General features: G+C 51.6%; 3 protein-coding genes and 1 pseudogene across 3 annotated transcripts; all 4 read left to right on the forward strand.

The window, feature by feature from the left end:
* The first annotated feature begins 20244 nt into the window (after positions 1-20244).
* Positions 20245-21210, forward strand: LOC147412968 (olfactory receptor 14A16-like). The gene has a single exon (XM_086480836.1). It carries the CDS (start codon positions 20245-20247, stop codon positions 21208-21210), a length of 966 nt encoding a protein of 321 aa, XP_086336962.1.
* A 3322-nt stretch (positions 21211-24532) lies between these two features.
* On the forward strand, positions 24533-25552 carry LOC147412969 (olfactory receptor 6E1-like). Its single transcript, XM_086480837.1, has one exon. It carries the CDS (start codon positions 24533-24535, stop codon positions 25550-25552), a length of 1020 nt encoding a protein of 339 aa, XP_086336963.1.
* A 3328-nt stretch (positions 25553-28880) lies between these two features.
* LOC147412970 (olfactory receptor 10AG1-like) lies at positions 28881-31015 on the forward strand (annotated as a pseudogene).
* Positions 31016-64739: 33724 nt separating this feature from the next.
* Positions 64740-65705, forward strand: LOC147412971 (olfactory receptor 14C36-like). The gene has a single exon (XM_086480838.1). The coding sequence runs from the start codon at positions 64740-64742 to the stop codon at positions 65703-65705; it is 966 nt and encodes a 321-aa protein (XP_086336964.1).
* The last annotated feature ends 4748 nt before the right edge of the window (positions 65706-70453 follow it).

Consider the following 70453-nt stretch of genomic DNA (forward strand, 5'->3'; position numbering starts at 1 on the left):
ACTTGGCAGAAGAGACTGAACCCCATCTCACTTGAACCTCCTCTCAGGTAGTTGTAGAGCGGGATAAGGTCTCCCCTCAGCTTCTTTTTCTCCAGGCTAAACAACGCCACTTCCCTCAGCTGCTCCTCACAGGACTTGTGCTCTAGACTCTTCACCAGCTTCGTTGCCCTTCTTTGGACACGCTCGAGCACCTCAGTGTCTTGCAGTGAGGAGCCCAAAACTGCACACAGTATTCAAGATGCAGCCTCAATGGTGCCGAGTAGAGGGGCACGATCACTCCCCTACTCCGGCTGGCTACACCATTTCTGATACCAATCAGGATGCTGTTGGCCTTCTTGGGCACCTGGGCACACTGCTGGCCCACATTCAGCCGACTGTGAACAAACATCTTTCAGGTCATTTTCCCCAGGCAGCTTTCCAGCCACTCATCCCCAAGCCTGTAGCGCTGCACGAGGCTCTTGTGACCCAAGTGCAGGACTTGGGCACTTGGCCTTGTTGAACCTCATACAATTGGCCTCACCCCATCAATCCAGCCTGTCCAGATCCCTCTGCAGAGCCTTCCTACCCTCCAGCAGATCAACTTGATGTCCTCTGCAAATTTACTGAAGGAACATTTGATCCCCTCCTCCAGATCATCGATAAAGATGCTAAACAAGACTGGTCCCAATACTGAGCCCTGGGGAACACCGCTTGTGACTGGCCGCAAACTGGATTGAACTCCATTCACCGTCACTCTTGAGGTTGGGCCAGCCAGCCAGTTGGCTCCACAGTAAAGAATATCGTCGTCCAAGCCATGAGCAGCCAGTTTCTCCAGGAGGCTGTTCTGGGAAAATGTTTGTGGCTGTTGCCACTGCTGTAACATTTGGCACAGCAGAAGCATTTGCCTCCACCACCATCTCTGCAGGGAGGTGTCACACACTTCTAGATTAAAAGGGTAGGTGGTTCTTTTTGGAGGATACTAGAATAACAAAATAGAGGAATTTGAGTTGGGGAGAAGATGTGGTCAGGGATGTTTGGGGACACCTGTGAAGCAGCCCAACACCTCATATGAATTACTCCTGCGGTCAGGGAGAACCTGAGAGCTTTCCTGAATCTGAAAACATAAAGGGGAAGGAAGGACAGCCTCATTCAGGCTGGAAGGGACCTCAGCAGGTGTCTTGACCTACCTCCTGCCCAAAGCAGGGCCCGCCCAGATCGGTCAGGGCTTTATCTAAGCAAGTCTTGCTCCCTTTCTGGCACAGATCTGGTGCAGACTCCCTGGGAAACTGCTTCCAGCCCTTGACTGTCCTCGTGGTGGAAGTTTCTCCCTGTGTCTAGTCTGACCCTTTGTGGTTTCTGCCCACTGCCTCTTGTCCTTGTGCCTTGGATCACAGCCATGAGCCCCAATCAGCCACACCGCTGCGTGTCCACCCGAGATCTTCCTTTCTCAAGGCTGAACAACCCAAGCTCTCAGGCTCTTCTCACAGCACTTGTGCTCCAGCCATGACCGCCTCAGTGGCCCTCCACTGAACTTCCTCCAGTTTACCAATCTCTCTCTGTCATTGTCGGGAGTAACGAAGTAGAGAAGGAATCTGGATGGGGTTTCAAAAGTGCTGATCAAAGGGAGATAATCCCTTCCACTGGCTGTGCTCCTGCTCACAGCCCAGGATGCAGTTGGCCACCTTTGCTGATGGCTCATGTTTTGCCTGTTGAAACCCAAGGACCACCAGAGCCTTCCACAGAGCCGCTGCCCACGCAGGCAGTCCCTGGCCTCTGTCATTGCAGGGCCTTAGTCCACTTCAAGGATAGGTCTTTAGCTTCTGTTCCTACTGGCCCATCCTGCTGGCCTGTCTAAGGAAACTTTGGGATTGCAGCCCCAACTTCAGTGTAGTGTCTGTGTTCGTCGATGTTCTATCACCCACAAATGTTATAAAAAGGCACTCTCTCTTCTCCCCTGGGTCATTATAACATGTTAAACAAGGCAGGTTATTGTACAGACACCTGCAGGTCCCTACTAGCTAGATGCCTCCAGGTAGAGTACTACGCACGGCCCATGTCTCTCCGAGCCCAAAAGTCCAGTTGGTTTTTTACCCACCTACTTATCCACCCACGCAGACTATAATATCCCAATTTAGACACAAGATGGGGATGATGCTGAACGCTTTCCTGACTTCCAGGTAAAAGATACCACGCTCTCCCTCTACCCAGCAATCCTGTCCTTCCATTATGGAAAGCAAAGAGGATGGCCAGGTGCAATCTTCCCTGGGTACATCCAGGCACCTGCTCTTTCAGATACCCAGGAATAGGATCTGAGTGGACATGCCCTGGGGCGCAGCCTTTAGTTCCCCCTGCTCCTCCTGTGGGAATCTTTGAAAGGTGCCTGCAGCTTTTGGGTGCTGCCAGTCATCAGAGAATCCCTCCCATCTCCATGACCTTTCAAAGACAACAGAGAGTGACCTCACTGTGACATTGGTTTGCCCTCTCAGCTCCCTTGGCTGTTGTCCGTCCTGTCCCATAGCCTGCTAAGGATTGTGTTTGCTCAAGGACCCCTGACTTGATCCCCACCCAGTCCTGGCTGTTCTCCTCCAGAGTCCTGCCTCATGTCAGAGGCCAGGCAGAGGTTGCTGGGGAAGACTGAGGCAAAGAGGACATGGAGCATCTCAGATCTGTCTTCACTTGCTCTTAGTAAATTCAGCAGTGCCCACACAGTAACTTTGGTTCTCGTTTAAATGTTCCTGAAGTAGCAAACACTCACTGTGGTGCCCCTGATTTGCCTTTCAAGTTCATATTGAATTGATATCTGGACTATTGCTGAGCTTGGAGGATGCTGTCCTTGAGGACCAGCTGGCTGCCACCGTGTCACAGCTCTGTCTCCCACAGGAACGGCTCCAGTTCATCCTGCCTGTGGCCCTGGCTGAGACAGTGCTGCACATTTAGGCTGAAGCACCCCCGCTGTGGAAGCAGGCAAGTTTTGACTTGCCGTAAGGAATCCTCGGACTGAGTGTTCAAGACCCTGTGTGTGCTGTTGATGGGAGAAGAAGAGGTGCTGTCAAGGCCAATTCTTTTTCTGATAGCTGAAATGACACAGCTGGCAGTCAGTCTCTGTGCCCAGCTGAGGGAGGGAACCTCAGTGCTGACTTCAGCCTGTTTGAGAGCAGGTTCCCCTGGAGCCCCAGGGACAGCTGGAGGGAGCCCAGAGGGGGCAGAGAAAGGGCTGCCTTGGGCTGCTCCCCTGCTGCTGAGCTGGGCTGGGCTCCTGGGATGGAGGGAGCTGCTGGCAAGCGGGCAGCGCTGCAGAGAGACAGCTCTTCCCAGGAGCAGCTCCTCTGCGAAGCGCAGCAGGGCTGAGGGCACTGCCTGCAGGCAGGGAGGGAGAGCTGAGTGTTCACTGGGGGAGGCATCCTCACAGCCCTGGACACAGTAAGTTTCTGTCTGTAGGACAACGTCGCAGCTGCTGTTCCTGGAGAGATCTAAAGCTGGCACCTTCGATGGTTGGTGCAGAGAAGGACGTGCTCCAGAACAGGGCTTGCCTGCTGCACCTTCAGAGGGACAGGGCATGATGACTTCTTTCTCCTGGGGATGTCTGCAGGATGTGAATCCGTGTGTGCAGGCAGGGGTGCCCAGGGCAGAGCAGGGTCCCTGCACCCCAGGGGCTGTGTGCCGGGTCAGGGACTCTGCTGCCTGCCAGGGTCAGCACTCAGCCTGCCCTGGGACGTTCCCATAGTGCTGCGGGGAGATGCTGTGGGTAGTAGGAGTGACCACCAACAAGGTAGGGTCCTTCCGCTGTAGAGAAGGGCGGCTCACAAATTCCAAGAAACAAAGTCCTTCTGCCCATGGCAGGGCTGTTCTTCTGGTACTTGTGACGAGCTGGTGGCCTTCAGTTTGCTACCTCAGGCATGGTAAATCAGTATACAATGGGAGCGACATACAGCTACCTTAAGAAAGGTACTTGTCAAGGTTTGAGGCTGGGCCGGCCACTAACGAATGACAGACGCTCTCTACTAACCCCTCTCCCCTCCCAAAAGTGAAAAGGAGAGAGAACAAGAGAGAGTGACTTTATGGCTTGGAAAAGAAAACTAAAACAGCTTTAATTAAATAATAACAATAAAAGAAAATATATTAATAAGAATAAGGAAATAACTAAATATATACAATATGTACAAAACCAATGCCAAATCCAACTCCCCCCACCCTGATGACGATACGTCACCACCACACTGCGGGGCTGGCACTGGGGCAGTCCCAGGCTGGACTGGGCAGCAGACAGGGACAGGATGCAGGAGCTGGACTCAGGCCCTGGATTCAGGGATCAGGGATCGACGACAGAAGAACAGACGGAGTCCTCCTCAGACATTGGCCATCGAAGAAGAGAGATTGACTCTCGTGATCTCTCAGCTTTATACTGAATATGATGTATACGGGGTGGGACACTTTGTTGGTCAGGTTTGGGTCACCTGTCCGGTTTGCTCCTCCCCGCAGGTGTGAACTTTTACGTGCTTGTGACCCTTTTCACACCCGACACCCCAACACGCAGTACAAGATCTAGCAGTGACCTTGGTCGCTACAAGAACAAGTATAAGCAAGGGCCTCTCTGCATCCCATTCCTTGGTACTGACTCCCCTCAGCCTTATCACTGCTGGGAGTAGTCACTGTCTGGAAAAACATGCTCCTGTTTCAGAAAATGCCGTTAGTTAGAGGAGACTTAACTGAAAACTTAAAGCACTAAAACAAAATTAGTTCTGGTTTAGCCCAAACCAGGACATAAATAAAACTTCATACTGTAAAGACTTGTTAGTATAAGAGTTAGGGATGGTGATTTTGTCAACCTAGGACTGGCGGATGCCTGTGGGCAGGTGCATTCCTCAGTGAGCCGTTTTGATGCTCAAGGATCACCTCTTCATGACCAAGAATGGTCCAACCCAACATATAGGAATTCCCACCAAGGTGGAAAGAGGCAGCAATGGATGAGAAAGGAGCTCTCAAACTAAAATCAGGCGTGAGAATTAAGCACAGAGAAGGTGGAAGCTAGCTGCCTTCCAGCCTCAGTGGTTCTGTGATTCTGTTCTGGAAAGACCAGTTCCTGGACGGATCCATGCTCTCTCTTTGTCTATCTGAGTCTCTATCTTAAAGTAACACAGCCCAGCATGCCTACAGCCCACGCTCGTTTCTTCTTTCTCCAACTGTGTACTGTTTAGCTTGGCCTAGAGACCTGCCGAGGTCCCTTCCAGGATGAATGAATGACCCACCACGTGTGTTCCCTTGACGACAATAGAGACAGCTCTCAGGTGCCCCATGACCACAGAAGAAAGCAAACATAACTTTGGTGCACTCAGCTGTGGCTTTTGTGTCCCCCTGTGGTGGGCTGACCCTGGCCAAAATGCCAGGTGCCCACCAAGGCCACTCTATCACTCCCCTCCTTAACTGGATAGGGGAGAGAAAAAAAAATAACAACAGGCTTGTGGGGTTGAGATAAGGACAGGGAGATCATTCAACACTTACCATCACGGGCAAAAGAGACTCGACTGAAGGGAAATGTAATTTATTACCAATTAACTCAGAGAGGAGTAATGAGAAATAAAACCAAATCTTAAAACACCTTCCCCCCACCTGCGGGACCTGCGTGAGGACACTGACACGATCAATGTGATCTAACAAGTGAACCTTTATTTCCGTGTTTCCAGTGCAATTTATAACCCTCCACCACACCCAATAAATACTGATTGGCTTCATCGCAAATAACGGCCCACAGTCCAACCCGACTGGCCACATTGCGAGTCATGTTCAAGTCACGTTCACAGATGTTCACACCCATCTTCTTCAGGAATTAAAACTGCGTCATTAATGGCGGCTGTCTCTTCTCCTGCCCCTGTAAGATGTTCATGCCCCCTGCACCGCAAGTTGTTTATGCTTTCAGCAGTTCCGGTACGTCCCAGCTCAGATTCTCTGGAAAGGCTGGATTGTTCACATGTCCCTTATTTCATAAATGTCCTCCTGTAATAAGTAACATATTGTGCTTTGTTCATTAAACCTGTATGGGAAGGTATGGATGGAAGATTTATGTGCCCGCAAGGCTTGATAGCCCAACCGAAGGACATTCTTGCATAAGTCAACAGGACCCGTAGCTGAGGGGGTTGAGTAGTCACATTCTTGCATAAGTCCACCCACAGGGCAACGAGGAAGACCTTCAGCCGTCATCCTTAGGATCACCAGGAGGCAGAGAAAGACCCCCCAGCAACAGAAGGAACATGCGCAGGGTATCGACCTGATTGCGACATCACGAATGCAGGAAATGAGACTGTATATAATGTGCTTACACGAGGCGGGAAGTTGCAAGCCGTTGGCGGAGCGCAGGCTCCCCGGCCGCCCAGCGCTGCCTTTGCTCTTGTTCGCTTGCTAATATAATAAAATTCGCATTGGATTTTGACACTTTAAATTGTCCGTGTCTCTACCTATCACACTCCCACACACACCAATCTTTGTCATTAAGAAAAAGACTGGGAAATGACACTTGTTACATGACCTGAGGCAGATCAACGCTGTGATAGAAAGTATGGGAGCCTTACAACCCGGAGTTCCCTCTCCCACAGTATTTCCATCAAATTGGCCTATAATAGTAATGGATCCATTTGTTTCTTTACAATTCCCCTCGCAAAGCAGGACTGTTTTCGCTTTGCTTTCTCCGTTCCATCTATTAACAATAGTGCACCCATGCAACGCTATCACTGGGCTGTCTTGCCTCAGGGAATGAAGAATAGCCCTACTATCTGTCAAATGTATGTTGCAAGGGCACTCTCTGGGGTTCGTGAACAGCCCCCGCAGATACTGGTGTATCATTATATGGACGATATCTTGATTGCAGGGGCTGAGTTGACAATTCTGAAGGACGTTGAAGGCCCTACAGTTTGATGGACTCCAGGTAGCACCTGAAAAAGTACAAGAGGAACCCCCTTGGCACTACCTGGGGTGGAAAATAATGGAACGAACTGTAGAACCCCAGAGGGTGGCCTTGAAATGGGAAATCACAACGCTAAATGATCTGCCAAAAATCTTAGGTGCTGTCAATTGGGTTAATCATTACTGGGAATCAATAATGATACTTTACAGCCTTTGTTCATGTTGTTGAAGGGTGACCCTGCCTTGGATTCGCGACGTAGTCTAACACTGGAAGCGCAACAAGCTCTAGCCCTTGTTGAACTTGCAATTCAGTCAAGGCAAGCGGGACGACTAAGGGAGGGTCGTGGCCTCCAACTTTTTATTATAAATACATTGTCACAACCCTTGGCATTATTAGGACAATGGGTGGAGACTGAAGCAGACCCCCTCATCCTCATAGAGAAGATCTTCCTGCTACATCAGCCAACAAAGACCATTATAACCAGGACAGAGATGTTTGCAATGTTAATTTGTAAAGGGCAGACACGGGCAGTACAATTACAAGGACAATAAGTATTAATTCTCTATGTACCATTTACAAAAGACTATCTGGAATGGAGAATGGCAAATAGTCTACCACTTCAAACTGCGCTGCTGAATTTTACTGGAAATATCAGTATTCATTTACCATCACACAAATTATTCGTGTCTTTTAAAGACATGCACATCATACCCGACCTGGATGCAGCCCAGTTCCCGTACCTGGGCGCACAGTATTTACCGATGGCTCAGGAAAATGAGGACGAGCAGTGATAGTTTGGAAAGAAGGATTAAAATGGGAGAGGGAGATTCGTACAGTCTCAGGAATGCCCCAAATTGACCACTTGACTTGACCTGGAGCTATAGCAGAAGGGAATTGGGAAGCAGACAGATTGACTGCCCTGGCCTGGGCGGCACCTACACCACAAATCTTAAAACAAGCCCAATTATCACATGCATTTTTCTACCAATCTGCTCAAGCTCTTCAAAAACTATTTTGTTTTTCCTGCAATGATGCTCGTGCAATTGTGCGTATGTGTCCTGATTGTCAACAATTTGCGGCCGCAGGCCCAACTGGAGTTAACCCTCGAGGTCTCCAAGCGCTTAAATTATGGCAATCAGATGTGACACGTCTCAGAATTGGGAAGACAGAAGTGGGTACGTGTTTCAGTTGATACGTATTCAGGGGCGATATGGGCAACAGCTGAATCCAGGGAAAAAAGCAAGGGACGTTATTAGACACGGGACTGCTGCCTTTGCAGTATGAGGAATACCAGCAACTATAAAGACAGATAATGGCCCCAGATATAACAGCAAAAAGACACAAATGTTTTTACAAATGTGGGGTGTAAAACACGTCATGGGCATTCCACACTCTCCACAAGGACAAGCAATCGTTGAACGCACTCACCAAATTGTAAAAAACATGCTGCAAAAACCAAAAGGGGGAATGCAGGGGGAAAGCCCGCAGATAAGCTTATGGAAAATGGTCTATGTCTTGAATTGTGTAGACCTTAGAACCGACATAGGGGACCAACAACCACCTCTAATTAAACCCTTTTTAGGCCTAGGTTCCGGAATGTCAGATACACTAAACCCAAACGTGAAGGTCTGGGTGCGTTTGCTACAGACAGGGAAATGGGAAGGACCATACATGTTAATAACGTGGGGTAGAGGGTATGCTTGTGTTTCCTCAGATCAAGGACCAGAGTGGATTCCAGTGCAGTGTGTAAGGCTGTGGCTTGAAAAAACAAAATATGGGGATGGCGATCTACCTAATCACGCTGCTGGGAGTGGAAGTGTTGATCACATCAATACAGACTATGGGAAATACGATGAAGACGCTGACACCGACGCTGACACCCCAGAACAGCAGTAACATACGGGTATCTTTGGCTCATGCCTTGAACCAGACAGCCTTCTACGTCTTGATGGCACAACCAGAACAGCCTTTTCACACGTGCCTTGTTGGACTACACATAGATAATGTAGAAGTAATTGGGAAAGAAGTGACTGGATTACGAGGGTTGATAGGTGTGCATTGTAATGCAGCTAGCATCCTCATGGCTCCTTTAGCTACCTTATTAAACAATCAGGGCCTGAGGGAATGGTTGGAGATCTTAATCAAGGTTGGGTTATCGATTTTATGTATAATCATGTGTATAATTTTAATATTACCATGCTTCTTATCTTGCATGTAAGGAATGATCCTCTGAACGTCAGTAAGTGTCTATACGGTGGAAAAACAAAAAGGGGGAATTGAGGAGGAACAAGGAGAGAAGGGATGGAAAGAGTTAACAGGATTCAGGCAGCTCCTGCCCTGAGCCTTGAACAAGAGTAAAGGAAGAGAACAGGGAAGTAAACAGGTGCAGACCCTTAGACTTGAGAACAACACAAGCCTTCAGGACAGCAGCCAATGGTGCTAGTGGTAGTGGCGCGTGGACAATGCCCGTACACCAGTCACAGCTTACTTAGTGGTGGTTGTACTAGTAGAGAAAAGGATATATTGATGCTGTAGCAAACAATAAAGGTCTTCAGTTTCTCCCCAATAGGAGTCTGTGCCCTAAATCCGCCCCAGCTCAATGCTGTTTCCTGTCGGGGGCACTCGCCAGCCCAGCCAGCCCAGCCCTTCCCTGAATCTTGACTCCTTTCTGCCGTCTCCCCAGTCGAGCCCAGCAAAGCAGCCCTGCTAGGACTGGTGTCACAGAAGGAAACGGAGGCCACAGAGAACCTTCATCCAGCCGGCATGCTGAGGAGATCCCCACCCTGGGGAACTTGCAGCCTCACATCCCAAACTTGCTCCCCACAACAGCAGGAGACAACTGGCCCGGGGGATCCTCAGGGAGGTCCTTTTGCCCCAGGGAAAGGGCAGCCTGACCCGAGCTGACACCCACACCAAAGGGTTTCTCTTTCCATGTCCCCCCTGCACACACACACATTGCCCTGCTCTTCTCCCGGGACATCCAATCTCCCCACAGAGACTTTTCCCTACAGAGCTCATCTCTGCTGACCTGGACGGCCATTCCTGAACCCCCTCCCCAGGCTCCCCACAGACCCTGAACTGGTGGTGCTTCTCTGCAGAGCAAGTGGGCTGTGGTGGCCATGGCCACGCTGGTGAGGCTGAGAGGCAGACCCAGCTCAGGGTGGCTACTGCCCCCTCCACCTTTGCACACAGATGCTGTCCATGCAGCTCCAGAAAAGAACTTGGAGAAAGGAACTCAGACAAACAAGTCGGTGCAGGGTCCTTTATTTGGTTTAAACACGCAGACAGCACAGCTCCTTATTTACACAAAGTCTCTGAGGCACACAAGGCAGGCAGAGACTGACATAGAAATAGGATGAAGAATGGCAACATTTTTGAGGACAGAATACTCCCCGAGCAAGCTAAACCCCAAAGAAACCAAATCAAACAACCCACCAAAGAGAGGCTGGGCCTGTAATGAGTTCCATTACTAGTGATACGCAGGGGAAGATGAGCAGTTCATTGCTGCTTCTGCAAAGCAACCGGTCATCAGTTTCCTCAGGGCGTCCTTGAGCTCCTGGTTCCTCATGCTGTAGATGAGGGGGTTCACTGCTGGAGGAACCACCGAGTACAGAACTGCCAGCAGAAGGTTCAGGGATGGAGAGGAGATGGAGGGAGTCTTCAGGTAGGAAAAGATACCAGTGCTGACAAACAAGGAGACCACGGCCAGGTGAGGGAGACAGGTGGAAAAGGCTTTGTGGCGTCCCTGCTCCGAGGGGATCCTCAGCACGGCCCTGAAGATCTGCACGTAGGACACCACAATGAACACAAAACACCCAAAGCCTAAACAGACACTGACCACAAGTAGCCCAGCCTCCCTGAGGTAGGTGTCTGAGCAGGAGAGCTTGAGGATCTGGGGGATTTCACAGAAGAACTGGTCCACAGCATTGCCCTGGCAGAGGGGCAGTGAAAATGTATTGGCCGTGTGCAGCACAGCATAGGGAAAAGCAGTGTCCCAGGCAGCTGCTGCCATGTGGACACAAGCTCTGCTGCCCAGGAGGGTCCCGTAGTGCAGGGGTTTGCAGATGGCCACGTAGCGGTCGTAGGCCATGACGGTGAGAAGACAAAACTCTGCTGTGATCAAGAAGACAAAGAGAAAAACATGGGCAACACATCCCGAATAAGAGATGGCCCTGGTGTTCCAGAGGGCATTGGCCATGGCTTTGGGGAGAGTGGTGGAAAGGGAGCCCAGGTCAAGCAGTGAGAGGTTGAGGAGGAAGAAGTACATGGGGGTGTGGAGGCAGTGGTCACAGGCTACAGTGGTGATGATGAGTCCGTTGGCCAGGAGGGCAGCCAGGTAGATGCCCAGGAAGAGCCAGAAGTGTAAGAGCTGCAGCTCCCGCCTCTCTGCAAATGCCAGGAGGAGGAACTCTGCGATGAAGCTGCCATTGGACATTATTTCGCTGCAGGAATAGGGGATAGTTGAAAGAGGAGAAGATATTGACAGTTTTTTTCTGAGCCTGTTTTATGCCATTTCTCAGAGAAAACACACAAAATGACTTCTTTTTTCAGAGGAACTTCGGTCAGTTCCTTTTTGTAGGTGCAGGATTGACGAGCAGGGGCTCTGCCCATGGGCTCCAGAGAAGTCAGACCTGTGCTATTGCAGTGGTGTCAAACAGCCCGTGCATTTGGTAGGTGTTCCTGGCAGTGGGTGCTTCACTTGAGTAAGAGGTATTTCCCTCAGTGACCGTGTGACATTTGTCCCTATTTATTCCAATGTGATGGAGTCAGCACCCAGACCTGCTGTGTCTGAGAGGGAAGAGCCCAGGGAGGGACCCAGCCCTTCCAACTCTGCTGTAATGAACAGCAAAGTCTGAGTCGGAGTCACTCACGGCCAACACAGAACCTTTCTGACCCCCATTTTCCATCTCTTGGCTTTCTCCAGACATGATAACAACAGCGTGCCTGTGGGGGAGAATGGGGCTGTCACTGAGTTCCCACCCTCCCCTGCTGAATTGCCCTGAGCACAGGGGAAGTACACTTCAAGCTCTTCACCTCAAGGAGGTTCTCATGTGCCTGAAAGGCAGTGCCCAGCACCTCCTGTAGGGAGGATCAACTTGTTTCCAAGTCCCACACACTGCATTGCCCACAGCCCCCCAGGATCAGTGACTCAAATGCATCTGAGATGCCTAACACTCCCCCCACAACCCAGACCTTCCAAAAGCAAGAAAAGGAGCAGCAGGAATTGGAGAAAAAAATGCAGAGCAATACCCTGATCCTTCTGCAAATGGGAAACAGGAGAGGAAGACAGCTGGCACTCGGGAAAGCCTTCTCCTTACACAGCACACACAGCACCTCCATGTTGGTGGCATCCCAGGCCGGTTGCTCTCAGTCCCTTTTCTCTGCACAAGGAAGAGGTTTATATGTCAGAAGAGATCAATCTTTGCTGGGGATCTGTCCTTCCACTCACAGCTTCTCCCCACAGCTCCATGAGGAGCTCCCAGGGGCAGGATGAGTACTGATGTAGGCTGGTGACAGAGTCCATGACCAAGGTCACAGACCCCCATGGTGAAGACACCCTGCTTGGAAGGACAGCTCTGGGCTCCCCCGGGTGCACACCCACCTTCACACCCCACAGCCATCCCCACCAGAAGGCAGCCGTCATGCCCTGTCCCTCTCACACTGCAGCAGGGAAGCCCTGCTCTGCAGCCCGGCTTCCTCTTCTCCATCACAGACAGATCCCAGAGGTTGCACACATTCAGGAGATCCTGCAAGGAACCACCGACACATCACCCTGCACCCAGAGACTTACTGTGTCAGAGGCTGGGAAGAGTTCTCCTCCAGTGAGCTCTCAGCCATCCTCCCCCTCTCCCCTGCCTTCAACCTCTCTCTGCCCCGCTCCTTTCTCCTTGGTGCCCACAGGCAGCCCCCTCAGCCCTGCTGCGCTTTGCAGAGCAGCTGCTGCTGGGCAGAGCTGTCTCCCTGCAGCTCTGCCTGCTTGCTAGGAGCTCTCTCTGTCCCAGGAGCACAGCCGAGCTCAGCAGCAGAGCAACAGCCCAACAACTTTTTAATGATCTCTCTGGTGGTTTTGGTGCCACGTCCGTGAAACCCAGGCACTGAGGGGAAGTTCAGGAAACCTCTTGAGGAGTCAAAGTCAGATGCAAACTCCAAAGTTTCTTGGAGCACTCATGGGTTCCACTGAGGGACGTTACTGACAAAGCCTCTCTGGGGGCTGGTTGAAGGAGAAACCTGGATTCAGTGATGACAGGTAGGCAAAGGCAAGGTGAAGGGGCCTCTGATGCTGAGTAAACCTTGGAGTGCTTTGTCCAGCTAAAAGACCAAGCCCTGACTCGCCAGCCCCTGCAAGGCAGACCCTGTCCCTCAGCCATTCCTCAGGGTTCTTCCTGGGGCAGGGTGATGTGGGGTTGTGCAGTGCCAAGGGCAGGGCCAAGGTCCTCTGCTTCTGAGTTTGTCCTGGGTGGGCTGAGGAGGCACTGAGGTGCTTGTGCTGTAAGGTGAAGGGGTCTTCTAGTAGGCCTTGGGGGTTGAGAGAACAGCCCTTGCCAAGGGGAGAAAGACCTCGGCTCTCTTGGGGGCTTTTCGTCTTGCCAGAGTCCTTGAGTGTCTCCACCACAGGATGTCCTACAGTGTCCCACACCTGCGCTTGCCATTGCACCGTGCAGATCAGACTGTCCCCAGGAGAGGCTTGAGCAACGCCTGAGGGACATGTTCTCCCTTCCAGGAGTCTGGAGGTCAGGACCTGTAGCCTTCGTGGAACACCTCCAGGTTTCTCAGCATCAGAGTGACCTTGCCCTTGCCTTTGCCTGCTTGGGACGAAGGGAGATCCTGGCAAGAGGGCAGTGCTGCCGAGAGCTCTGGAGTGTCCTTCTCCTCCCACAATCACAGAACCAAGGAGGCTGGAAGGCAGCCAGCTGCCACCTTTTCTGGGCTTCCCCTTCAAGCTTGGTTTTAGCCAGCAGCTCCTTTCTCAGCCATGCCAGCCTCCTGCTACTTTTGTGTGACTTTCAGCATGTCAAGTTGGACCATTCTGGATTGTGAAGAGGAGATCCTTGAGCATCAAACAGCTCTCTGCTCCCGTCTTCTCTGCCAGGCTGTATCCCATGGGATTCTTCCAAGGAGGTCCCTCAGCAATCCAAAGTCTGTTTTCTCTTTGCCTTCTTCCCTTTCCTTAGGATCCTCAACTCTACCTTCTCACTCTGGATTCTTCCATTCCTCACCAGTTCTTCCTTGTTTGTAAATATTGTGGTTAACCCCAGCAAAAAATTAGGCACCACCCTGCAGCTTGCTCACTACCCTCCCCCAACATTAGTGGACAATGGAAGCGGAAAGGAAAAGTAAAAGCAAGGAAGCTTCGGGGATAAGATGGTCATTTTCGGTCCTTGGCCTGGTTATGTCCCCTCCAAACCTCTTGTACCCGCAGCCCCCCAGTCTATTCACTGGTGGGGCACACTCAGAAACAGAGCAGGCCTTGAAGCTGTGCAAACACTCTTCAGCAACAGCTAGAACATTAGTGTGTTCTCTGCATTGTTTTAGTCACAAATCTTGAGCACAGCACCATGGGAACTTCCATGAAGAAAAGTAAGTCAAGCTCAGGAAGACCCAGTCCAATCACCACCCATTTATTCCATCCTATTTCTGTCATCCTCAGGTCCCAGACTGTCCAAAACCACCTCTATTAACACCACACCTTCCCACCACGTGGCTGACAGACAGCTATCATTGCCTTATCTATAGGTAACCCCCTCACATGTCCATAAAATTGTCCATAAATTTTGAACTGTGTTCATGTATTCCATGACTCTGGTTCCATTTGGTATGGCGGTTACTCAGCACAAAGGAGGTGTGTTGTGTGCAGTTACTGGTCATGAAACCAGCACAGGCTGGGCCATTGCTGCACATTGCCAGCTTTTTGCAAGGTCCATTTAGGTGATAACTGCTGCGGTACTTCCTAAAATATACAACTCAAATCGTGAGTTATTATCCAACCAAGGTTAAATCTACTGCAGGTACATATCAGATTCCATCATCATCCAACCAGTGCACCCGTGTCCTTGAGCAAAAGCAATCCCACAATCAGGTTGGCCTTTTCCTGAGGGAGGAGCAACCCGTGCCATCTTTCCAAGCCTGCTCCCTACTTGCACTATGGGGTCTTTGTCTTCGGTTTTTGTCTGGGCAGGGCCAGGTTGATCAGTCAATCCTCTGATATTAACTACGCAGGTGGCTTCTGCCCAGTCTGCATCCCATCCCTTGTGTTTCCCAGCCCCCTTTGCTCTCACTCTTGTCCTTAACAGTCCCTTCTCTCCGTCAATCATTCCGGAGGCTGGTGTGTGACAGGGGACGTGGCACACCCAATCATTGCCACATTCCCTGGCCCAGGGGCTACTGAGGGTGTTTCAGAAAGGAATCCTGCTGTCTGCCTGAGGTCTTTCTGGGGTGCCACAGCACTTGCTGTTCAAGGCCCAGGATGGTGTTTTGGGGGGTGGGTCACGATGGGCAAGGGGCATGTTGTCAACCCTCTGGTTGTCACTTCTAGCACAGTAAGCACACGGTGCTTGCCTTGGAAGGTTCATGGCAGTGTGATATAATCCATCTGTGAGGCCTCTCTCATGGGGCACGTGGCTGGCTCATAGTTAACTTGCCTTCCACCACAGCTCACAGGTCCTTCTCCGCAGAGCTGCTCTCCAGCAGGTAGACCCTCAGGCTGTACTGGTGCATAAGCTTATTCCTCCTCAGGTGAAAGACCTTACACTTGCCCTTAGTGAACCTCAGGTTCCTCCCCACCCAGCTCTCCAGCCTGTCCAGGTCTCGCTGAATGGCAGCACAGCCTTCTGGCGTGTCAGCCACTACTCCCAGTTTAGTATCGACAGCAAGTTTTAGTTGTATGTTTTAGCAAGTACTGCAGCAGGTATCACCTAAATGAGCTTTGCAAAAATCTGGACAAGTGCAACAATCATAGAATCATGGAACTGTGTTTTTTGAACACCTCCGGGGATGGTGACACCACCACTTCCCTGGGCAGCCTGTTCCAGTGCTTCACCACTCTTTCAGTAAAGAAATGCTACATCATGTCCATCCTAAACTTCCCCTGGTGCAACTTGAGGCCATTTCCTCTTGTCCTGTCACTTCTTTCTAGGGAAAAGAGACTGACCCCCACTTCACTACAACCTTCTCTCAGTTTTAGAGAGCGATGAGGTCTCCCCTCAGCCTCCTCCAGACTAAAAAATCCCAGTTCCCTCAGCCGCTCCTTGCAAGACCTGTTCTCCAGACCCTTGACCACCTTCGTTGCCCTTCTCTGAACACGCTCCAGCACCTCAGTGTCTTTCTTGCAGTGAGGAGCCCAAAACTGCACACAGGATTCGAGGTGTGGCCTCACCAGTGCTGAGTACAGGGGTACGATCACCTCCCTGCTCCTGCTGGCCACACCATTGCTGATACAGACCAGGATGCTGTTGGCCTTCTCGGCCACATGGGCACACTGCAGGCTCATGTTCACCAGCTGTTGACCAGCACCCCCAGGGCCTTTTCTGTCAGGCAGCTTTCCAGCTGCTCATCCCCAAGCCTGTAGCGCTGTGTGGGGTTGTTGTGACCCAGGTGCAGGACTCGGGCTGTTGGACTGGTTGAACCTCATACAATTGGCCTCAACCCATTAATCCAGTCTGTCCAGGTCCCTCTGCAGACAAGCAGTTCAATACTCCCACCAAATTTGGTGCCATCTCCAAACTCACTGAGGGAGCACTCGATCCCCTCACCCAACTCATCGATAAAGATGTTAAACAAGACCGGCCCAACACTGAGCCCTGGGGGACACTGCTTGTGACCAGTCACCATCTGGATTGAACTCCATTCACCACCAACCCTGTGCTCGGCCATCGAGCCAGTTACCTTGACCCAACTTGAGCCAGTTGTAATGACCAGTAACTCCACACAACACACCTTTCCTCTCCTGAGTAACCACCATACCAATGGAAGCCAAGCCATGGACGACACGGACTCAGTGGACACTTCACGGACAATTTCATGGATATATTTGAGGGGTGGCACATATTTAAAGCAATGATAGCTGTCTGTAAATACCATGATTGAAAGGGGACAGTTGTATAAGAAGGTTTTTTTGCACAGTTTGGGACCTGAGTATGACAGAAATAGTATGGAATAACATGTGGAGATTGGACTGTGTCTGGCTGGGCTGGACTGACTTCTGTTCATAAAGCTCCTGTGGTGCTACGTCTCAGTTTCGTGACCAAAACAATGCTGAGAACACACGAATGTTCTAGCTGTTTCTGAATGTTGTTTGAAAAGCGTCAAGGCCTTCTCTGTTTTGACTGTGTCCCACTAGTGAATAGAGGGGTGAGGGTGCAAGAGGTTGGGGGCAGACACAACCAGGCCAATGACCCCAAATCACCATCTTAAATTTTCAAGCTTTTACTCTATCTTTCCTCTTCCCCTGTCCCACTGAGGTTGGGGGAGAAAGGTGAACAAGGTGCAGGGTGGTATCTAATATCTTGTGGGGGTTAAACCACAACATTTATAAACAAGGGAAGGCTGGTTAGGAATGGAAAAGTCTGAGGTGAGAAGGTAGGTTGGAGGATGTGGAGAAAACGGAAGAAGGCAAAGATCAGGATTTTAAGAGAGCAGATTTCTGGCTGCTGAGGGACCTCCTTGGAAAAATCCCATGGGCTGCATCTAGCAGAGAAGACAGGTGCAGAGAGGTGTTTGATGCTCAAGGATCTCCTCTTCACAATATACAATGGTTTACCTTGACATGATGGAAGTCACACAAAAGTGGCAGGAGGCTGGCATGGCTGAGAAAGTAGATGCTGGCTCAAACCAAGCATGAAGGAGAAGCCCAAAAAAGGTGGCGGCTGGCTGCCTTCCAGCCTCCTTGGTTCTGGGATTGTGGGCGGACAGTGAAACTGCAGAGTTCTTGGCAGCACTGTCCTCTTGACAGGAGCTCCCTTCGTCCCAGGCAGGCAAAGGCAAGGTCAAGGTTGCTCTGATGCTGAGGAAAATTGGGGGTGTTCCATGAAGGCTACAGGTCCTGACCTCCAGCCTCTGGGAAGGGAGAACATGTCCCTCAGGCGTTGCTCAGGCCTCTCCTGGGAACAGTCTGATCTGCACGGTGCAATGGCAAGCGCAGGTGTGGGACACTGTAGGACATCCTGTGGTGGAGACACTCAAGGGTAAGACAAAAAGCCCCCAAGAGAGCCAAGGTCTTTCTCCCCTTGGCTAGGGCTGTTGTCTCAACCCCCAAGGCCTCCCAGATGACCCCTTCACCTTACGGCACCAGCATCTCAGTGCCTCCTCAGCCCACCCAGCACATACTCAGAAGCAGAGGATCTTGGCCCTGCCCTTGGCACTGCACATCCCCACATCACCCTGCCCCAGGAAGAACCCTGAGGAATGGCTGAGGGACAGGGTCTGCCTTGCAGGGGCTGGGGAGTCAGTCCTTTGTCTTTTTTCTTGATAAAGCACACGAAGGTTTACTCAGCATCAGAGCCACCTTCACCTTGCCTTTGCCTACCTGTCCTCACTGCCTCCAGGTTTCTTTTTCCACCAGCCCTCACGGAGGCTTTGTCAGTAATGTCCCTCAGTGGAAGCCATTAGTGCTCCGAGAAACTTTGGAGTTTGCATCTGACTTTGACTCCTCAAGAGGTTTCCTCAGCTTCATCTCAGTCTCTGAGTTTCACAGACTTGGCACCAAAACCACCAGAGAGATCATTAAAAAGTTGTTGGGCTGTTGCTCTGCTGCTGAGCTGGGCTGGGCTCCTGGGACAGAGAGAGCTCCTAGCAAGCAGGCAGAGCTCCAGGGAGACAGCTCTGCCCAGCAGCAGCTGCTCTGCAAAGCACAGCAGGGCTGAGGGGGCTGCCTGTGGGCACCAAGGAGAAAGGAGCGGGGCAGAGAGAGGTTGAAGGCAGGGGAGAGGGGGAGGATGGCTGAGAGCTCACTGGAGGAGAACTCTTCCCAGCCTCTGACACAGTCAGTCTCTGGGTGCAGGGTGATGTGTCGGTGGCTCCTTGCAGGATCTCCTGAATGTGTCCAACCTCTGGGATCTGTCTGTGATGGAGAAGAGGAAGCCGGGCTGCAGAGCAGGGCTTCCCTAGTGCAGTGTGAGAGGGACAGGGCATGACGGCTGCCTTCTGGTGGGGATGGCTGTGGGGTGTGAAGCCCGGTGGGGATGGCTTGAGGGTGTGAAGGTGGGTGTGCATCCAGGGGTGCCCAGGGCTGTCCTTCAAAGCAGTGTCTCTTCACCCAGGGGGGCACTGACCAGAGGCGGGAATTCTGTCATCAGCCAGAGTCAGAACTCATCCTGCCTCAGGTTGTTCCCATGGAGCTGTGGGGAGAAGATGTCGGTGGAAGGACAGACCTCCAGTAAAGATGCATCTCTCCTGACACATAAACGTCTTCCTTCTGCAGAGAAAAGGGACTGAGAGCAACCGGCCTGGGATGTCACCGACGTGGAGGTCCTGTGCTCTGCTGTGTAAGGAGAATATTTTCCCCAGTGCCAGCTGTCTTCCTCTCCTGTTCCCCACTCACAGAAGGATCAGAGTATTGCTCAGCTTTTTTTCTCCTCTTCCTGCTGTTCCTTCTTTTGCTTGTGAAAGCCCTGGAATTTAGGGGGATTTTTGAGGTGTCTCAGATGCATTTGAGACATAGATCCTTAGAGCCTCTGGGCAACGCAGTGTGTGGGACATAGAAACAAGTTGAGTCTCCCTTCAGGAGATGCTGGGCACAGTCTTTTGAGCAACTGAGCATCTCCGTGGGATGAAGAGCTTGAAGTGCCCTTCCCCCGTGCTGGGGGCATTTCAGCAGGGGAGGATGGGAACCTAGTGACAGCCCCATTCTCCCCCACAGGCACGCTGCTGTTAGTACATCTGGAGAGAGCCTGGAGACGGAAAATGGGGGTCAGAAAGGTTCTGTGTCAACTGTGAGTGATCCCTTTGCAGACTTTGCTGTTCAGGAGAACAGAGTTGGAAGGGCTGGGTCCCTCCCTGGGCTTTTCCCTCTCAGACACAGCTGGTCTGGGTGCTGACTCCATCACACTGTAATAAATAGGGACAATTGTCACGGTCACTGAGGCAAATACCTCTCACAGGACTGAAGGCACCCATTGCCAGGAACACCTACCGAATGCACAGGCTGTTTGACACCACTGCAATAGCACAGGTCTGACTTGTCTGGAGCCCATGGGCAGAGCCCCTGCTCGTCAATCCTGACCGCACAAAAAGGAACTGGCTGAAGTTCCCCCAAAAGAAAGAAGTAATTGTGGTGGTTTTTGTGAGATATGGCATAAGATTGGCTCAGAGGAACCTGTTCTGGCTTGTCAATGTCTTCTTCTCTTTCAACAGTGCCCCATTCCTGCAGTGAAATAATGTCCAATGGCAGCTCTATCACAGAGTTCCTCCTCATGGCATTTGCAGACACACGGGAGCTGCAGCTCTTGACCTTCGGGCTCTTCCTGAGCATCTACCTGGCTGCCCTCCTGGGCAACGGACTCATCATCACCGCTGTAGCCTGTGACCCCCACCTCCACACCCCCATGTACTTCTTCCTCCTCAAACTCTCCTTCCTTGACCTGGGCTCCCTCTCCACCACTCTCCCTAAAGCCATGGCCAATGCCCTCTGGAACACCAAGGCCATCTCCTACTGGGGATGTGTTGCCCAAATCTTTCTGTTTTTCTTTCTCATTTCAGCAGAGTTTTATCTTCTCACAGTCATGGCCTACGACCGCTACGTGGCCATCTGCAAACCCCTGCACTACGGGACCCTCCTGGGCAGCAGAGCTTGTGTCCACATGGCAGCAGCTGCCTGGGGCACTGCTTTTCCCTATGCTGTGCTGCACACGGCCAATACATTTTCACTGCCCCTCTGCCAGGGCAATGCTGTGGACCAGTTCTTCTGTGAAATCCCCCAGATCCTCAAGCTCTCCTGCTCAGACACCTACCTCAGGGAGGCTGGGCTACTTGTGGTTTGTATCTGTTTAGCTTTTGGGTGTTTTGTGTTCATTGTGGTGTCCTACGTGCAGATCTTCAGGGCCGTGCTGAGGATCCCCTCGGAGCAGGGACGCCACAAAGCCTTTTCCACCTGCCTCCCTCACCTCGCTGTGGTCTCCCTGTTTATCAGCACCGGCGTGTTTGCCTACCTGAAGCCCCCCTCCATCTCCTCCCCATCCCTGAACCTGGTGATGGCGGTTCTGTACTCGGTGGTGCCTCCAGCAGTGAACCCCCTCATCTACAGCATGAGGAACCAGGAGCTCAAGGATGCCCTGAGGAAACTGATGACTGGTTTCTTTGCAAAAGCAGCAATGAACTGCCCATCTTCCTCTGCCTATCACTAGTAATGGAACTCACTACTGGCATAGCCTGTAGGTTTAGGAGGTTGTTTGATTTGGTTTCTTTGTGTTTAGATTTTCTTGGTTGTATCGATGCTGTTCACAAACCCTTCCCTTATTCTTCATCCTGTTTCTGTGTTAGTGTCTGCCTGCCTTGTGTGCCCCAGAGAATTTTTGTAAATAAGGAGCTGTGCTCTCTGTGTGTTTAAACCAAAGAAAGGACCCTGCACTGACTTGTTTGTTTGAGTTCCTTTCTCAACATCTTCTGTGGAGGTGCTGGCGCAGCGTCTGTGTGCTGAGGTGAAGGGGGCAGTAGACGCCCTGAGCTGGGTCTGCCTCTCAGCCTCACCAGCATGGCCCTGGCCGCCACAGCCCACTTGCTCTGCAGAGCAGCACCACCAGTTCAGGGTCTGTGGGGAGCCTGGGGAGGGGGTGCAGGAATGGCTGTCCAGGTCAGCAGAGATGAGCTCTGTAGGGAAAAGTCTCTGTGGGGAGATGGGATGTCCCGGGAGAAGAGCAGGGCAACGTGTGTGTGTGTGTGCAGGGGGGACATGGAAAGAGAAACCCTTTGGTGTGGGTGGCAGCTTGGGTCAGGCTGCCCTTTCCCAGGGGTCCAAAGGACCTTCCTGAGGATCCCTTAGGCCAGTTGTCTCCTGCTGTTGTGGGGAGCAAGTTTGGGATGTGGTGCTGCAATTTGCCCAGGATAGGGATCTCCTCAGCATGCCGGCTGGATGAATGTTCTCAGTGGCCTGTTTCTTGCTCTGGGACATGAAGGATGCACAGAGTGGTGTGGAGACTGAGGGCACGGAATCCGATTGGGGATAAATTGAAGACCTTTATTGTTTGCTACAGAATCATTATATACTTTTCTCTACTAGCACATGCACCTCTACGTAAGCTATGATTGCTGCACGTGCATTTTCCACGTGCCACTACCACTAACACCATTGGTGGCTGTCATGTTGTTTACTTCCCTGTTCTCTTCATTTACTCTTGTTCAAGGCTCAGGGCAGGAGCGGCCTCAATCCTGTTACCTCTTTCCATCCCTTCTCTCCTTTAAAGCCACCACACAAGCAGCAGCACATACACAGCTGGGAAGGCAGCGAGTCCCATCCCATTCCCCTCTCAGGCTCATCTGGGGTGAAGGTCATGAGGGGGCCTTGCATCCCCTGCAGCATTGACCCGTGGATTTGGTTCACTTTGGTCCTTCCCCCTGACATGTTTGTCAGTCCCGTGTTGCAGACTAAGAGATCTCTGTGGCTGCTCACGAGCCGCAGACATTCTCTGTTTCCCTGGGCACAGCTGAGCTTAACCGAGGTGTTGTGACGTGTTTCGATGGCTGCAGGGCCATTTGCAAGCCCTCGCGTTGCTCTTGTCTTTGTCAGCTCCTGCTTGTGCTCCGTGCTCGTGTTCACCTGCTGGGGAATGGCTCCTCTGCCCATGCTCAGCCTCACCATCTTGTGTGCCACCAGACCCTCTGTGCCCAGTGCAGAGACTGCTTCTTCTGGGGCATCATCCCTTCGCTGAGAGGAGCCTGCACGGGCACCAGCTACTATGAACCAGGAGCGTTGCTCTCTCCTCCGCTGTGCTGCTGAGCTCCTTCACACGGACTGCTGTGGTTTATGCCTCCATGATAGGCACCATCCTGAGGATAAACTCTGTGCAAAGCCACAATAAGGCCTTCTTCACCCGGATATCCTTCACCTGCGTATCCTCTATTTCTTCACTCTGTGTCTCTCACGCTGGCTGCGTGTTTGGCGATGCAGGGCCTGAACAGAATCTGTCTGCAAACCTGCAGGTTCCCCTAAGGAGTTGCCTTCAGGAGAAGAATAATTTTAGATAATTTAGGTGTCACCCAACAGAGTAAGAAGACACCAGCCTTTGAGTGTTTCAACTGATCCAGAAAATGGAAACTGGGACGGCCACCTCTGATTCACCGATTCACCACGCTCAAACTGCTGGGGGTGACTGAGCTTGAGATTTTGCTCAAATGCAGCCAGTGGTTTAACCTCAGAAACTTTTCCAGACGAACCCAGCGCAGAGATTCCCCTGTGTGCCCAGACTAGAGGCAAAGAACAATCTGGGCATTTGGGATGTAAGACTAGCCTGAGCCCCAAGCTGAAATGTCGTGCCAACGTGGAGCATCACCCTATGCTGAACTTCCCATTTTGCTCCTTGCCTAATGCTACCCATTCTGCCCTGGGACAGAGCCTGTGGGGACAACACAGCCTGTGGAGAACTTTTGTTTCACTGCTTCAAACTGACCAGCTCCTCCCCTTGCTCTCCTCCCCTTGCGTTGTGAATCATCCTGTGTCTGGTCTCATCTGCTCTGCTCCTTTCTATGTCTAAAAACAACGGTATAGATGAAGGGAAAAACATTGGTCGTTATTATGTATACTTTTCTTGTGCTTCCTTCTGTTAGATTCGTATTTTGATTTTAAAAAATAATAACTGGGTACATCCGAGATTTGAGACTTGAACAGTGAGTGTCACCGACTGTGCTGCAGGTGCCTGTGAGAACTTGTTTCCCAGAGGCTCCCTCTATACTCAATGGGGACAAGAGAAAACACTAGAGGTTGGGTCCTCCCAGCCTATAACCGGCATCCAAAAGAAAGCTTACAAATCTCTTCCAGACACCCTTGCTCTGTGTTTAGGTCAGGACACTTGAGGGTAATAGCAATGAGCAGCTGTTTGGAAACAACTGCATTTGAGTGGAAGCGGATGTCAGATGAGACTCTGTGGAACCACAGAAAATTTCAGTCAGTATTTAGAGTACTAAGGAAGACAAGTCAGACTTGGTCCTTGTTCCCCCTTCCCACCCCTGTCCTCTCCTGAAGAAACAGCGAACAAGAAGCCATGGAAGATAGTGGGGGATTACAGAAGAGATACTTGATATTACTTATTTTGAAATCAACAGATTCTCGGGGATTCCTAGCCCAAAAAGGCAAGTATGGAAAATTAGAAAGAACAGCTTTCAACATACAGATTTGGTTTGATTTCATTTGTTTTGATTGTTTAATGTTTGTGCAATAGAAGAGGAGAGTTTGGCACATAGGTGTGACAGAGGTTTGACGGATTTGGGATTACCCAGGAATGGGGTGAAATAGCTAACGGCCTCTTTAAAATGTGTTCTGGAGAAAGAAATCCTTTGTGAGTGTTTGGAAAGGGTAGAAAAGAGACAACAAATTCTGTGAGGACTCCCACTGAAATGCGAAACAGAAAAATTTAGGTGGGAGAAATGCTTGAAGGACTGTCTCTGTCTGTGTCATATAGCAAGACTGCAAGAAAGGAAAGCAGCAGAGAAGGAAGGACAGAACTATTCACCCAGATGATGAAATTATCACAGCTGGTTTTTGCCAGGTTCCTGTCTCCTCAGGATGAACTGAAATTGAGCATGGGACCAGAAAACAAAACTGCAGTTACTGAGTTCATCCTAGAGGGTTTCTCAGGGCTTGATCAAAGACTACAGCTGTTTCTCTCTCTGGTCCTTCTGCTCGTCTACCTGACAACAGTGATGGGGAATGCGACCATCATTTTCCTGGTGTGTACGGACCATCGCCTGCAAACCCCCATGTACTTTTTCATCAGCAACCTGTCCTTCCTGGAGATCTGGTTTACATCCTCCACAAGCATCAAACTCGTTGTGATCCTGGCTTCTGGGAGGAGAAGAATCTCCCTAAGCAGCTGCTTTGCCCAATCCTATTTCTATTTTGCCCTGAGCTGCACAGAGTTGGCTCTTCTGGTTGTCATGTCCTTTGACCGCTATGTTGCCATCTGCCAGCCTTTGTGTTACGTTGCCATCATGAAGCCTCAGCTCTGCATCCGCCTGGTTGTTGCTGCTTGGGTCACAGGCATCACACTCATGAGTTACCGTCTGGTCCTCCTCCACACGCTGACTTTCTGTGGCTCCAACAAGATCCACCATTTTTTTGGTGACAACTCCCCCTTGTTCAAATTGTCCTTCTCTGACACCAGCCTGCTTTGGAAACTAGACTCTTTTTTATTGCCATTTGTCGTACTGGGTTCCTTATGTTTAACTCTGGCATTTTACATGGGCATCCTTCTCTGTATTCTACACCTTCCAGCAGCCTCTGGGAGGAAAAAAGCTTTTACTACATGTTCTTCCCATCTCACCACCTTGGCCATTGTATATGGGAGCTGCATTGCTCTCTACGTGTGTCCTTCCGAAGATGTTTCCTTGGAGACAAACAGAATCGTAGCTTTGTTGAACACCGTCCTGTACCCGTTCTTAAATCCATTCGTCTACAGCCTTAGAAACAAGGCTGTGATGCTGGCCCTGAACAAAGCCGTTGCCCGTGCAACAGTACAGCTTTTCCCCTCGTCATGATGCCTTTCTGGACAGTGATTCCAGCGACCTGCTGTCACCTCTTAAATGATACATGTGCATATGTATGTGACCTCCAAACACAGATGCCTTGGGAGGCTGAAGTTCTTGTGGGATTGTGTCAGGCTAAGTGATACGAAGCTCATCTGTACAGTCAAAGAAAGCATTACCAATGGCAGAAGGAGTAGCTCAGCTAATACCCTGCCTCAGCTCTCCCAGACCCATCCCAGGAGAGCCACCAGCTCATCAAGAGCCCTTCTCTGCAAACTAAGAAGAGCACAGAGGCACAGAGGCAGGTGGGAACCCAAATTACAGGCTCCTGAGGCATGAACAAGTTGTCCCAGCTCCATCCAGGGCTGCCCTGGGAGAGCCATCAGCCCCGTTTCCAGGTGTCAAACCCATCAAGAGGAGTCACTGAGAGCAGCTTTCTGGATCACCACTTGGGCTAAGGGGACTGTTGCCTGGAGGTGGAGGACACCTTTTGGGATGCAGGGCAGGAGCATTTTTGGATTGCACAGGACGTATTATGGGAAGTTTAGGGGAGGCCCTCGACCAGTGTAACCTGTTCTGTCTTCTCATGAAACTTTATTTCTAACTCTTTCCTGGGTGAGTCAATCTCTCCTCTGTGTGAATCTATGAGCACAGGGGTGTGAGTGCAGCAACTGCAGCAGGACGAGGGGGTCAGACAGCCCTTGTGTCATTTGTGCCAGCAACCGAGAGACCGGAGTAAATGGACGTCAGAGTTTGCGTGTGGGTGTGTGTGTGAGACTGAGGTGGTCTGTACCAACATCTGGAATGGGACTGTAGCCTCAGGGGCTCATACTGAGGAGACCAAGTGTCAAAGCCCGGGTGCTGGAGGGATCCACCCTGTACAGGTACCTCTATAGAACAGAATGGTTCAGTAGGGAGGGGGCTACAATGATCATCTAGTCCAACTGCCTGACCACTTCACCTCTAACCAAAAGATAAAATATATTCATAAGGGCGTTGTCCAAATGCCTCTTAAACACTGACAGGCTTGGGGTGTCAACCACCTCTCTAGGAAGCCTGTTGCAGGGTTTGACCACCCTCTTGGTAAAGAAATGCTTCCTAATGTCCAGTCTAAACCTCTCCTGGTGCAGCTTGGAACCATTCCCACATGCCCTGTCACAGGCTATCAGGGAGGAGAGCTCAGCCCCTCCCTCTCCACGTCCCCATCTCAGGAAGCTGTCGAGAGCAATGAGGTCACTCCTCAGCCTCTTTATTTCCAAGTTACACAAACCCACTCTCCTTAGCCGTTCCTCATAGGACATGCCTTCCAGCCCTGCCACCAGCTTTGTTGCCCTCCTCTGAGCACCTTAAGTAAATTGTGCGGCCCAGAAGTGCACACAGTGCTCAAGGTGAGGCCACACCAACGCTGAACAGAGTGGGATAATCCCCTCTTTGGGCTGGCTGGTTCTACTCTGTTTGATGCACCCCAGCTTCCAGTTTGCCCTCTTGGCTGATGGGGAACCTTCGAGACTCCTGTTGAGCCTGCTGTCAACCAGCACCCCCAGATCCCGTTCTGCAGGGCTGCTCTCCAGCCAGTCCTCTCCCAGTCTACACTTGTGACTGGTGTTCTTTCATCCCAGGAGTCGAATCTGACATTTGTTCTTGTTAAACGCGGTGACAACTCTAGGTCATGGATACAGGTATTAAATTGAACAGGACCCAGAAAAGGTCTGTGTGTTCCCCACGTACGTCCCAGTATGTATCCTTGCTAAGTCCATACTGCCTGCATTTGGACACATTCTTCTCTTTTAGGGGCCCAGGAACATCACCCAGGAGGACTCTAATTGATGACACACTCCTCATCAAAATGAGCTTTTAGAATCATGAATCATGGATAGATTTGGTTGGAAGGGACATTCAATGGTCATCTAAAGACACTGAAATCATTTAATCCAAACCCCAGCTGAGGCAGGGCCAGCTGGAGCAGGTTGCTGAAGACCTGGTCGAGGTCGGTTGATGGAGACTCCACCAATCCACTGGGGCACTCTGTTCCAGTTGTTGACCACCCTTCCAGTCAAAAAGCATTTACCTGTTTCAGACAGAATTTTGTGTCTATATATCTGTGTCCATCACCCCCTTGTCACTGGGAACTACCAAGAAAAGTTTGGCTTCCTGGTCTTCATGCCCTTCCATCAAGTATTCCTATACATTAATAAAATCCCTCCACGCTTCCTTCTCCAGACTGAACAGTCCCACAACTCTCAGCCTTAACACCTATGAAAGCTGCTCCAGTCCCTTAAACCAGCTCTGTGGCCCTTTGCTGGATGTGCTTTAGTAGATCAGCAACTTCCTCGCCCTGGGCAGCCCAGCACTGGACACAGCACTCCAGGTGTGGCATCACCAGTGCTGAGTGGAGGGGAAGGGTCACCTCCCTCCACCTGCCAGCAATGCTTTTCCTAATGCAGTTTTAACCTAATGTTTCTCTACCCGTCCCGACTGGAATGGCCTGACTTGGGTAGAAGAATATTGAGGGAGACCACGGCAAGGGTTGGGCTGAAGCTGAGGCAAATGGCAGCCACTTTTTATCTCCTCATGCACAAGTGCAGCTGTCAGATTGGTGAGGCACGAGTGACCCTTGGAGAGTCCATGTTGACAGTCACTCTCTCGCAGGTGCTCAGAACTGTCACCCATGAGGACTCTCAGTGATGTCACACTCCTCCCCAGCGTGAGCTTGTACAGTCTGGGGTTCCCTGGGATGCACTTTCGGCCTCTTTCAAAGATGGATGTTTGTCCTCTCTCAGAAGAGACCTCTACCATTCCAATGACCTTTCCAAAGGGATATTCCAAAGAAATATCCATCTTCGCCTGTGAGGTCACTAACACTGTTCTTCCTGTTTTATGGTGGATCTAATTTCTTTAATCTTTCAGATATTTGCACCTGTTCAGGATACAATGACCATTTCTGAAGTCATCTTTTCAGATGCAGACTGGTCAGATCATTAGTCTCTGGTTTCCTCCTCCCCTTAATCTTTGCTCATTCAGATGCCTCTCACCTATGCTGCTGTTTTGAGCTTCAGGCAGTAAAATCTTACCTGTCTTTCAACAGGCTGTGTTCTTAGCCAACCCTTTCATTGTCTTTATTTCTAATTATCTTGTATCCACCTACTGTAGATATTTCTCCTCAGATTATCGCTTGTAGGAAGTTCAAGCTCATTAGAGACAGCTCGGACAGAGCATATGCTTGCAGAGTGTGTTTTATTGTTCATGAAACTTCATCATGCCTCACTGTTCTCTGTTTGCACATCAGGAAAGTTCTTCTGTGCCCGCATGCAGCCAGGTCTATCAGGAGAGCAGGCGGGAGATGATGCAATGGAGCTGTAACATCCAGCTGCAGACTGCAGGGGAGAAGGCTGATGTCACAAAAGTGATGCAGGTTCCAGGGGACAATGAGGAAAACTGTGGGGTTTGGGAGGTGAGGAGTAAGGTTGTCCATACAGTGTCAGACCTCAAAAAAAGGCCTTTCTGAGCAGTCCAGAACTCCTGAGGAGACCCTCGGGATCGTTAGCACTTAGAGAATGCTGCTCTAACCCCTTCTCTGAAAGAAAAGGCAGAAGGTGTAACCCTTAAAAAAAAAAAAAAAAATATTTCTTAGATGCAGTTTGAAAACTTCCTCCTGAACTACACTATGAAATAGCTCCAGTTATCTGTGCGAGTTTTGAAGACCTGAAGAATATGACAAGGTAAACAGCTCATTAGGGCATTTGGGGCTCATTCCATGACCCTCAGGTACTGAGAGAAGCCTGAAGAAACCTCTTCAGAATTCAAAGTCAGAAGCAAAGCCCAGAAGTCCCTTGAAGCCCTGACTGGCCCCCTAGAGGGCCCTTACTGACAAAGCCTCCCCAGGGCCTCCTTAGAGCAGATCACTGGAGGCCATGCTTGCAGGCAGGCCAAGGCCCTGTGCAGGGGGCTGGAATGCTGAGAAAACCCTTTGCTTTGCTTTAGGAAGCAGAAAGGCCAAGCCCTGACCCTCAGGCCCTGCCAAGGCCCATCCTGACACCCTCCAAGTTCCATCTCACCAGCCTCGCTGGCAGAGGCAACTGCTCTAGTCAAGAGGACCAAGACCTCAGGCCTCTTGGACCTTTCAGCCTTGCTACAGCCCTTGGCCATCTCTCCTGCAGCCTGTCCTACCCTGCCCCAAGCCTGCCCCTCTTTCCCTTCAGGCTGTTGACACCCTGCTTGCTTTCCCACCCAGCTCTCACCCCACCATTTCTCCACCTTCCCTCATGTCTCTCCACTCTCGCTGGCTATTCCTTGAAACACAAAGCCATAGGCTGATACAGACGCCCTCTGGGGGACCTCTTGCACTGCAAGACTACCCTCTGTGAGACATTTCTTTTGTTCTCCCCTCCAGTCTAAACCTTCTAAGCTGCACTTTGTGGAGGTTTCCTTCTCTTCCCACTACCAAGAAAATCTCCATCAGCTCTGAAACCACCCTTCAAGCAGGTGCACGCTGCTCCTGTAGTGCCCTCAGCCTCCACTTCAGCAGGCTAAAGAAACCCAGAACCTTCATCCTCCCTGCACAGGCTCCAAACTCCAGCCTGGAAGATCTCCTCGGCAGGCTTTCCTTTTCCTCCCCATTCCTCCAGGCAAGGCAGCCCCAAAGCCAGACTCTGGTCATCCAGATGTGGCCACAGCAGTGCCGAGCCAAGGGGGATTACAGGTCCCTTGTCTGGGTGGCCACGCACCCCCTAGCGTAGCCCCGTCTCTGCAGCCCCATCTGCAGCTGGACTTACACACGGTGAGCGTGTACCACCGGCTCCTATGGCACCCCTCATAGTGCCCAGGCCCTTCTCCTCAGGGTCTTGGTTGTGCTGCCCAGCTGTATTTTCTGGTTTTGTGGCGCAGCATTGTGTGCCTTCTCCTTGTTGCCGTGGCCCACGACCGCTGCACAGCCCTCTGTGACCCCCTGCACTATACCCTCATCATGAGCAGGGGTCTCTGCATCTGGCTGGTGGTGGGGTCGTGGCTGACTCTCTTACCAGTGCAAGTAGGACAGACCCACCAGGTGTTCACTTTGCCCTTCTGTGCATCTCGTCACCTTCACCACTTTTTCTGTGACCTCCCCCGTCTGCTGGCACTGACCTGTGCAGACACTTTCTGGAACCAAGGGATGCTGTACACCTTCATCCTGGCATTCGGAGTCCTTCCCTTCTCTTTCATAGTTGTGTCTTACGTTAAAATTACCAGGGAAACTCTGAAAATACCTTTGGCTCTGGGCAGACACAAAGCCTTTTCCACCATCTCTGGGTGGTGACGCTCTGCTATGGCTTGGCCACAGTCGTCTACTTAAAGCAACGGTCAAGGGATTCCATAGGCACCAACAAATACCTTGTCCTGCTATACACAGTTGGGACCCCCATGTTTAACCCTGTCATCTATAGCCTGAGGAATAAGGAAGTGAGAATTGCCTTGAAGAGACTCCTCTGGACAAAGTGATACTACAGAGTACGCAAAAGAGTCCCAAATAGTACCAGAACTCTCCCTGGGGTACGTGGTGGCCTGAATAAAGCACCCCATACTTGCTCCAACAAAACCCTGTGTCCAGCCTGGCTTTCATCTTCCTCAAGAAGGGGAAAGGTCTCCTGAGGCCCTCCCGTTATGCCATGCCCCACCATGACATCTTTGTCCTCCAGAGCATCTTCAGTGTCCCTCTATAGCTTAACGCCAGTAGCTACTTCAAGCTGTGCCTGACCAACCACACGTTAAAGGGAAATCATCAAAGGATGGTCAGTAGTCAATGGGGCACAGAGGGTGAAACAATCAATGAAGAGATGGCTACCCTCAGGGCTGAGAAATCGCTTGATGGACCCCACAGACTATCTGTCTACGGTGTCCCTGTGTGGAATCAGCTGTAAAAAGTTAAAAGACATGAAAGTCATGTTCCCCTGCTATGGTCTCATCCACGTAGTTGTCTAATGCTTTCTAACTTGACATAAAGAATAAAAAACCTCAATCACCAGGGGAACAGTGCAGCACTGGAATAGACCTCTGGAGTTTGTGTTGGTTATGCTTTAACCCCAGCCGGCAAGGTTTCCCGGGAGGGACTCTCCAGGATTCACCACAGCCACACACGCCCTTGGGGCAGTTGACCTTCTGGCACTCATGAGGGGAGGCAGCTCAGGAACACGTGTGTCTGCTAGAACCGAGGCTCCAAATTCTTCTTTGCAGTCGGGGGCTAAGGCTGGATCGAGCTGCACCGACACTCCTCTTGGAGAGGAAGTTTAGAAAGTGAGGGGGGCCTGTCTGGACCTCACGATTCAGCGGTGGGTCTTCCTGGACTCTTCTAAAACACAGGGAGGGATCTCCTTCACCTGGCCTGAGGGAAGGGATTCAGCTGTCTCAAGGGAGGCATCTCATCCTGGGTCTGTAGTCCCCAGGGCTAAAAGAGGAGTTAGCTCCATCCCATGCCCACCACAAATCCGCAGGAGGGGGGATCCCTCTTGCCTCCGTTCAGACGTGCACAAGATAGGCTCCTGCACGTGAGCTTCTTGTCTCAGCTCCTTTGCTCGTTACTGGAAATGGAGGGCAGGAGGAAGGTGCTCAGGCACAGACACTTGGTGACACATTTGGTGCCAGAGGTGACCAAGATGCATGCTGGTGACTGCAAGCTCTGATGGAGCAGTTCCTAGGCACAGGGCAACATCTGGGGGCATCTCCTTAGAGGCTGGTGGGAAATTCCGTTGGCCAACTTAAAAGACAGAAGGTGCCCGTGGGTATACTACTGAACCTGTAACTATTCCCTATGTCCAGGGCATCCTCTAGAGGTATTCAGCTGATCAAACGGAGCCATGCGGCACAGGCAGAGCCAAGTCTCTCTCTTTCTCTTCTCCATCAGCTCTATTTTCTCTATGGCCTTTGAGTCTAACAGCAGTTGTCTCCTGTGCATCCCTTCATTGCCTGCCCTAATTCGGGGCAGCTGAACCTCAATTTAATATCCAAATACAGGCCCATAGGGCTATGGGAGGTATCAGGGCTCCCCAGCACAACTGCAGGCACCTGGCACGGACAGCACAGGTCCAGCCCAGGAACCCCGCCCCCATTCAGACTAGCTGAGTGACAGGCACCACCCAGGGCACCTCAGAGTCAATGCCTTTGGGCCAGTGACTGAATCCACCCCTGAAGTCACCTAAGGGGTGTCCTGTCTCTATCCGGTAAATGTCGGGCAGAGTGTGAGTACAAAGCTCATCGCAGCAGGGTCTTCGCTCATGGCCATTCCTTCTCCAACTCTGCTGGTTCTTCTCTCCTCCAGTGTGTAACCGTCCCCTCGATGATACAATCACGGATCAGGCGAATGGTTTTCACAGTGTGCCTGAGTCACAGGATGTCCACATCAAGGACATTTTCAACTTCATGTTTTCCTTCCTGAGGTCAGCTTCCCCTCCACCACAGGCCCTTGGGGCTGCAGAGACACAACAGACAACAAACCCCTCTCCTGTTCAGACTGCACAGCCCTGCTCTGTTTCTCCCTGGCCTTGAGGAGAGCAGGGTTTGCTCTCTTTGTGGGCACCTCCTTTCCTCTCCACACTGCCATCTACCATCCACTTCAGAACATTATGGTGTGAGGCAGAGAACCCATTTAAGTCCCCTTGCGGACTTGAATTACCTGGCATTCACTGGAAGGGGACCACAACAACATGCAAACAGTCTTGGAGGTTTCTGGAGGGGCTTGGGACACAGGTGTTTATAGCACAGCTGCCAGCTTGGTCAGCAAGGGTGACGCTCATCTGCATCTGCTGCTTTCAAAGAAGGAAGAGCTGGGCATGGGTGTGAAAACCTTTCCTGTCATGACCACGGAAGCATGGCGTCTCCCCTCCTAAGCAGAAGGAGAATAGAAGAGTGTAGATGCTAGACCTCAGAGGAGCAGACTTTGGCCAAGCCTTGTGAATTTTAGGGCAGGAGCCCATGTATGTGAGCAGCACAGAAGGGCAGCAATGCTCAGTCTAGCTGGTGTTCAAGGACAGTGTCTTTCAAGCACGAGAGAGTGCGCACCAAGAGTCAGGACAACAAGCAGAGCTGTCAGGAGAGAAGCTTGGGGGAACAGGAGACTCACAGGGAAGCTACATAGAAAAAAAGGAAGCCTACAAGAGGTGGATGCAAGGATCGAAAAAAGGAGGAATGCAGAACTCCCTTTTGTTTTAGAAAAGCCATAGCTCCTGTGAGGCTGACACTTGCAAGGCAATTCAAGGGCACAATGATGAGCTGTTACTGCTTCAGGAAGAGTTAAAGAAGAACTGCAGACAATGTGTGGCCGCTGCTAAATTTCCTCAGAGTAGGTGTAGAGAGGTCTGAGGCACTTTTGGCCTTTGTCTTCACCAGCAAGGTCTTCCGGTTCTGTGTGTCTAAGAGGCAGAAGCCCAGAAACAATCCAACAGTGACAGAGATCAAGTCAGGGGTTACTTAGGTAAGGTCAGCCCAACCCTTAGGAGCCCATTGGAGCAGGCGGGATGAGTCCAAGGCTGTTGACAGACGAGGCCAGTGCCACAGCAGGGCTACTCTGGTCCAGTTGGAAGGTCTCCATGACTGGAGAAAGCAAGAAGTGAATCTCACACACGCCTTCTGAAGAGACCCAAGGGCTGAGCAGGGGAACTACAGGCTGCAGGGAGAGAGGCCAGGAGCCATGTGGCTGGGCAGCAGCTCTGTGGAAATGGCCCTGGTGGTCCTTGATTATCATCAGGCAAAACATGAGCCAGCAGCAAAGGCGGGCAACAGCCTCCTGGGCTGTAGGAGCAGGAGCGCAGCCACAAGAAGGGATTGTGCTCCTCTACCCAGCACCTTTGACACCACACCCTGCACCACGACAGGGAGACAATGGCAAACAGGAACCAGTTCACTGAAGGGCCACTGAGGTGGCAATCCTCCAATTATCCTCCAAGTGCTTGGGTGATTTCACTATCTCCAACAACAACAGCATTCGTCTGCCTAAACACCAATCTCTGCAGCAGAGCCATCTGCACCAGGGTAGCCCCTCTGGGCGATGGCAACACAATCAGGATTTGCCATCCACAGCGTGATACCCAATCCACAAGTCCCTCTCTGAAGCGGTTCAGATGAAGGGTGGCCTTGCAAAACCCACCCTTTGTGTCACCAGGTGGCATGGACACTGCTGTTTCCCTCTCAGAGCGTGGCTGAGGCTGGATCCCCTTCTCAGGACAGACTCCCTGCCAGGAAGCCACAGCCATGAGGGCAACTCACCTGACTCCTACTGACACTTCACTCGGTATTGGTTTTGATTGATTTGGTGCTTTTCGGGGACTGCTCCTTCTGCACAATCACAGACAGGAAATCATTTCATAAGACATGGTCAAAAAGATCCTGCTATGGCTAAGAAAGCTCACCATGAGCTCTAGAGACACCAAGGAAGATTCTAAAAAGCACCAAGAAGATCTAAAACTCTCAAGGCCTCTTCTGAAGAGGGAGCGGCCCTGAGCAGTAGTCGTTGGTCATGTGTAGGTGTGGGAGAGAGCGTCGGGGGATGTCAGTGAGAAACAAAGAGATTGCTGATGGCTTTATCAAATCCTTAAAAGGCTGTCCAGCAATAGAAAATAGGTAGAGGAGGAGGAGGAGGGTTTTACTGGAAACATAGCAGGAAGGAAGGCCCCTCCTGTGCATATCAGGGATGATACAGATGTTTCCATCTTGCGTGCAGGCCATGGAGATGGGGAATGCCCACTGCTGGGGGTGGCTGGGTTTAGTCATCCTCATGAGCTGACCAGCACCCTTGGATGCAACATGTCCAGTCCCATGGACTGGAAAGGGTGTGGTTTGCTAAGGGACCCCTGGCTTGATCCCCATCCGCCACTGGTTGTTCTCCTCCAGAGTCCTGCCTCACAGCTCAAAGGCCTGGGAGACCTTGCTGGTGGTAACTGCAGCAAAGAGGACATAAACTATCCCAGATCTATCTACATGTATTCTTACCTAATGTAGGAGTAGTCCTGTAGGATCTCTGTTTCTTTTTCAACTGTTCCTGATGTAGCAACAGCTTGTCTTGGTGCCCTTGAATTCCCTTTTGGGTTTCAACTGAGTTTTGATATGGGCCATTGCTGTGCCTGGGGGATGCTGTCTTTGAAGGCAAGATGTCTCCAGGCACACTGTTAAAATGCTTGGGCTCTTCCTTGGTTGAATGGTCAGGGGGTGAGTAAAGACCCCGCTGTGATGCGCTTTATGTTCACCCATCTTTATGTTAGATAGAAGAAGGGACAGACCTTGCCTCTTTGGTGGCATCTCTGATTGATGCCTCTGACTGATGGCAACCATCAATGGCACAAAACACTAAATCCCACTCTCTGAGGTGCCATCAGGGGTGTCTCTAGCACACCTTCCCTGAATGAAAATTGCTTTTCCTGTAGGACCTGTGACTCCTGTGCCAGCCCTGGCATCTCAGGTAGCTCTGTGGGCCTGGACTGGAACTTTGACTTGAGTAGCTGCTCTGAATCGTGTCACACGACGTGGGGCTGACCATGAGACAACTGCCAATGCAGTCAGTGAAGATCTAGTAAATCCACCAGATGGAGAGGAGGAAGAGAGACACTGAGCTCTCCCTGTGGCACATGACTCCATCCCATCAGACGAACACCTCTACAGGCCACCCTGAACATCATGACAGGGACAGGTTCAGATGCCCTTTATTGGGGCATCAGCTGCCATTGCAGTTGGCCAAAGGAAAGTGCCAAGAGCCTGCAAGAAGAGGCCCCCAGATGTTGTCCTGTCCCTGTATCAGCCTGCACATATCTTCCATCTGACTCTATTACCTGCCCTTGTTGAACCTCATGAGGTTCCTCCCTGTCCACCTCTCCAGCCTGTCCAGATCTCTCTGAATGGCAGCACAGCCTTCTGGCGTGTCAGTCACTCCTCCCAATTTCTATCGTCACCAAACTGGCTGAGGGTGCACTCTGTCCCTTCATCCAGTGGCTGATAAATAGAGTGAATAAGATTCGACCTAGTACTGACTCCTGGGAACACCACTAGTTACAGGCCTCCAACTAGGCTCAGCAGCACTGATGACAACTCTCTCAGCTCTACTGCACATTTCTTCTTCCTCATGTCCAGTCTCCACTTTCCAAGCAGCACTTTGGAGCAGTTTTTCTTTCTCCTGATTTTTCCTGCTTCCAAGGAAAGATTAAAAACCTCAGAAAGCCCCCTTCAAGCAGCCAGCCTAACTCATCATCCTTCCTCTGGCCTTTCACCTGACCAGACAGAAGTAACCTCACCGTGATCTTCTGAACCTGCTCTTTCAGCTTCCTGGAGAGGCACAAACAAGTCACACACCTGCTGCTGTCCCATCAGGTACTCAGGCAGAAGGCGCATGACAATCCATACCCAGGCCTTCTCCCTGAATGGGGCTCCCCTGTACAGGGGGAAAGGAAGGACATTCAACAGTGTTGGCCCGAATGCTGAACAAGTCGGGAGTTGGAGGATGAGGAAGCTGAACAGCTGGAGTCACTCACCAGGGACAAGGGAAGTGACAGAGAAATCCCTGAGGAACATCAACACAACAAGCAAGTAGACCGGGTGCAACAATGGAAGTGGCTGAGGTGGACCAACACTGGGAACACAGGAGTTAACTAGTCATAAGTTAGTGGAATCCTGTAGGGTCAGGACATCTAGGGAGAGCTTCAATGTCCAGATGGGCTTGAGGTGGAGAGGTGGACTTGACCACTGTAGCCATTGCAGGTGTTATTCAGGAGTGTGACACACGCACCGGAGTCAAGTGAGCCAAGCGAGCCAAGCCTCTGTGGTGTGAAGGATGGTGGCTGCAATATCAATCCAGAGAGGCCTCACAGATGGGTTATATCACACTGCCACGAACCTGCCAAGGCGAGCGCCATGTGCTTACTGTGGTGGAAGTGACAACCAGATGGATGGCAACATGCCCCATGACCCAAACCACCCCCCAAAACACCATCCTGGGACTTGAAAAGCAAGTGCTGTGGCACCCCAGAAAGACCTCAGGCAGACAGCAGGATTCCTTTCTGAAACACCCTCAGAAGCCCCTGGGCCAGGGAACGTGGCAATGATTGGGTGTGCCACATCCCCTGTCACACACCAGCCTCTGGAATGATTGACTGAGAGAAGGGACTGTTAAGGACAAGAGTGAGAGCAAAGGGGGCTGGGAAATACAAGCGGTGGGATGCAGCCTGGGCAGAAGCCACCTGCACAGTTAATACCAGAGGATGGACTGATCAACCTGGCCCTGCCCAGACAAATACCTGCCTATTGTAGAAGGAGATAAGGACCCATAGTGCACGTAGGGAACTGTCTGGGAAAGACAGCACAGGTTACACCTCCCTCAGGAAAAGGCCAACCTGATTGTAGGATTTCTTTTCTCAAAGATGTGGGTGCACTGGGTTTATTTCTGGAAAATCTGATGTGTACCTGCAGAAGATTTAACCTGGGTAGAAAAAAACTCACGATTTGAGTTGTACATTTTAGAAAGTTCTACAGCACATATCACCTAAATGAGCATTCTAAAAGCCTGAGCAAGTGAAGCAACGATCCAACCTGAGCTGGTTTCATGACCAGTAACTCCACACATCACACCTCTCTTGTCCTCAGTAACCGCCATCCCAAATGGAACCCAAGTCATGGACAACATTAAATCAGTGGACACTTTATGGATCGTTTCATGGACGTGTGAGAGGGATGACCCATAGATAAGGCAATAATAGCCGTCAGTCACGTGATGGGAAGGGGTGGTGGCAGATGAGGTGCTTTTGCACAGTGTGGAGCTGATTATGAGAGTAAGGGGATGGAGAAGGGGTGGAGATTGGACTGGGTCTGGCTGGGCTGGAGATACATTTATTCATGGAGGCTCCCATGGTCTTGTGTTTGATTTGTGATCAAAAGTATACTGAGAACACAGTAATGTTGTGGCTGTTGCTGAAGAGTGTTTGCACAGCGTCAAGGCCTGCTCTGTTTCTGACTGTGCTCCAGCAGTGAATAGACTGGGGGGGTTAGAGTACAAGAGGTTTGGAGGGGACACAATCAGGGCAATGACCCCAAGTGACCATCTTAACCCACAAGTTTTCTTGCTTTTACTCTTCTTTCCTTTTCCGCTGTTCCACAGAGGTTGGAGGAGGGAGGTGTGCAAGCTGCAGGGTTGTGCCTAAATTCTTGCTGGGTTTAACACACAACATTTACAAACAAGGAAGAGCTGGCTAGGAATGGAAAAGGCCAGGGGGAGAAGGTAGAGTTGAGGATACTGAGAAAAAGGGAAGAAAACAAAGAACAGAGCTTCTATAGGATAGACTTTGGCCTGCTGATGGACCTTCTTAGAAGAACGGATGGGCTACAGCCAAGCAGAGAAGACAGGTCCAGAGAGCTGTTTGATACTCAAGGATCTCCTCTTAACAATCCAGTACAGTCCACCTTGACATGCTGGAAGTCACATCAAGGTGGCAGGAGGCTGGCATGGCTGAGAAAGGAGCTGCTGGCTAAAACCAAGCATGAAGGGGAAGCCCAGAAAAGGTGGGGGCTGGCTGCCTTCCAGCCTCCTTGGTTCTGTGATTCTGGGAACAGGGTGACACTCCAGAGCTCTTGGCAGCACTGTCCTCTTGCCACATGTCCCTCAGGCATTGCTCAGGCCTCTCCTGGGCACAGTCTGATCTGCACGGTGCAATGGCAAGCGCAGGTGTGGGACACTGTAGGACATCCTGTGGTGGAGACGGTCAAGGACTCTGGCAAGACAAAAAGCCCCCAAGAGAGCCGAGGTCTTTCTCCTCTTGATTATGGCTGTTGTCTCAACCCCCAAGGCCTACCAGAAGACCCCTTCACCTTACGGCACCAGCACCTCAGTGCCTCCTCAGCCCACCCAGGACAAACCCAGAAGCAGAGGACCTTGGCCCTGCCCTTGGCACTGCACATCCCCACATCACCCTGCCCCAGGAAGAACCCTGAGGAATGGCTGAGGGACAGGGTCTGCCCTGCAGGGGCTGGCGAGTCAGTGCTTGGTCTTTTGTCTTGATGAAGCACAGCAAGGTTTACTCATCATCAGAGCCACCTTCACCTTGCCTTTGCCTACCTGTCCTCACTGAATCCAGGTTTGTCCTTTAACCAGCCCCCAGGGAGGCTTTGTCAGTAACGTCCCTCAGTGGAACCCATGAGTGCTCCAAGAAACTTTGGAGTTTGCATCTGACTTTGACTCCTCAAGAGGTTTCCTCAGGTTCCCCTCAGTCTCTTAATTTCACGAACTCGTTGGCAAAACCACCAGAGAGATCATTAAAAAGTTGTTGGTCTGTTGCTGTGCTGCTGATCTGGGCTGGGCTCCTGGGACAGAGAGAGCTCCTAGCAAGCAGGCAGAGCTGCAGGGAGACAGCTCTGCCCAGCAGCAGCTGCTCTGCCAAGCGCAGCAGGGCTGAGGGGGCTGCCTGTGGGCACCAAGGAGAAAGGAGCGGGGCAGAGAGAGGTTGAAGGCAGGGGAGAGGGGGAGGATGGCTGAGAGCTCACTGGAGGAGAACTCTTCCCAGCCTCTGACACAGTAAGTCTCTGGGTGCAGGGTGATGTGTCGGTGGCTCCTTGAAAGATCTCCTGAATGTGTCCAACCTCTGGGATCTGTCTGTGATGGAGAAGAGGAAGCCGGGCTGCAGAGCAGGGCTTCCCTAGTGCAGTGTGAGAGGGACAGGGCATGACGGCTGCCTTCTGGTGGGGATGGCTGTGGGGTGTGAAGCCCAGTGGGGATGGCTTCAGGATATGTAGGTGGGTGTGCATCCAGGTATTCCAAGGGCTGTCCTTCCAAGCAGTTTATCTTTACCCCAGGGGCTGTGACCTGTGGCAGGGAATCTGTCATCAACCAGCATCACCACTCAGCCCAGAGATTTCCTCATAGAGCTGTGGGGAGAAGCTCTGAGTGGAAGGACTGATCTCCAGCAAAGATGCATCTCTTCTGACACAGAAATCTCTTCCTTCTACAGAGACAAGTGACTGAGAGGAACTGGCCTGGGATGTCACCAACGGGGAGGTGTTGTGCTCTGTTGTGTAAGGAGAAGGCTTTCCTGGGTGCCAGCGGTCTTCCTCTCCTGTTCTTCATTTGCATAATGATCAATGTACTGCTCTGTATTTTTTTCTCCTGTTCCTGCTGCTCCTCTTCTTGCTTGCAAAAGCTCAGGTTTGTGGGGGGTCTGGGCGACGTCTGCTGTGTCTCAGATGCAGTTTGAGACACTGACCATGGGAGGCTGTGGGCAATGTAGAGTGCAGTACTTGTAAACAAGCGGAGTCTCTCTTCAGGAGATGCTGGGCACTGTCTTTCACGCACCTGAGCATCTCCCTGGGGTGAAGAGTTTGAAGTGCCCTTCCACCCTGCTAGGGGCACTTCAGCAGAGGAGGATGGGAACCTAGTGACAGTCCCATTCTCCCCCACAGGCACGCTGCTCTTATCATGTCTGGAGAGAGCCTGGAGATGGAAAATGGGGGTGAGAAAGGTTCTGTGTCGGCCGTGAGTGATTCCGATGCAGACTTTGCTGTTCAGGAGAGCAGAGTTGGAAGGGCTGGGTCCCTCCCTGGGCTCTTCCCTCTCAGACACAGCCGGTCTGGGTGCTGACTCCATCACATTGGAATAAATAGGGACAATTGTCACACGGTCACCGAGGCAAATACCTCTCACAGGACTGAAGGCTCCCGTTGCCAAGAACACCTACCGAATGCACGGGCTGTTTGTCACCACTGCAATAGCACAGGTCTGACTTCTCTGGAGCCCATGGGCAGAGCCCCCGCTCGTCAATCCTAAACTCAAAAGATGAACTGACTGAAGTCCCCCCTCAAAAAGAAAGCCATCTTTGGGGTTATCTGGGAGAACTGGCATAAGACTGATTCAGAGAATTCTGTCCTAATTTGTCAAAGTCTTCTCCTTTTTCAACAGTCCCCCGTTCCTGCAGTGAAACAATGTCCAATGCCAGCTCCATCACTGAATTCCTACTCTTGGCATTCGCAGACACACGGGAGCTGCAGCTCTTGACCTTCGGGCTCTTCCTGAGCATCTACCTGGCTGCCCTCCTGGGCAATGGACTCATCATCACCACTGTAGCCTGTGACCCCCACCTCCACACCCCCATGTACTTCTTCCTCTTCAACCTCTCTGTTCTTGACCTTAGCTCCCTCTCCACCACTCTTCCCAAAGCCATGGCCAATGCCCTCTGGAACACCAGGGCCATCTCCTACACGGGATGTGCTGCACAGGTTTTTCTATTTCTCTTTTTTATAGTAGCAGAGTATTGTCTTCTCACCGTCATGGCCTACGACCGCTACGTGGCCATCTGCAAACCCCTGCACTACAGGACCCTCCTGGGCAGCAGAGCTTGTGTCCACATGGCAGCAGCTGCCTGGGGCACTGCTTTTCCCTATGCTCTGCTGCACACGGCCAATACATTTTCACTGCCCCTCTGCCAGGGCAATGCTGTGGACCAGTTCTTCTGTGAAATCCCCCAGATCCTCAAGCTCTCCTGCTCAGACACCTACCTCAGGGAGGCTGGGCTACTTGTGGTCAGTGCTTGTTTAGCCTTTGTTTGTTTTGTGTTCATTGTGGTGTCCTACGTGCAGATCTTCAGGGCCGTGCTGAGGATCCCCTCGGAGCAGGGACGCCACAAAGCCTTTTCCACCTGCCTCCCTCACCTGGCCGTGGTCTCCCTGTTTGTCAGCACTGGCGTGTTTGCCTACCTGAAGCCCCCCTCCATCTTCTCCCCATCCCTGAACCTGCTGATGGCAGTTCTGTACTCAGTGATGCCTCCAGCAGTGAACCCCCTCATATACAGCATTAGGAACCAGGAGCTCAAGGATGCCCTTAGGAAACTGGTGACTGGTTTTTGTTCAGAAGTAGCAATGAACTGCCCATCTTCTTCCTCATATCACTAGTAATGAAACTCATTAAAGGCTCAGCCTGTCTTTGGTTAGTGGTTTGCTTTGGTTTCTCTTGGTTTTAGCTCTTCTTGGTTGTATAAATGCTGTCCAAAAAAATGTTGTCATTCTTCATCCTATTTCCATGTCAGTCTCTGCCTGCCTTGTGTGCCCCACAGACTTCGTGTAAATAAGGAGCTGTGCTCTCTCTGTGTTTAAACCAAATAAAGGACCCTGCACTGACTTGTTTGCCTGAGTTCCTTCTTCCCAGATCTTCTGTGGATTTGCAGGGGCAGCGTCTGTGTGCTGGGGTGGAGGGGGCAGTAGCCACTCTGAGCTGGGTCTACCTCCCAACCTCACCAGCATTGCCCTGGCCACCACAATCCACTTGCTCTGCAGAGCAGCACCACCCTTTCAGAGTCTGTGGGGAGCCTGGGGAGGGGGTGCAGGAATGGCCATCCAGGTCACCAGAGATGAGCTCTGTAGGGAAAAGTCTCTGTGGGGAGATGGGATGTCACAGGAGAAGAGCAGGGCACCGTGTGTGTGTGCAGGGGGGAAAATGGAAAGAGAAACCCTTTGGTGTGGGTGGCAGCTCGGATCAGGCTGCCCTTTCCCTGGGTCCAAAGGACCTTCCTGAGGATCCCCTAGGCCAGTTGTCTCCTGCTGTCTTGGGGAGGAAGTTTAGCATGTGGGTCTGCAAGTTCCCCAGGGTGGGGATCTCCTCAGCATGCCGGCTGGATGAATGTTCTCAGTGGCCTGTTTCTTGCTCTGGGACATGAAGGACATGCAGAGGAGTGTCTGGTCTGAGCCTGTGCTCCCTGGACACCCCAGGGGTGCTGCCCCAGGGCCATCCTCACAGAGCAGCCAGTAACAACCACCATTTCCAGCACTGGCCTCTCACCCCAGCTCGCAGAGGTTGCTTGTCCTTTCTCAGAGGGACACCAAAATGTTGTTCCCAGAAGCTGGGTCCAGTGCCCGATGTGCAACAAGCCAACTGTACAAACAGAGATGACATATTTATTTATAAATCTGGGCAGAAAAAGGTGTTAGGTCAAAATTCCACAAAGCTAGCACACCTTGTTGCTTCACTTTGTAGTTTTAATGCAATTTAAAGCTACATAACTCAATTACTACGAAAGCTCAGAAAGTAGTTTCTGTTATACTCTCTATGCCAAAATGAAATATATAAACTGAATTCATTTGCTTACAGATTTTCAAGGATATTTTTTCTCAGAAAAAGTGTTTTTTACTGATGGATTTTACTTGTCTAGATCTCATAAATCAGTACAAACAAGCAAGACTATCTGGTGGGACTTTCCCTGGTAGGATGTTTCTCTTTTATCAGTCTGTCCCTGTTCTTCTTATTCAGCGGAACAGACATAAGTCAGTCACGCATTGCTCATAGACCACCTGGTCCAGCATACAAAACCACTGGCCCGGAGTCTTGTGAAAAACAGGACCGAGCTGGAAAAACAGGACCGAATTTGGGAAAAGAACTCTTGCAGATAGACCACCTGGTCTATCGGTGTAAACAATAGGCCCCACGTCTTGTGAAAACAAGAGCAGAATCTTGCAAAAAAGGAGGCAGAAAAACAGGGCCAAAATTGGGAAAGAAAAGGAAGGTAAAATTCCATTGCTAAAAAGAGAGAAAAAGAAGGAAAAAAGACATTTTCAGTGCCGCTGTACAAGAAAAGGACTAGGTCAGCAGTCCATGTTTGCACTGTACAGGTGAGAGGTAAGCATGCATCTGGTATGCATGTGGGGAGGTGAACCCAAGCGAGCACAAGTGCCATCAGCTGCTCCTGGGGGTGCCATGAAGGCCTGTGAGACAGACAGTGTCTGGAGGTCACTTCCCGTGGAGAGCAACATGCCCTGGGAAACCACCGGAATGCAGCCCTGGGATGCGCTTCCTTGAACCCCGGTCCCCGTGTCCGTTCCTCACGTCGTGGGGCTTTTCAGGCGAGTGCAGAGCAGGGCGATACCCCCCAGGGCCGAGGGACCTCCCAGCCTCTGGGAGTGGCAGCAGAAGGTCGGAGAGACACTGACTGCTGCAGCGCACTGCCTCTGCGTGTGCAAGGGAAGGACTCGTGTCTCTGATCACCCATGGGTGTAGGAGGAATGCACGAGGCCAGAGGAGATGTGGGAACCTGACAGAGCTCTGACATTTCTGTGTGTGACTCCAGAACAAGCCCCACCGTCCCAGTGACGTTCATCTCAGCTGCCTTGGACAGGATCCTTGCAAGTGCTCCTGTCTGCTACGTCCCCCTTGCCTGTGATTCTGGATTGTGCCCTCCCAAGTGCCAGAGCAGGCAGAAAGATTCTGGGGTCCTTGGAAAAGGCAGACGTCCATCCACCTTCAAGAAGGGCAGGGATGAGGATTGCTAGAATTAAAGCCGGTCAGCCTACCTCAGTGCCTGGGAAGGGGATGGGGTCCGTGCTCCTGCAGCCATCTCCAGGCACCTGAAGGCGAAGAAAGGCACTGCTGAACCAGAACAGTTAGGGGAAACAAGGACATGGTGTGTGCCTGGCCTTTCACACGGCCTTTGACATCATCTCCCACAGTCTCCTTAGAGCCTACTGACGCTCTCAGGGCTGACAGAGCGGATGGTACAGCGAGGGTGGGAAGTTGGCTGGATGACCAGGTCCAAACGCGACCAGTGGTAAAAAGCTCTCCTAGAAGCCAGTCGTAACCAGAATCCCTTAGTGTTCAGCATTCGGGCCAACACTATTGAAAGTCCTTCCTTTCCCCCTGTACAGGGGACCATCATGCAGGGAGAGGGCCTGGGTATGGATTGTCATGTGCCTTCTGCCCGAGTACCTGATGGGACAGCAGCAGGCGTGTGGCTTGTTTGTGCCTCTCCAGGAAGCTGAAAGAGCAGGTTCAGAAGAACACGGTGAGGTTACTTCTTTCTGGTCAGGTAAAAGGCCGCAAGAAGGATGATGAGTTAGACTGGCTGCTTGAAGGGGGCTTTCTGAGATTTTTAATCTTTCCTTGGAAGCAGGAAAAAACAGGAGAGAGAAAAACTGCTCCAAAGTGCAGCTTGGAAAGTGGAGACTGGACATGAGGAAGAAGAAAACTCCAGAAGAGCTGAGAGAGTTGTCGTCAGTGCTGCTGAGCCTAGTTGGAGGCCTGTAACTAGTGGTGTTCCCAGGAGTCAGTACTAGGTCGAATCTTATTCACTGTATTTATCAACCACCTGAATGAAGGGACAGAGTGCACCCTCAGCCAGTTTGGTTATGATACTAAACTGGGAGGAGTGGCTGACATCAGAAGGCTGTGCTACCATTCAGCGAGACACGGACAGGCTGGAGAGGTGGGCGGGGAGGAACATAATGAGGTTGAATAACGGCAAGTGTAGCGTCCTGCACTTGGGGAGGAATAACCCCATATACCTGTACAGGCTGGGGGTCGATCTGCTGGAGAGCAGCTCTGCGGAGAAGGACCTGGGAGCTGTAGTGGACAGCAAGTTAACCATGAGCCAGTCATGTGCCCTTGTGGCCAAAAAGGCCAGTGGTATCCTGGGGTGGGTGAAGAAGAGTGTAGCCAGCAGGTGGAGGGAGGTTGTCCCCCCGCCCCTACTCTGCTCTTGTAAGGCCACATCTGCAGTGCTGTATCCAGGTCTTGGCCAGCTAGTTCGAGAGAGACAGGGAACTACTGGAGAGAGTCCAGTGGAGGGCTACAAAGATGATGAGGGAACTAGAGCATCTCTCTTGTGAGGAAAGGCTGAGAGACCTGGGGCTCTTTAGCCTCGAGAAGACTGAGAGGAGATCTTATCAATGCTTATAAATATCTAAAGGGTGGAAGTTGAGAGGATGTGGCCAGGCTTTTTTTCGTGGTGTTCAGTGACAGGACAAGGGGCAACAGGCATATACTGGAGCACAGGGAGTTCTGCCTCTACATAAGGAAAAGCTTTCACTGTGAGGGTGACAAAGCACTGGAACAGGCTGCCCAGGGAGGTTGTGCAGTCTCCTTCCCTGGAGATATTCAAAACCCACCCGGACACAGTCCTGTGAGACCTCCTCTAGGTGAACTTGCTTTAGCAGGGGGGTTGGACTAGATGATCTCCAGAGGGCCCTTCCAACCACCACTATTCTCTGATTCTGTGATTCTGTGAAAGGCTGGCACCCATCCATTGCAGCACTCCAGGCTATGTGACTTGTCCCACCACGCCTTGGCTGTTACTCCATCCATCTCAAAAAGCACAGGCTCTCTCTCAACTTGTCTGCACCCCAGGTTGGGGGCAGTGGTGCACGTGGGCTGTGGCACCTCTGGTGTGGCTGCAGGCCAAGCCCTGACTTGTCTTTGGGAAACCTGGTGCAGAGGGTCCAAGTCCCCGTGTGTGCAAAGGCTTTGCTTCAGAGCACAGACACGGCCGAGTGGGCAGCAGATGGACAAAGAAAGCTGCAACAGGATGCCAAGGGAGGGAGCAAATCCCGCTGTCCCCAGGGACAGAGAGGAAGAGGGCTGAGAAGTGCAGCCCTGGCAAGAAATGGATTTGCTGTCAGTGGGGTCTCTGCTGCCCCTGAGGGCCTTTGTTGGAGGTGAAGGGGATCTGCAGGAAGGAGAAGGTGCTGCTGCCAGGCCCCCTGGGAAAAGTGTTTCTCTGTTCCTTGACTGTGTAATCATGGGGGTGAGGAAAGGTTGGTGGAGCTTAAAAAGAGAAGTTTGAGAGTGTGGGGACACGAGTGGAGACCTGGGTGTGATTCGCCGTGTGTTCCTGGACTGCTCTGCATCTCCTGGCTAGAGAAGAGCCAGACCTTGCCACACTGCCAAACAACGTTTTACATTGGATTCTTATACAGTTCAGGCATTAAGGTAAAACATGTCTTGATTAATCACTAATTACACACACCACTGATTATTAATCCTATTAAAACTTCACAAGCAGCTCTATTTCTGCAGTGCCCCCATCCATCAGCATTCCCCTGCTTGCCTATGGATGCAGCGATTCCTGGAGTTGGTCTTCTGATAGTATTTAATTATGATGGCAGATGCTGGGAGGGGTTCAAAGATGCGTTAGAGCGGCTGGGATGCTAGCATTATCTGTGTTCTCCAGGAGTATACTTTATCCTTCATGGACAGCTCTAAGATTCCATGGCAGGGCTGTTCTTCTGGTGCTTATGATGGGCTGGTGTCCTTAATTTGTTTCAGCAAATCATTATACAATGTGAGATACAGATATCTTTATTAAGAAAGGTAATAAAACTTCATAATGTAAAGAGTAATTAATATAACAGTTTAGGAGGGAAATTTTCATAGCCTTGGACAAGGGGATGCCTGTGGGCAGGTGGATTCTTCAGAGGACTCTTTGATGGTCAAGGATCACCTCTTCATGACCCAGAACGGTCCAACCCAACATACATGAAATCACGCCAAGGTGGGAGGAGGCTGGAGTGGATGAGAAAGGAGCTCCTGTCTTATATGGAGCACGAAGAAGAATCACACAGAAGGTGAAGGTTGGCTGTCTTCCAGCCTCAACGCTTCTGTGATTCTGCGCTGGAGAGACATTTGCTTGTGTGTTTGGCAGTGCACGGGGGAACTGAGGGAATGAGGGACTCCTGGGACCAGCTCCTAAACAGACAGAGGGTCTAAGACCAGCGGCTGGAGGGATCCAATGTCCCTTCCAGGATGCATGAATGACGCACCGTGGGTCTTCCCTTGATGACAACAGGGAGAGCTCTCAGTGCCCCATGACCACAGAAGGAAGCAGACACAGGTTTGGTGCACTCAGCTGTGGCTTTTTTGTCCCCCTCAGTCATTGACTCAAGGCTGCCAGGCAGGTAACCCCAAACAGGCCTCATCACATCCTGAGCTGAACCTTCGCGTTTCCTTTTCGCTCTTTCCCACTCCCAGGTTCTTCCCTTTCATCATCCTCCTACAGATTCCTCTACAAACAGCCCAGCTCTGCTCTTTCCCCACTGGCCATGGTTTGCTGACTTTGTGCCCTCACACAGTGTTCCTCAGATCATTGTCATGCTGATTCTGACCTTGCCCAGCACAAACTAGTAACTCCTGTTCTTGTCTGTAGTGCCCTGCAACTCCTCATGCTGTCACCTTGTGGTGATGGCTCTCCACAACCAGGGTGAGCCGCCTGCACGCAAATACTAAGAGCTGACCAAATGGAGCTTCAGCGCAGGCAGACCTTGAGGAACTCTGGGATTCAGCCAACAGGAACCTCTGCAGTTTTACAAGGAGAAGTAGCATCGGGGGGAACAAATAAGCCCATAAGTCAGGGCCAGCTGGGACGTGACTGGCTGAGCAGGAGAATGGCCTGGGCACCACGAGGGACACCGTACAAGCCAGCGGTGAGCACTCACCATGAACAAGGCCAGCTGCACAGGGGGCTGCATGAGGAGGAGCGTGGCCACCCAGACATCTTGAGTTTTCATCCCCCTCCAGTGAGCCCTGGTGTGGTCACACCTGGTCTGGTGTGTCCCTCTGTGGGAATTCCTGCTGTAGACAGGTGGGGAGGAACTGCAGAGTGCCCAGAGGAGGTCTGCACATGCCCTGGACTCTCAGCCCCAAACCCTGTCTTTGCAGCCCTCTTCCATCTCCACACATCCCCAGGAACATGCTGTCCCTGCAGAACTGCCCAGCTCTCCCAACAGCTCCACGTTCCCCTCCTAGAGAATGGGGGTATTTAGTGTCACCTGTGGGAAAGCCCTGGGTACATCCCTCAATATACTTATTAACGTACCCGATACCTGAAACCCTCTGGTGATTCTTAAATCCAGCCCTATGTCTCAAATAGGCTACAAAATTGAGCTTTTTACTCTTAAAAACACGGGGAAAGAGGAACTTAAGAGCTGAAGTTCCTCAGGTTTCCTTGGAGAAAGAGCTCAGCCTGAAAGCACTGCAGCAGGGAATCCCATTTTATTTCAGAGCAGCTGTGAAGGAAATTAACTCTGAGCCAGTGTCAAACACGCTTTTATAAGGGCACTAGGCATCCCAAATTTGGTCCATGCCTCAGGTAAGTGATGCAAATAAAAACATTTGTCTACTAACACAAGAACCATGAATGACAACACAGCAATTATAATAATATAAAAGATATTAAGAACAAAATAAAACATCTCCCCAAAAAAGTGAAGAAAAAAATCCAACCTCTAAAAACCATGCGACATACAAAAAATGCCAAAGAAGTATGGAATCAGATAATCTGTGAATCATTTGTGCAGAGAGGAAATAACTTTTTCACTATTGAACAATGTGGAAGGAATGAGTTTCTTAACAGCATCCTTGAGCTCCTGGTTCCTCATGCTGTAGATGAGGGGGTTCACTGCTGGAGGCACCACCGAGTACAGAACTGCCAGTAGCAGGTCCAGAGACAAAGAGGAGGTGGAGGGGAGCTTCAGGTAGGCAAACATGGCAGTGCTGAGAAACAGGGAGACCACGGCCAGGTGAGGGAGGCAGGTGGAAAAGGCTTTGTGGCGTCCCTGCTCCGAGGGGATCCTCAGCACAGCCCTGAAGATCTGCACGTAGGACACCACAATGAACACAAAACACCCAAAGGATAAACAGACACTGACCACAACCACCCGAGCCTCCCTGAGGTAGGTGTCTGAGCAGGAGAGCTTGAGGATCTGGGGGATTTCACAGAAGAACTGGTCCACAGCATTGCCCTGGCAGAGGGGCAGTGAAAATGTATTGGCCGTGTGCAGCACAGCGTAGGGAAAAGCAGTGCCCCAGGCAGCTGCTGCCATGTGGACACAAGCTCTGCTGCCCAGGAGGGTCCCGTAGTGCAGGGGTTTGCAGATGGCAACGTAGCGGTCGTAGGCCATGACGGTGAGAAGACAAAACTCTGCTGTGATCACGAAGACAAAGAGAAAAACCTGGGCAACACATCCCGTGTAGGAGATGGCCCTGGTGTTCCAGAGGGCATTGGCCATGGCTTTGGGGAGAGTGGTGGAGAGGAAGCCCAGGTCAAGCAGTGAGAGGTTGAGGAGGAAGAAGTACATGGGGGTGTGGAGGCGGTGGTCACAGGCTACAGTGGTGATGATGAGTCCGTTGCCCAGGAGGGCAGCCAGGTAGATGCCCAGGAAGAGCCAGAAGTGTAAGAGCTGCAGCTCCCGCCTCTCTGCAAATGCCAGGAGGAGGAACTCTGCGATGGAGCTGCCATTGGACATTATTTCGCTGCAGGAATAGGGGACTGTTGAAAGAGGAGAAGATATTGACAGTTTTGTCTGAGCCTGTTTTATGCCATTTCTCAGAGAAAACACACAACATGACTTCTTTTTTCAGAGGAACTTCGGTCAGTTCCTTTTTGTAGGTGCAGGATTGACGAGCAGGGGCTCTGCCCATGGGCTCCAGAGAAGTCAGACCTGTGCTATTGCAGTGGTGTCAAACAGCCCCTGCATTTGGTAGGTGTTCCTGGCAGTGGGTGCCTTCAGTCGAGTGACACGCATTTGCCTCAGTGACTGTGTGACAATTGTCCCTATTTATTCCAGTGCGATGGAGTCAGCACCCAGACCAGCTGTGTCTGAGAGGGAAGAGCCCAGGGAGGGACCCAGCCCTTCCAACTCTGCTCTCCTGAACAGCAAAGTCTGGGTTGCAATAACTCACGGCCAACACAGAACCTTTCTGACCCCCATTTTCCATCTCCAGGCTCTCTCCAGACATGATAACAGCAGCGTGCCTGTGGGGGAGAATGGGGCTGTCACTGAGTTCCCACCCTCCCCTGCTGAATTGCCCTGAGCACAGGGGAAGTACACTTCAAGCTCTTCACCTCAAGGAGGTTCTCATGTGCCTGAAAGACAGTGACCAGCACCTCCTGTAGGGAGGATCAACTTGTTTCCAAATCCCACACACTGCATTGCCCACAGCCCCCCAGGATCAGTGACTCAAATGCATCTGAGATGCCTAACACTCCCCCCACAACCCAGACCTTCCAGAAGCAAGAAAAGGAGCAGCAGGAATTGGAGAAAAAAATGCAGAGCAATACCCTGATCCTTCTGCAAATGGGGAACAGGAGAGGAAGGCAGCTGGCACTCGGGAAAGCCTTCTCCTTACACAGCACACACAGCACCTCCACTTTGGTGACATCCCAGGCTGGTTGCTCTCAGGCCCTTTTCTCTGCACAAGGAAGAGGTTTATATGTCAGAAGAGATCAATCTTTGCTGGGGATCTGTCCTTCCACTCACAGCTTCTCCCCACAGCTCCCCTCCCCAGGGGCAGGATGAGTACTGATGTAGGCTGGTGACAGAGTCCATACCCAAGGTCACAGAGCCCCATGGTGAAGACACCCTGCTTGGAAGGACAGCTCTGGGCTCCCCCGGGTGCACACCCACCTTCACACCCTCACGCCATCCCCACCAGAAGGCAGCCGTCATGCCCTGTCCCTCTCACACTGCACTAGGGAAGCCCTGCTCTGCAGCCCGGCTTCCTCTTCTCCATCACAGACAGATCCCAGAGGTTGGACACATTCAGCAGATCCTGCAAGGAGCCACCGACACATCACCCTGCACCCAGAGACTTACTGTGTCAGAGGCTGGGAAGAGTTCTCCTCCAGTGAGCTCTCAGCCATCCTCCCCCTCTCCCCTGCCTTCAACCTCTCTCTGCCCCACTCCTTTCTCCTTGGTGCCCACAGGCAGCCCCCTCAGCCCTGCTGCGCTTTGCAGAGCAGCTGCTGCTGGGCAGAGCTGTCTCTCTGCAGCTCTGCCTGCTTGCTAGGAGCTCTCTCTGTCCCAGGAGCCCAGCCCAGATCAGCAGCAGAGCAACAGCCCAACAACTTTTTAATGATCTCTCTGGTGGTTTTGGTGCCACATCCGTGAAACCCAGGCACTGAGGGGAAGTTCAGAAAACCTCTTGAGGAGTCAAAGTCAGATGCAAACTCCAAAGTTTCTTGGAGCACTCATGGGTTCCACTGAGGGACGTTACTGACAAAGCCTCTCTGGGGGCTGGTTGAAGGAGAAACCTGGATTCAGTGATGACAGGTAGGCAAAGGCAAGGTGAAGGGGCCTCTAATGCTGAGTAAACCTTGGAGTGCTTTGTCCAGCTAAAAGACCAAGCCCTGACTCCCCAGCCCCTGCAAGGCAGACCCTGTCCCTCAGCCATTCCTCAGGGTTCTTCCTGGGGCAGGGTGATGTGGGGATGTGCAGTGCCAAGGGCAGGGCCAAGGTCCTCTGCTTCTGGGGTTGTGCTGGGTGGGATGAGGAGGCACTGAGGTGCTAGTGACAGAAGTTGGAGGCGTCTTCTGGTAGGCCTTGGGGGTTGAGACAACAGCCCTAGCCAAGGGCAGAAAGACCTCAGCTCTCTTGGGGGCTTTTTTTCTTGCCAGAGCCCTTGAGTGTCTCCACCACAGGATGTCCTACAGTGTCCCACACCTGCGCTTGCCATTGCACCGTGCAGATCAGACTGTCCCCAGGAGAGGCCTGAGCAATGCCTGAGGGACATGTTCTCCCTTCCCAGAGGCTGGAGGTCAGGACCTGTAGCCTTCATGGAACACCCCCAGGTCTCCTCAGCATCAGAGCGAACTTGCCCTTGCCTTTGCCTGCCTGGGATGAAGGGAGCTCCTGGCAAGAGGGCAGTGCTGCCAAGAGCTCTGGAGTGTCCCTCTCCTCGCACAATCCCAGAACCAAGGAGGCTGGAAGGCAGCCAGCCCCCACCTTTTCTGGGCTTCCCCTTCATGCTTGGTTTTAGCCAGGAGTCCTTTCTCAGCCATGCTAGCCTCCTGCCACCTTTATGTGACTTCCAGCATGTCAAGGTGGAACATTCTGAGTCATGAAGAGGAGATCCTTGAGCATCAAACAGCTCTTTGCACTCATCTTCTCTTCAGGGCTGTAGACCGTGGGTTCTTCTAGGGATGTCCCTCAGCAGGCCCTCCAGTAGCCCTGTTCTTTACTTTCTTCCCATTTTCTCAGGATCCTCAACTCTGCCTTCTCACCCCTGACATTGCCGTTCCTAGCCAGCTCTTCCTTGTTTTCTATATGTTGTGGATTAACAACCCCAAGAAATTAGGCACCACCCTGCGGCTTGCTCACATCCCTCATCAACCTCCATGGGACAGGGGAAGACTAAAGGGTAGTAAAAGCAAGAATACTTGTGGGTTAAGGTGACCATTTGCGGTCAATGGCCTTCTTGTTTCTCCTCCCAACCTCTTGCACCCTCACCCCTTTATTCACTGGTGTGGCACAGTCAGAAGCAGAGCAGGCCTTGAGTCTTTTCAAACACTTTTCAGAAACAGCTTCTACATTCGTGTATTCTCAGCATGGTTTTAGTCACGAAACTGAGACATAGTACCACGGGAGCTTTCATGAAGAGAAATAAGTCCAGCCCAGCCAGGCCCAGTCCAATCTCCATCCGTTATTCCATCCCATTTCTGTCATAATCAGGTCCCACACTATCCAGAAGACCTTCATATGCAAACACCCCCTTCCAATCGTACTGTTTACAGACAGCTATCACTGCTTTATCTGTGGGCCACCACTCTCAAATGTCCATGAAATTGTCCGTGAAGTGTTGAATGAGTTCGTCAATAACTTCTTTTCCATTTGGTATAGGGGTTACACAGGACAGGAAAGGTGTGTTGTGTGGAGTTACTGATCATGACAAGTAGGTCAGGTTGGGTGAGGTTACCGGCTGGACGGTCAAGCACAGGGTGATGGTGAACAGAGTTCAATCCAGATGGTGACTGGTCACAAGCAGTGTCCCCCAGGGCTCAGTGTTGGGGCCGGTCTTGTTTAACATCTTTATCGACGATCTGGATGAGGGGATTGAGTGCTCCCTCAGTGAGTTTGCTGATGACATTAAATTGGGTGGGAGTGTTGTTCTACTCGAGGGTAGAGAGGCTCCACAGAGGGACCTGGATTGGCTGGATCGATGGGCTGAGGACAATTGCATGAGGTTCAACAAGTCCAACAGCCAAGTCCTGTACTTGGGTCACAAAAACACCACACACTGCTAGAGGCTGGGGATGAGTGGCTGGAAAGCTGCCCGGCAGAAAAGAGCCTGGGTGTGCTGCTCGACAGGCGGCTGAACGTGAGCCAGCAGTGTGCCCAGGTGGCCAAGAAGGCCAACAGCATCACGGTCCGTATCAGCAATGGTGTGGCCAGCAGGAGCAGGGAGGTGATTGTGTTCCTGTACTCAGCACTGGTGAGGCCGCACCTCAACTTCTGTGTGCAGTTTTGTGCCCCTCACTCCAAGAAAGACATTGAGGTGCTGGAGCGTGTCCAGAAAAGGGCAACAAAGGTGATGAAGGGTCTGGAGAACAGGTCTTGTGAGGAGCAGCTGAGGGAACTGGGATTGTTTAGTCCGGAGAAGAGGAGGCTGAGGGGAGACCTCATCGCTCTCTACAACTACCTGAGAGGAGGTTGTAGTGAGGTGGGGGTCAGTCTCTTCTCCCAAGTAACAAGTCATAGGACAAGAGGAAATGGCCTCAGGTTGCACCAGGGGAAGATTAGAATGGACATGAGGTAATATTTCTTTCCTGAAAGAGTTCTCAAACACTGGAACAGGCTGCCCAGGGAAGTGGTGGAGTCACCATCCCTGGAGGTTCTCAAAAAACACAGTTCCACGATTCTATGATTGTTGCACTTGCCTAGATTTTTGAAACGCTCATTTAGGTGATATCTGCTGCAGTACTTGCTAAAATATACAACTAAAACATGCTGTTGATATTAAACTGGGAGGAGTGGCTGACACACCAGAAGGCTGTGCTGATATTCAGCGAGACCTGGACAGGCTGGAGAGCTGGGCAGGGAGGAACTTCATGAGGTTCAATAACGGCAAGAGTAGGGTCCTGCACATGGGGAGGAATAACCCCCTGCACCAGTAGAGGCTGGGGGTTGACCTGCTGGAGAGCAGCTCTGCAGAGAAGGACCTGGGAATTGTAGTAGACAGCAAGTTAACCATGAGCCAGACGTGCCCTTGTGGCAAAAAAGACCAGTGGTATCCTGGGGTGTGTGAAGAAGAGTGTGGCCTGGGCCTGCAGAGGGCTCTTCCAACCCCCACTGTTCTGTGATTCTGTGATTCTGTGACCTTGAGGAGAGGAGCCTGGGCATGATGAGGGATGCTGCATTAGCCAGTGGCACATGCTGACCAGGAATAAGGCCTGCTGCACACAGGGCTGTATTAGGGGGAGCGTGGCCACCCAGACAGCAGTTATCATGGCCCTTGACTGAACACTGGTGTGGCCACATCTGGACTAGTGTGTCTCCATGTGGGGCGCTCTATTGTGGAGGAATGGGCAGGAGCTGGAGAGGCTCTAGATGGGATCTGCCAAGATGGGGTTTGGGGCCTGTGTGGAGGGCTGAGGGACCTGGGCTTCTTTAGGCTGATGGAGTTGACGCCCAGGGCTCTATAATAACTGCTTGAAGGGTGGTTCCAGAGATGATGGAGCTTTCTGGGAAGTGGGAAGAGAAGGAAAGAAGGAAACCTCCACAAAATGCCGCTTGGAAGGTTCAGACTGCATGTGAGGAAAAAGAAATCTCACACCCCACTGGCCCCGGGAAGAGCCCTGAGCCCCCCATGAGGGGCAGGATCTGCCTGCCCAGGGCCTGAGGATCAGCGTTTGGACGTTCTGCTGGGTGAAACAAAGCCAGGGTTTTCTCAGCACTCCAGCCCCCTGCACAGGGCCTTTGCCTACCTGCAAGCACAGCCTCCAGTTCTCTGCTCTAAGGAGTCCCTGGGGAGGCTTTGTCAGCAGTGGCCCTCAGTGGGGCCAATCAGTCCTTCAAGGGACTTTGGGGTTTGCTTCTGACTTTGACGACATAAGCAGTTTGCTCAGTCTCTTCTCAGTAGCTGAGATTCCTTTACTTAGGGCCAAATACCCCATGGGGCTCATTAAAATACAGAAAGCCCTAAGGAGCTATTTCTCTTCCTTTCATTTTTTCAAGTCTTCGAGATTTCTATAGCTAATTGTAGCTCTTTCAGAATGTAGTTACAGAGGAAAATTGAAAAGTGCACCTTATTAAAATTAATTTAAAAGTGTATTTTTATTCAATTTTCAGTTTAGAGAAGAGGTGATAGTAGGATTCTTTAATTGATATTCATGCAGAGTGTCTCCTCAGCAGGTCTGGACAGCTAGGAACAGCAGTCCCTTGAGGTCTGACACTTTATGGACAGCTTTGCTCCTCACCTCCTCTACATCCTCATTGCTGTGTTTGTTCGACGAGACCCGCCCGGAGCTTGCAGCTCTTGCGGGGAGAGGCGGAGGGGCCGTCGGCATGGCCAGAGCAACGGCTGTCACCGGCTGTCACTGCCTGCCCACAACAGGAGCCTGTGGGGAGCAAAGGAGCGGAGCGAGCAGCTCCCGCGGCATTGTGCGGGGAGGGCGCTGAAGCTCCGCCAGTTGGAGAGGCCAAGGGCGCTCATCCTCCCTGACCCTCGAGGCAGAAGGGTGGGCACTCGTGGCAGAGCCAAGGCTGCAGCTCTGGCTGGACACTCTGCACCACCGGCCCCGGCAGGGACCAGTGCCTCCAGCCAGACGGAGCTGCTGAAGGGAGAGGCTGCGGTTCAGCCCTCAGCCTGGGGGAAGTGCCTAGACCTTCCTCCTGGGGAAGGGGTGGGGAACAAACGCAGCTGCAAAAGCTGTGCTCAGGTGGAGGACCTCCTGTGGCAGGTGGCTGAGCTGCAGGAGATGGTCACAAGGCTGCGGAGCACCAGGGAGGCAGAAAAGGAGAGACCGAGCTGGATGCAGGGGAACGCAGCAGCGGAACCACAGCCTCTGGCCAAAGAGCCTGAGGTTCTTCCACCAGCACACCCAAAACTGCTCCCTCCGGCCAAAGAGTAAAAACTCTTCCACTGGCACACCCAAAACAGGGGGAAGCCAACCCTAGTGCGGATTGGGAACTGGTGCAGGGACGATCCAGAAGGAGGAAGAAGCCTTCCTCAAAGCCTGAGGTGCTCCTACAGAACCACTTCATGGCTCTGCAGAATGAGGAGGGAAAAAAGAATGATGAGATAGACAACACCTCAGAGTTGGGGAAGGCGGCTAGATCGGCTCCCTGAATTACAATAAGTGCATCCAAAAAAAAGCAACAGATAATAGTAGTGGGAGACTCTCTTTTGAGGGGTACTGAGGCGCCCATTTGCTGACCCGCTGTCTAGAGAGTTTTGTTGCTCACCAGGGGCTGGGATTAGGGATGTCACAGAGAGTCTGTCTGACCTGGTACCTCCCATGGAGCACCCTCCATTGCTGCTGTTTCCCATGGGTAGCAGTGACACAGCCAGAAGCAATGTCAGGAGCATCGAGAGGGATTCCAGAGCCCTAGGAGAGGCAGTGAAGGACTCGGGGGCCAAGGTCATCTTTTCACCAGTCCTCCCAGTCAAAGGCAAGGGGCTTGGAAGAGACGTCAGATTGATGAAAATCCATGAACGGCTGAAGGAGTGGTGCCACAGCCAGGGCTTTTGCTACTTAGACCATGGGACTCGCTTTGAGAAGCCTGGTCTCCTGGGGGTTGCTGGAGGACATTCTCTCAGAGAAGGGGAGAACATCTTTGGACAAAGCCTAGCCAATCTCGGAAGGAGGGCTTTAAACTAGATTGGCTGGGGGAGGGGATCCTCAATCCATCCCACTTCAAGGCCAGTGCCAGAAATACATGCCCTCTCCCTGGAGATGGATCCCAGGCCAACGAGAGAGCACATCAAGTGTAAGAGAATGATTTCCAGCCAGCAAGCACTCCAGCTGGGAAGTCGGCTTCAATAGGAGGAGGGACCCACATGAACGCCTCTATGCATCTCATGGAGCGTGGGGAACAAACAAGAGGCGTGAGAGATGTGTGCACATCTACAAGGCTGTGATGTTACAGGTACCAGTGAGAGGTGGTGAGATAGCTCCTGTAGCTGGAATGCAGGAACAGATGGGTATAGGCTCTTGAGGAAAGACAGGCAGGGGTCCTGGTGGGCAGCAGGATGACCATGAGCCAGCAATGTGCCCTTGTGCAGTCCAGAGGTTATGATCTGGTGGCAGTTACAGAGATATAGTGGGACAGCTCACATGACTGGAATGTGGTCATGGATGGCTGTGCCCTTTTTAGGAAAGACAACCCAACAAGGCGAGGTGGAAGAGTTGTTCTTTATGTGAGAGAGCAACTAGAATGTATGGAGTTCTGGCCAGGGGTGGATGAGGAGCGAGCTGAGTTTTTGGGTGAGACTCAAGAGGCAGGCTAGCATGGGAGATACTGTTGTGGGTGTCTGTTACAGGCCACCTGACCAGGATTAGGAAGTTGACAAGGCCTTCTACAGGCAGATGACAGCAGCCTCACAATCACAGGCCCTGCTTCTCATGGGGGATTTTAACTCCCCAGATATCTGCTGGAAGGCCTACACAGCCAGCCATTCACTACCCAGGAGATTCCTCCAGTGCATCGGTGATAACTTCTTGATGCAATGTTGGTGGATGAGCCAACTAGGAGGGAAGCACTGTTGGATCTCCTACTCACTAACAAGCAGGGTCTGGTTGAAGCAGTGAAGGTCGAGGGCATCCTTGGCTGCAGCGACCATGAGATGGTGGAGTTCAGGATCTTGTGTGGCAGGAAGAGAATACCAAGCAAAATCAAAACCCTGGACTTCAGCAGGGCCAACTTTGGCCTTTTCAAACAATTGTTAGGGATAATCCCATGGGACAGGGTACTAGAAGGTAAAGAGGCCCAAGAGAGTTGTTTTTTATTCAAGGACCAGTTCTTCTAAGCTCAAGATCTGAGCATCCCAGTGGGTAGGAAATCAAGAAAGGGAGCCAGGTGACTTGTATGTCAAAACTAGGAAGAGATGGGCAAACTCAAGTGGAAGAAGAGATTCTATAGATCTCGGAAGGAGGGGATGGCCAATTGGGAGCACTGTAAGAGTGTTGTCAGAGGACGTAGGGAGGCAACTAGGAAAGCTAAGGCCTCCTTGGAGTTAAGCCTTGCAAGGGAGGTCAAGGACAACAGAAAGGGCTTTTCCAAATATACTACAGACAAAACTAATACCAGAGGCAATGTAGGCCCACTGTTGAATGAGGAAGGTGCCCTGGTGACAGAGGATACAAAGAAGGTGGAGCTACTGAATGCATTCTGTGCCTCTGTCTATACTGCTGGGAACAATCCTCAGGAGTCCCAGACCCCTGAGGCCCCAGAGGAAATCAGGAGAAAGGAGGAGTTTGCCTTGGTTGATGAGGACTGGATTTGGGATCAGTTAAGCAAGCTGGACATACACAAATCCATGGGCTCTCATGGGATGCACCCATGGGTGCTGAGGGAGATGGCAGAAGTCATTGCTAGACCACTCCTCCTCGTCTTTGGGAAGTCGTGGGGAACAGATGAGGTGCCTGAGGACTGGAGGAAAGCAAATGTCACTGCAGTCTTCAAAAGGGCAAGAAGGAGGACTCAAGTAACTACAGACCGGTCAGCCTCAGCTCCATCCCTGGAAGTCTTCAAGATGAGATTGGATGGAACCTTGAGCAACTTAGTCTAGTACGAGGTGTCTCTGCCATGGCAGAATGGTTGGAACTAGGTGATATTTGAGGTCCCTTTGAACCCAAACAATTACATGATTCTATGATACTATGTTTACATCATTGACTTCTGCAAAGTCATTGGGCATTAGTAACTGGTGTTTCTCTTCAATGTGGATCCATCTGTTACTTTGGGGAGACCAGAGGTGTCCTTTTCTTTGTTGCCCACTTGTTCTTCTCAGAAAGGGGAGGTGATAAGTCTTGAGTCTCCAGATAATGATGCAGCAATTTTATGGGAACATTGTTGCTGTCTCCTAATGCCTGTGCAATCTGGTGTGGAATTGTGGCATCAGAGGAGAGAAGTTAGCGGTGAGGAGATCCTGAGAGTTGCCCTGAGGCCACCAGTCTCTGGGTGTCAGGGTGTGTGGGCAGGTCCCTAGGGTGGTTATCACCTCCCAGTGCCTGTGCTTTGAAGCCTGAAAAGGCAGGTAATCCCGCTCCATGGACACACTGCCTAACAGAAGGGTGTCTTGTCTAACCCAGTGAAACGCATTTAGTCACTGTTTGGTGCTGTCAGAACAACATGGTTGAGATATGGACCCAAGCCACCTCTGAGGATGCCATGACTGTGACATTGACATAACAATGGAGTACACCATGTTTGGGATGGGAACCCAAATGACACCTGAGGGAACCAGGGATGAGACAGGAAGACAAGCCCCAATTCAGTAATCACCCTAGCAGATGTCCAGATGGGCTTGAGATGGAGGGGTGGACTTGAGCACTGAAGCCATTGCAGGTGTTATTCAGGAGTGTGACACACTCACCGGAGTCAAGTGAGCCAAGTGAGCAAAGCCTCTGTGGTGTGAAGGATGGTGGGTGCGATATCAATCCAGAGAGGCCTCACAGATGGGTTATATCACACTGCCACGAACCTGCCAAGGCAAGTGCCATGTCCTTACTGTGGTGGAAGTGACAACCAGATGGATGGCAACATGGCCCGTGACGCAAACCACCGCCCAAAACACCATCCTGGGCCTTGAACAGCAAGTGCTGTGGCACCCCAGAAAGACCTGAGGCAGACAGCAGGATTCCTTTCTGAAACACCCTCAGAAGCCCCTGGGCCAGGGAACGTGGCAATGATTGGGTGTGCCACATCCCCTGTCACACACCAGCCTCCGGAATGATTGACCGAGAGAAGGGACTGTTAAGGACAAGAGTGAGAGCAAAGGGGGCTGGGAAATACAAGCGGTGGGATGCAGAGTGGGCAGAAGCCACCTGCGTAGTTAATACGAGAGGATCGACTGACCGACCTGGCCCTGCCCAGACAAAAACTTGCCTATTGCAGAAAGAGATAATGTCCCTATAGTGCACGTAGGGAACTGTCCGGGAAAGACAGCACAGGTTGCTCCTTCCTTAGGAAAAGGCCAACCTGATTGTGGGATTTCTTTTCTCAAAGATGTGGGTGCACTGGGTTTATTTCTGGAAAATCTGATGTGTACCTGCAGTAGATTTAACCTGGGTAGAAAAAACCTCCCGATTTGAGTTGTACATTTTAGAAAGTTCTACAGCACATATCACCTAAATGAGCATTCTAAAAACCTGAGCAAGTGCAGCAATGATCCAACCTTAGCTGGTTTCATGACCAGTAACTCCACACATCACACCTCTCTTGTCCTCAGTAACCGCCATCCCAAATGGAACCCAAGTCATGGACAACATTAAATCAGTGGACACTTTATGGATCATTTCATGGACATATGAGAGGGATGACCCATAGATAAGGCAATAATAGCTGTCAGTAACGTGATGGGAAGGGGTGGTGGCAGATGAGGTGCTTTTGCACAGTGTGGGACTTGAGTATGAGAGTAAGGGGATGGAGAAGGGGTGGAGATTGGACTGGGTCTGGCTGGGCTGGAGATACATTTATTCATGGAAGATCCCAGCGTCTTGCATTTGATTTGTGACCAAAACTATGCTGAGAACACAGTAATGTTGTGGCTGTTGCTGAAGAGTGTCTGCACAGCGTCAAGGCCTGCTCTGTTTCTGACTGTGCTCCAGCAGTGAATAGACTGGGGGGGTGAGAGTACAAGAGGTTTGGAGGGGACACAATCAGGGTAATGACCCCAAGTGACCATCTTTACCCACAAGTTTTCTTGCTTTTATTCTTCTTTCCTTTTCCGCTGTTCCACAGAGGTTGGAGGAGGGAGGTGTGCAAGCTGCAGGGTTGTGCCTAAATTCTTGCTGGGTTTAACACACAACATTTACAAACAAGGAAGAGCTGGCTAGGAATGGAAAAGTCCAGGGGGAGAAGGTAGAGTTGAGGATACTGAGAAAAAGGGAAGAAAAGAAAGAACAGGGCTACTATAGGGCAGACTTCGGCTTGCTGATGGACCTTCTTAGAAGAACCCATCGGCTACAGACAAGCAGAGAAGACAGGTCCAGAGAGCTGTTTGATACTCAAGGATCTCCTCTTAACAATACAGTACAGTCCACCTTGACATGCTGGAAGTCACATCAAGGTGGCAGGAGGCTGGCATGGCTGAGAAAGGAGCTGCTGGCTAAAACCAAGCATGAAGGGGAAGCCTAGAAAAGGTGGTGGCTGGCTGCCTTCCAGCCTCCTTGGTTCTGTGATTCTGGGAACAGGGTGACACTCCAGAGCTCTTGGCAGCACTGTCCTCTTGCCACATGTCCCTCAGGCGTTGCTCAGGCCTCTCCTGGGCACAGTCTGATCTCACGGTGCAATGGCAAGCGCAGGTGTGGGACACTGTAGGACATCCTGTGGTGGAGACGCTCAAGGGCTCTGGCAAGACAAAAAGCCCCCAAGAGAGCCGAGGTCTTTCTCCCCTTGGCTACGGCTGTTGTCTCAACCCCCAAGGCCTACCAGATGACCCTTTATACCTTATGGCACCAGCACCTCAGTGCCTCCTCAGCCCACCCAGGACAAACTCAGAAGCAGAGGACCTTGGCCCTGCCCTTGGCACTGCACATCCCCACATCACCCTGCCCCAGGAAGAACCGTGAGGAATGGCTGAGGGACAGGGTCTGCCTTGCAGGGGCTGGGGCTCAGGGCCTGGTCTTTTGTCTTGATAAAGCACACCAAGGTTTACTCATCATCTGAGCCACCTTCATGTTGCCTTTGCCTACCTGTCATCACTGGCTCACATTTTCCTTTTTAACTAGCCCCCAGGGAGACTTTGTCAGTAACCTCCCTCAGAGGAACCCATTAGCACTCCAAGAAACTTTGGAGTTTGCATCTGACTTTGACTCCTCGAGAGGTTTCCTCAACTTCCTCACAGTCTCTGTGATTTATGAACTTCACACTAAACCACCAGAGAGATGATTAAAAAGTTCTTGGGCTGTTGCTGTGCTGCTGATCTGGGCTGGGCTCCTGGGACAGAGAGAGCTCCTAGCAAGCAGGCAGAGCTGCAGGGAGACAGCTCTGCCCAGCAGCAGCTGCTCTGCCAAGCGCAGCAGGGCTGAGGGGGCTGCCTGTGGGCACCAAGGAGAAAGGAGCGGGGCAGAGAGAGGTTGAAGGCAGGGGAGAGGGGGAAGATGGCTGAGAGCTCACTGGAGGAGAACTCTTCCCAGGCTCTGACACAGTAAGTCTCTGGGTGCAGGGTGATGGGTCGGTGGTTCCTTACAGGATCTGCTGAATGTGTCCAACCTCTGGGATCTGTCTGTGATGGAGAAGAGGAAGCCGGGCTGCAGAGCAGGGCTTCCCTAGTGCAGTGTGAGAGGGACAGGGCATGACGGCTGCCTTCTGGTGGGGATGGCTGTGGGGTGTGAAGGTGGGTGTGCAGCCAGGGGTGCCCAGGGCTGTCCTTCCAAGCTGTGTCTCTTCACTTCAGGTGGCTGTTACCTGGGGCATGGACTCTGTCACCAGCTGGCATCAGAACTCATCCTGCCAGGGAGTTCCTCACGGATCTGTGGGGGAAGCAGTGGGTGGAAGGAGAAATCCCCAGCAAAGGTGCATCTCTCCTGACACATAAACCTCTTCCTTCTGCAGATAAAAGGGTCTGAGACCAGCTGGCCTGGGATGTCACCAACATGGAGGTGCTGTGCTCTGCTGTGTAAGGAGAAGGCTTTCCCGAGTGCCAGCTGCCTTCCTCTCCTGTTCCCCATTTGCAGAAGGATCAGGGTATTGCTTTGTGGTTTTTTCTCCAATTCCTGCTGCTCCTGTTCTTACTTTTGAAAGCTCTGGGTTGTGGGCGTTGGACGTCAGGGGATTGTCTCAGATGCATTCTGAGACACTCAACGTTGGGGGCTTTGGATAATGTAGAGTGCAGTAACCTGAAACAAGGTGAGTCTCTCTTTAGGAGATGCTGGGCATTGTCTTTTGGGCACCTGAGCATCTCCCTGGGGTGAAGAGCTTGAAGTGCCCTTCCCCCATGCTGGGAGCACTTCAGCAGCGGGGATGGGAACCCAGTGACAGGCCCATTCTCCCCCACAGGCACGCTGCTCTTATCATGTCAGGAGAGAGCCTGTAGATGGAAAATGATGGTGAGAAATATTCTCTCTCAGCCTACAGTGATTCCTTCCCAGACTTTGCTGTTCAGGAGAGTAGAGTTGGAAGGGCTGGGTCCCTCCCTGGGCTCTTCCCTCTCAGACACAGCAGGTCTGGGTGCTGACTCCATCACACTGCAATAAATAGGGACAATTGTCACACGGTCACCGAGGCAAATACCTCTCACTCAAGTGAAGCACCCACTGCCAGGAACACCTACCGAATGCATGGGCTGTTTGACACCACTGCAATAGCACAGGTCTGACTTGTCTGGAGCCCATGGGTAGAGTCCCTGCTCGTCAATCCTGACCTCACAAAAAGAGACTGTCTGAAGTTCCCTCAAAAATGAAGCCATTGTGGGAGATATCTATGGGAAAAGGGATAAGACTGGTTCAGCGCAATCTGCCCTCACTTATCAATGACTTTTTCTCTTTCAGCAGTCCCTCATTCCTGCAATTAAATAATGTCCAATGCCAGCTCCATCAACCAATTCCTCCTGGTGGCATTTGCAGACAGACGGGAGTTGCAGCTCTTGACCTTCGGGCTCTTCCTGGGCATCTACCTGGCTGCCCTCCTGGGCAATGGCCTCATCATCACCGCTGTAGCCTGTGACCCCCACCTCCAAACCCCAATGTACTTCTTCCTCCTCAACCTCTCCCTAATCGACCTGGGCTGCCTCTCCACCACTCTCCCCAAAGCCATGGCCAATGCCCTCTGGAACACCAGGGCCATCTCCTACACAGGATGTGCTGCCCAGGTCTTTCTCAATCTCTTTTTTATTGCAGCAGAGTTTTATCTTCTCACCGTCATGGCTTACGACCGCTACGTTGCCATCTGCAAACCCCTGCACTACGGGACCCTCCTGGGCAGCAGAGCTTGTGTCCACATGGCAGCAGCTGCCTGGGGCACTGCTTTTCCCTATGCTGTGCTGCACACGGCCAATACATTTTCACTGCCCCTCTGCCAGGGCAATGCTGTGGACCAGTTCTTCTGTGAAATCCCTCAGATCCTCAAGCTCTCCTGCTCAGACACTTACCTCAGGGAGGCTGGGGTACTTGTGGTTTGTATCTGCTTAGCTTTTGGGTGTTTTGTGTTCATTGTGGTGTCCTACGTGCAGATCTTCAGGGCCGTGCTGAGGATCCCCTCGGAGCAGGGACGCCACAAAGCCTTTTCCACCTGCCTCCCTCACCTAGCCGTCGTCTCCCTGTTAGTCAGCACTGCCATGTTTGCCTACCTGAAGCCCCCCTCCATCTCCTCCTCATCCCTGAACCTGCTGATGGCAGTTCTGTACTCGTTGTTGCCTCCAGCAGTGAACCCCCTCATCTACAGCATGAGGAACCAGGAGCTCAAGGACGCCCTGAGGAAACTGATGACTGGTTTCTTTGCAGAAGCAGCAATGAACTGCCCATCTTCCTCTGCCTATCACTAGTAATGGAACTCATTACCGGCCCAGTCTGTCTTTGGTGGATTGTTTGCTTTGGTTTCTTGGCGTTTTAGCTTTTCTAGGCGGTATGAAATATTTCATTAAACTAATGTCCAAGAAAATATTATCATTCCTCGTCCTATTTCTATGTCAATGTCTGCCTGTCTTGTGTGCTCCAGAGACTTTGTGTAAATAAGGAGCTGTGCTCTCCGTGTGTTTAATCCAAATAAAGGACCCTGCACTGACTTATTTGTCTGAGTTCCTTTCTGCAAGATCTTCTGTGGAGCTGCGGGGGAAGCATCTGTGTGCAGAGGTGGAGGGGACAGTAGCCACCCTGAGCTGGGTCTGCCTCTCAGCCTCACCAGCATGGCCCTGGCCACCACAGCCCACTTGCTCTGCAGAGCAGCACCACCAGTTCAGGGTCTGTGGGGAGCCTGGGGAGGGGTTGCAGGAATGGCCGTCCAGGTCAGCAGAGATGAGCTCTGTAGGGAAAAGTCTCTGTGGGGAGATGGGATGTCCCGGGAGAAGAGCAGGGCACCATGTGTGTGTGTGCAAGGGGGACATGGAAAGAGAAACCCTTTGGTGTGGGTGTCAGCTCGGGTCAGGCTGCCCTTTCCCTGGGGCAAAAGGACCTTCCTGAGGATCCCCCGGGCCACTTGTCTCCTGCTGTCCTGGGGAGCACGTTTGGCACGTGGGGCTGCAAAGTGCCTGCGGTGGGGATCTCCTCAGCATGCCAGCTGGATGAATGTTCTCAGTGGCCTGTTTCTTGCTCTGGGTCGTGAAGGATGCACAGAGCGGTGTGGAGATTGAGGGCACGGACTCCGATTGGGGATAAACCAAAGACCTTTATTGTGTGTTACAGCATCAGTATATACTTTTCTCTACTAACACACGCACCACTAAGCAAGCTGTGATTCGTTCACGGGCATTGTCCATGCGCCACTACCACTAGCACCATTGGGTGCTGTCGTGCAGGCTTGAGTTCCTCTCCTATCTAACGGTGAGGATCTCTTTACTTTTGTATTATCTTTACTCTTGTTCAAGGCTCAGGGCAGGAGCTGCCTGAATCCTGTTAATTCTTTCCATCCCTTCTCTCCTTGTTCCTCCTCAGTGCAACAGTGCCTGGCCAGCTTCCAAAGGTCGCCTCTGACTTACTCCTACATCTCCCCCTCCTTTGCTTACAACCAAGACAGCTGTGACAGTCATATGTTAAACGCTTAATACATTGCAGGAGACATGGTATACAGAGAAGGATATGTAGGAAGAGAAGCAGACAGACTAACAACAGCTTAATAAGTGATTTAAACCAGCTAACAAAACCCCATCCCTCTAAAAGCTCATTCAGCCATTTCCATGTTTCATCAACCCATAGCTTGAGAACTCCGACCTTCAGCGTCTGGATACTTTTAGGGATTGACTCAGAGTGATCTGATAAATTCATGCAACACATTCCTTCAAAATCCTCACATCCATGACTTGTGCTAAAAGCAAAACACCAATAGCTGTACGATTTTGCAGCGTGACATGCCCAACTATTACACAGGCTTCTGTAGAACAACTGCACTGGTGCTCGCTCTGAGTGACCAGTTACAGATCAAAGGAAACACACGTGACCAAGGCAAAGTAAAGCAAACACAGGAAAACAAGCTTAGCCCCTGTAACTCAGACTATTCCTAGCTAGCAGGAATCCACTTCTAGAAATCTGTCAAAGGCTTTTATACCTTTCCTTTTATTTTTTTTTCGTTTTTTACCCTTTTTCTCCCTTTTTTCTTTTTTTTCCCTCTCTTTTTTTCTGTTTTTTTTCTTTTTTTTTTCCTTCTTTTTTTTTTCCCCAATTTTCTTAGCAACAGACTTCCCTCCCGCCCCCCGAAAATTGACCAGGGTGGGAGGGGCAGGTCCATACTGCAGTGTTTTTGGAGGGGAGGGGGTAGGTCATTTTTTGGGGGGTGGGGGGATGAGATCCATTTTTGGGGGGAGGGGGAAGGGTTGGGGTGACCCCAGGTGTGATGCCGGGGGTCCCTTTTCCCCCGCCATGAGCCTTTGGCATTGTCCTTGTCCTCCTTCCTCCTTGACGGGGGTGGGCAATGGGAGGTGCTCAGCCAGGCCATGGGTGTCGGGGCCGCAGGGGTCGGGGTCGGCCGGCCCTGGCAGCTGAAGAGGAGGACGCTCTCACTGGGCGCGTCTCTCTGCCACACCAGGCAGACACCGTGGGAGCCGGCGCCGCCACCAGCACCAGCTGAGCCACCTTCAGCCGTGACAGCGTCCCATGGAACCAGGGGTACTCGGAGAGGGGGTACTCCAGGGGGTCCATCTGGCGCCTGTACTTAACCGGCAAGGCACGCAACATTTCCAAGTCCCCCTCTTCCCAAGCCTTGGGGCGAAATTCGTCCCATATCTCACGGGAATAGATAGTACATGAGTCCACTCCGGGGACTGCGATCCTGACCCACTTCAAGATACACTTAAGTTGGGACTCAATTTTGGCCTCTCTCTCCTGCACATTTCGTTCCAATTCACTTTTTAAACTATTGAGATTCTTGCTTTGTTTATCCAGCTGCTCCTTCAGATTATTTAGCTCTTCATGACAGTCTTTTCCTCTGCAGACACAGAGGTACCCATTCTGCCCCGTTGCTCACCCCTGTCCTGCAGAGAAGATTAATGTGACTTCATCATCCTGCTTCCTTTCAGCAGCCTGGGGAGTTCAACGGGGTTGCCACCGGATCAGCTACTCCTTAAGTTACATTCCCAGCCGCTCACCTTTTTTCCTAGGTGATTACTTGTCCGGACGGCAGCTCTCAATCCGCTGCTTTATTCGTTCGGCTGGGCTCTCCACCGGTCGCTCACTGCCGCGATTCAAGTCCCTGTTCGGGAGCCATTTGTGGAGATTGAGGGCACGGACTCCGATCGAGGATGAATCGAAGACCTTTATTGTTTGCTACAGCATCATTATATACGTTTCTCTACTAGTATACGCGCCACTAAGTAAGCTATGATTGGTGTACAGGCATTGTCCACAGGCCACTACCGCTAGCCCCATTGGCTGCTGTCCTGCAGGTTTGTGTTCTTCTCGTCTCTAAGGGTCTGCACCCGTTTACTTCCCTGTTCTCTTCCTTTGCTCTTGTTCAAGGCTCAGGGCAGGAGCTGCCTCAATCCTGTTACCTCTTTCCATCCTTTCTCTCCTTTAAAGCCACCACACCAGCAGCAGCACATACACAGCTGGGAAGACAGCGGGTCCCATCCCATTCCCCTCTCAGGCTCATCTGGGGTGAAGGTCATGAGGGGGCCTTGCATCCCCTGCAGCATTGACCCATGGATTTAGTTCACTTTGGTCCTTCCCCCTGACATGTTTGTCAGTCCCGTGTTGCAGACTAAGAGATCTCTGTGGCTGCTCACGAGCCGCAGACATTCTCTGTCTCCCTGGGCATGGCTGAGTTTAACCGAGGTGTTGCGACGTGTTTCGATGGCTGCAGGGCCATTTGCAAGCCCTCGCGTTGCTCTTGTCTTTGCCAACTCCTGCTTGTGCTCCGTGCTCATGTTCACCTGCTGGGGAATGGCTCCTCTGCCCATGCTCAGCCTCACCATCTTGTGTGCCACCAGACCCTCTGTGCCCAGTGCAGAGACTGCTTCTTCTGGGACATCATCCCTTTGCTGAGAGGAGCCCGCACGGGCACCAGCAACTATGAACCAGGAGCGTTGCTCTCTCCTCCGTTGTGCTGCTGAGCTCCTTCACGGGGACTGCTGTGGTTTATGTCTCCATGTGAGGCACCATCCTGAGGATAACCTCTGTGCAAAGCCACAATAAGGCCTTCTTCACCTGGGTATCCTTCGCCTTCATATCCTCTATTTCTTCACTCCCTATCGCATAGGCTGGCTGCGTGTTTGACGATGCTGGGCCTGAACAGAATCTGTCTGCAAATTTGCAGGTTCCCCTAAGGAGGTACCTTCAGGAGAAGAATAATTTTAGATAATTTAGGTGTCACCCAATGGAGTAAGAATACACCAGCCTTTGAGTGTTTGAACTGACCCAGAAAATGGAAACTGGGATGACCACCTCTGATTCACCGATTCACCACGCTCAAACTGCTGGAGGTGACTGAGCTTGAGCTTTTGCTCAAATGCAGCCGGTGGTTCAACCTCAGAAAGTTTTCCAGGCGAACCCAGTGCAGAGCTTCCCCTGTGCCAGACTAGAGGCAAAGAACAAGCTGGGCATTTGGGATGTAAGACTAGCCTGAGCCCCAAGCTGAAATGTCGTGCCAACGTGGAGCACCACCCTATGCTGAAATTCCCATTTTGCTCCTTGTGTAATGCTACCCATTCTGCCCTGGGACAGAGCCTGAGGGGACAGCACAGCCTGTGGAGAACTTTTGTTTCACTGCTTCAAACCCACCAGCTCCTCCCCTCGCTCTCCTCCCCTTGAGTTGTGAATCATCCTGTGTCTGGTGTCATCTGCTCTGCTCCTTTCTATGTCTAAAAACAACAGTAAAGATGAAGGGGAAAACATCGGTCGTTATTGTATATACTTCTCTCATGCTTCCTTCTGTTAGATGCGTATTTTGATTTTAAAAAATAATAACTGAGTACATCCAAGATTTGAGACTTGAACAGTGAGTGTCACCGACTGTGCTGCAGGTGCCTGTGAGAAATTGTTTCCCAGAGGCTCCCTCTATACTCAATGGAGACAAGAGAAAACATTACAGGCTGGGTCCTCCCAGCCTATAACTGGCACGCAAAAGAAAGCTTACAAATCTCTTTGG

Source organism: Leptosomus discolor, unplaced genomic scaffold (genome assembly GCF_034619465.1).
Source record: "Leptosomus discolor isolate bLepDis1 unplaced genomic scaffold, bLepDis1.hap2 HAP2_SCAFFOLD_35, whole genome shotgun sequence".
Classification (NCBI taxonomy): Eukaryota; Metazoa; Chordata; class Aves; order Leptosomiformes; family Leptosomidae; genus Leptosomus; species Leptosomus discolor.

What these genes read in the sequence shown, in the direction of transcription:
- LOC147412969 (XM_086480837.1), top strand. Translation starts at nt 24,533, where the DNA reads ATGATGAAATTATCACAGCTGGTTTTTGCCAGGTTCCTGTCTCCTCAG.
- LOC147412971 (XM_086480838.1), top strand. Translation starts at nt 64,740, where the DNA reads ATGTCCAATGCCAGCTCCATCAACCAATTCCTCCTGGTGGCATTTGCA.
- LOC147412968 (XM_086480836.1), top strand. Translation starts at nt 20,245, where the DNA reads ATGTCCAATGGCAGCTCTATCACAGAGTTCCTCCTCATGGCATTTGCA.